Source organism: Chrysemys picta, chromosome 13 (genome assembly GCF_011386835.1).
Source record: "Chrysemys picta bellii isolate R12L10 chromosome 13, ASM1138683v2, whole genome shotgun sequence".
In the NCBI taxonomy this organism is placed as follows: Eukaryota; Metazoa; Chordata; order Testudines; family Emydidae; genus Chrysemys; species Chrysemys picta.
Window position 1 is genome coordinate 9,453,324 of NC_088803.1, and position 68,376 is coordinate 9,521,699.

The following is a 68,376-nucleotide window of genomic DNA, read 5'->3' on the forward strand; positions in this document are numbered from 1 at the left end:
TTTTGCTGATTTTCCTCAACTTCGTGACAGGCCCAACACCAGAGCCAGTTCCGTTGAACAAACCCAAACCTGGCCACTTGCGCTGCAGCTGGTTCCCTGTTGCTGGTCTCAGCACCATCTGGGGCACTTCTCTTTTCTGGGGGGGGACTTCTCTTTTCTGGTTCCGTTTGTTTTTCTTTAGAAAAAGAAACTCACAGGCAACGCAACGCCCTTGGTCATCAACTGCCAGAAAATGAAGTAAAATAACCCCAGCCTCCACCCCCGTGTGATCACAGGCGTGAGGACTGGACTGTCAGGAAGCAGGGACATGGAGACTGAAAACCTCCTGTTTGCAGGCATTGTCCTTGTTCCAGTGGCGCCGGTGTGCCCCAGATCAGAGCAGGGTCTTGCTGTGCTAGTGCCATCTATTCACCTCCAGAGAAACAGCCCCTGCCCCAAAGCCCTGGCAGTTTAAAGACATAACAGAGGTGATGGCAGGGAGGGAAAACTGAGGCACGGGGAGGGTTATGTGCTGAAGGTTCCCCGGCAGAGCCGAGGATATAATCTGTGAGTTGCTTACTGTGCATGCGCTGGTCAGGGTTTGTTCCCTCCAGCAGGGGGCGGCAGGGATGGGACACACACACACACATACACAGAGAACAGGGCTCATCCCCTCCAGCAGGGGTCAGCAATCGCACAGACTTTTTCAGGATAGTTTTTCCCCTTTGCCTGACTTCTGAATTACAGCAACCAGGTAAGTGCTGTAATAGCTTACATTGGACCAACCCTTGTTAGTAATAAAAGCTATCACCACCCTCCACCATGTATCTCTAATATCCTGGGCCCAACATAAGAACATAAGAACGGCCAGACTGGGTGAGATCAAAGGTCCATCTAGCCCAGTAGTCTGTCTTCAGACAGTGGCCAAAGCCAGGTGCCCCAGTGGGAACGGACAGAACAGGGAATCATCAAGTGATCCATCCCCTGTCACCCATTCCCAGCTTCTAGCTAACAGAGGCTAGGGCCACCATCCCTGCCCATCCTGGCTAATAGCCATTGATGGACCTATCCTCCATGAATGCATCTAGCTACAGCAACACTTCTTAATTACATGCTTTCCCTGCGTCTTCCGCGTCCCCTGCCTCTGGTGCAAATAATAAACTGGACTGCAACTTTCAGCAATCCCCCCATCTCATTTTTGCATTTAAAATTTGTTTTGAAGGAAATTCCAAACTGATTTTTTATTCTCCCCAAATTCTCAGTTTGTCAAAAAACTTCATTATTTGGCTCAAGTGAAAATGAATCTCCCCCTTCCCTGATTTTGTCAGAGCTGCCGCCAAATGGAAAAATCCATCTTTTACCCAGCTCTGCTCCGGACTCCCTCTCTGAGATTGTGGCTAGGTGCTCTCTCTCTCTCTCTCTCTCTCTCTCTCTCTCTCATGGGTGATGCTCCATGGTGACGAGCGTCATATATAAGGCACAAGAGGTAATAATCATGTTCGACAATCCCAGAGGGTTCTGGAACGATAGAGTCTATAAAATCATGACTGGTGTGGAGAAAGTAAATAAGGAAGTGTTATATACTCCTTCTCTAAACGCAAGAACTAGGGGTCACCACATGAAATTAATAGGCAGCAGGTTTCAAGCAAACAAAAGGAAGTATCTCTTCACACAATGCACAGTCAGTGGAATTCTTTGCCCAGAGGATGTTATGAAAGCCAAGACTATAACAGGGTTAAAAAAGGAACTAGTTAAGTTCCTGGAGGATAGGTCCATCAATGGCTATTAGCGAGCATGAACCGGGATGGTGTCCCTAACCTCTATTTGTCAGAAGCTGAGAATGGGAGACAGGGGTTGGATCACTTGATGATTGTCTGTTCTGTTCATTCCCTCTGGGGCACCTGGCATTGGCCACTGTAGGAAGACAGGATACTGGACTAGATGGACCTTTGGTCTGACCCAGTATGGCCATTCTTATGTTCTTATGTCGGCAACCCTACGTGATAACAGTCTTCAAATGTGTTATAAAGAGGTGTTAGTACCTGTTAGTAAATAGTAATACTTTTAGTTCTTTCTGTATATTTATATATATTAACTATTCATTAGAATCTTTATCTTCAAAAAAGAGTATGTCTAAATTCTAATGTCCAGAACGTTGGTCCTTGACTGATAAGTAACCCTAGTCAGGAATTTATTCAATATGCTGTATTTAATAACTCTGGGGTGCCTTCATTTCTATACAACTCCAGATATTCTTGGAAACCAGCTCCTTAACATATATATAAAACGCTGACATACGCATATGAATACTTGGGAATCTAATAAGCAATGTTTGTTATAGCAGATATTTTCTGTTGGGGAAATCAACATTGAAGAGTGATTGTGGGGTAAGAAAGACCCCCTGAGAGATATTGACTTGAAGAATGGTTAGTCCTGCCAGCTGTCAATAATCAGTCCTTCACCCATGAGTCAGGTAAACTGAGAATGTCTAGACTGTATATGTTCTCTGTGTCCACTCAAGGCAGGACAAGAAGTAATGGGCTTAATCTGCAGCAAGGGAGATTGAGGTTAGACATTAGAAAGAACTTTCTAACTTGAAGGGAAGTGGATCTCCGAATCGGCTTCCAAGGGAGGTTGTGGAAGACCCATCACTGGGTGCAGGCTTGGCCTGCTAGCCCCCTCTGAAGCCTGACTGTGCTGTCTTCACTTCTGTTATTACTCATGCTAGCTGGATTCAAATTAGCTCGGAGAGACTAGCCAATGCACAGCTTTTGCTGTGTAGACATAGCTTTAAACCTGATGATGACAGAGGCTGGTAGCACCTTGTCTGCATCAGGACTACAATGGTGGTAGCTCTGGTGGGGAACTTCTTATACAGTTCCTTACTATGGACATAGCCATTTTAGCCCTGGGTGAATTTCCTAGTGCCAGTAATGTCAGACTTAATATCTGGGCATCAGTTTCTTCTTCTGGAAAGAGGGAAAGTGTTGCCTAAATCAAGTGTCACCTCAACCCATCCACAGCTACATTTGCCATATAGAGTCCCCTTTAATCCAGGCCATGGGGTTCTTGGTGAGTTCTGACGAGGACCTCAGGAAGGAGACGGGTGGGCCGCAGACTGGGGAGGGGTCCCCCACAGCCTAAAGGGACTGGGTTGGGATTGAAGATGCTGGTCCTGTGTTCATTAGGATGGATAGGTGCCAATGAAAATTGTTGTTTCCCAGATGCCCCCGCAGCCCCATCCCTCTCCTTGAATCCCCAGCACTGGATGTACCATACTGGTTGTCATCAGCATGAGAGGTGAGCCCTGCCTGTCTGTAATACCCCTGAGGAGAGAGTGTAGTACTTCTGCGCCTTTTATCCAGCATACCAATTTTGAGAGATTTCCATGTCCCCTTTTTGCTTTTTGTTCCACCTTCCAGTCTCATTTACGGACGTGTGCACTTTTGCCATGTTGGGCATTTAGGAGAAAAGATTCATGTTTTAATTTTTCTTTCTGTTAGGAATTAGGAAGTGTGTGTGTTTTCACGTGTTCAGGTTAGAAGATTTTTGAACAAAACCAGGTGTTTACACATTTTAAATAACAGTGAGTAAAGGGAGGTTGAGCCCCTTTGAAATCATTTACAAAAGAAAGCGGATTCTCACCTAGCGATCAAGAAAGGAAAAGGGTCAGAGAGAAAGTCTGAAAACTGCAGGAAAGGAAAATAACAAGGAAAGAGTTTTAAAACTGCAAAAGAGGGAAAGGACAGAAAATGTGAAACCTGCAGGAAAGGAAAAAAAGGAAGAGAGTGAGTTTTAAATCAACCAGGAAGGAAAAGTTTTAGAACATCAGGAAAGCCCTCCGGCCAGTCACAGAAAGAGAGAAAATCAAGTGAGAGAAAACATTTTAAAGCAGCAAGAAAGCTTCCCCCCCTCAAGCCTGTTACAGGGTAAATAAATGGCAAAGAGAAAAAAGCACCACACCCCAAGGGTGGTCCCCATCCCCACACAAATGCCAGCAAGTCGAGGAGCTGGCAGTCTCGGGGATCCACCGCCGCATGGCTGAGCCCAGCAGAATAGGTTTTCTAAAGCCGTTGCCGGTTATGCCCGGACGCCAGATCACTTAAGGATGCTAAGCCGCTGGGAGCTCAGCAATTCTCAGCAAGCATCGCGCCCTCCCACCCTGTCCCCTGCGTTCAGGGCCGACGAGAGGGGGGGAAGCCAGTACAAATTACCGGGGCCCGGCGGTCCGGAAGGGGGCCCAGGGCCCGGCAGTCCGGAAGGGGGCCTGGGGCCCGGCTTCCCCACCTTCTCGTCAGCCCTGTTTAGCCAGTCCGCCCTTGCTGGGAGGCCCGAAAAAAAATTTCACTGGGGCCTGAACCCGCTCTCGGCAGCCCTGCCTGCATTTGAACCAAAACGTCAAACCTCGGGAATATTTTCTTCAAAATAAAAACCACAAGGGCTATTTGGTAGAAACAGTGCTCTTGAATCACTCGCTGATTGCCTGTTCTGCTCATTCCCTCTGAAGCAGGGCCGGCTCCAGGCACTAGCTTAACAAGCAGGTGCTTGGGGCGGCCAAGGGAGAGGGGCGGCACCTGCGGCAATTCGGGGGCGGCAGGTCCCTCACTCCCTCCAGGAGCGAAGGACCTGCCGCTGAACTGCCGCCGCCAATCGCGGCTTTTTTTTTGCTTGGAGCGGCAGAAATGCTGGAGCCGGCCCTGCTCTGAAGCACCTGGCATTGGCCACTGTCAGAAGACAGGATACTGGGCTAGATGGACCATTGCTCTGACCCAGTAGGGCCATTCTTACGAAAGTTTTGCCCAGGAGGCAAAAGCAACCCAAACTGCTTGAAAGACTAAAAGAGTTGATCACCCTTTGTACCAGAGAGAAGAGTCTGACTTACTTTTCAAAAGCTGTTAAACCAAGGGAAGTTTCCACAGACGTTTAAAACAAAGCCTGTTTGTAGCCGTCACCCACGTTTTCGAAGGGGGAAAATAACCAAAATCCGTGTTCTAGGGCTGCGGTTTTCAACCTGGGGTCCACGGACCCCTGGGGGTCTGCAGACTATGTCTAAAATTTCCAAAGTTTACCATGTAATACAGGGCCTGGGGATAAACATGCTGTCTAGGCTTGTAGGGGAATATCAATCCATTTTTTTTTAGTGAAACCATATGGTAGGTGGCCATTCTTTTCTTTGTCCCACAGGTGCTGACTTTTGTTTTTTTCTGGTGGGAGCTCCTCTCCGCCCCCTCCCCCCATGTGAGTGGCAGGCGGGCCATGGAGGGAAGAGGCAGAGTGGGGGCGGGGCCTTGGGGCAGAGTGGGGACGGGGCCTTAGGGCAGAGCGGGCGTGAGACTTCAAGGGGAAGAGGCTAAGTGGGAGTGGGGTGTCAGTAGGAAGAGTGAAGAGGCCGAGTAGGGACTTCAGGGCAGAGCAGGGAGCGGGCCACGGTCCAGATGCTGGGCCCACCAAAGATTAATCTAGCCCCTTGGGTGCTGAGCACCCCCTATTTTTTTGGTGGGTGCTTGAGCCCCGGAGCACCCACAGAGTTGGCGCCTATGAGTTGTTTAGCTTTCTCAGAGGAAACGTTTGTTATGCACAAACACAAGTTGTGCGGCATTATTTTCCCCACAGTCAGTGGACTACTAAATAAATAAGACCAACAGAAACATTGGGGAAGACCGGAGATCTTTTGTACCTGTACCTGCAAAGCAACAGTTACATTCTGAGGTTGTTGTTGTTTTGCATTTGTTTATTATTACGATCAAGTGACCCCAAAGAATTATTATATTGTTTTGTTTCATACATTGGATCTTCATTTTCTGTCTTTCCCAGCAGCTGCTGGGACGTATGATCCCCGGCCCTCGCGTGCACACAGACTCACACACAGAGCAGGGCTCACCCCATCCAGCAGGGGGCAGCAGGGACACACATACACACACACACACAGACACACACTCTGAGCAGTGCATTGCCCCTCCGTCACCATCACGTTTCCTCTCCACAGCCCACCCAGGCAGCTGGTCCCGGGAGTTGGCCGTGGGGGGCTCATTCTTCACCCTCAACAGCCTCATCTTCCTCGTCACCTACTTCCTGATGAAACGCGAAGGTAACTGGCTTCTTCCGGGGCAGGCAGCTCTCCGGGTGGCAGGGTGCTGGGGACTTGTCCCCGAACTCAAAACGACCCACCAAGCCTGAAATTTCTCCCCTTTTCTTTCTCAGACTACACAAGGTTAGTTGCAGAGGGATGGTTGCACCTACCAGTACTGCAGTTGGCTAGGTATCGTGTATGTCAGAGGCTCTGTTCCCATGGGCAGCTCTTCAGTCATGGGCAGGTGACATGCAGCCACCTCTGGGGCGGGGTGTGTTGGGTACATGACAGCTGCCCAACCATTTCGGATGGGGAGCAAAGGAGTCTCCTGAGCTGCATTGAAATGGCAGGGATGGGAAGGGGGTAGGCAGAGCGGAATCAGCTGTGTTGGGATTGAACGCTGGGGGTCACACTCCAGCAGTCAGTCGTGGGGCTCCCGGCAGCACAGCGCCCCCTAGAGCCTCCCTGTGATATCGAAGTCAATCCCTGACTGCCAGAGCACCAGCTACTGAGTCCCTGCCCCGCCCCGCACCCTGTACCGCAGTGCCCCGTATTGCAGCTCTGGGGAAGTGGGGTCACCCCTGACTCCAAGGGGAAGAGTGCCCCCTAGTGACCTGCTCACCCTGCAATCTGTAGCATAGTGTCCCTAGCCCCATGGAGAGCATCGGTGAGTCAGCCACTGGTTGTTCCCCCTGGCAGTTTCATCCCTCCTTCCTCAGAACTTGTCCTCCCCCACCCTTAGCTAGAGATCTAAATAACAAGTGGGACTGAAGTGTGGTATAGATTCCAGTGTTGTCACTTTTTGTTTGCAGATTACTAGGAAAATCACAGGATGGAGATCCAAGCCCGAAGAAGAACCTCCAAAGGTCTTTAGCATGAATCTTTCCAATCTGTCTGTGATGCCGAGGCCCAATCAATCATCCCTGTCCCCTGCCTCAGTTTCCTTACCTGACAAATGGTGTTCATGATCTTCATCTTCCATGCGGGGTGCTATGAAGCTTAACATATTTGCTTTGAATATTCTGCAGGTCTCTTCCCTGGTCATGCGCAGCACCAGGAATGCAACACAAAATATATTTTAGCCTGCTTTTGTAATCTTCCATGTCACATCATTGCCATTGTTTCCACTGCTGACGTGGGAGCCTCTTCTAAAAAGAAAGAAAGAAAGAAAGAAAGAAAGAAAGAAAGAAAGAAAGAAAGAAAGAAAGCTTTCTTCTCCTTTTCCAGATCCAATCTGCCACTTGTTTCCAAGCTGTATGAATTCCTGTAAACTCCCCTCCCTTCCTCCTTCATAATTAAAGTTTACTCCAACCCACTTCAGTCTCTGTCTCATCGATGGACCTGGTATTTGTGTGCTCTCTCACACGGTTTGTGTCATATCCTCCGCATTGCCAACAGATGGGGTGATTCTCCCTCCACTTTGACTAGCAAATTCTTTCCCACATAGATTCATAGAGTCCAAGGCCAGAAGGAACCATTGTGGTCATCTAGTCTCACCTCCTGGATAACACAGACCATAGGGCATTCTGAAAATAATTCCTAGGGCTTGGCTACACCCACGGCAGCGCTGTGAAGAGCAAGTGTAGTCGCACCACCAGCGCTGCGAGAGAGCTCTCGCAGCACTGTATGTACTCCATGTCTCTGAGGGGAATAGCTGCGAGCGAGCGTGCAGCGCTGCAAGCACTGATTACACTGGCGCTTTACAGCGCGGTACTCGCTGCGCTCGGGGGGGTGGGGGGTGGGAGGGTCACACCCCTGAGCGCAGCAAGTTGCAGCGCTGTACAGCGCCAGTGTAGCCAAAGCCTAAGAGTGGATCTTTTAGAAAAGTATCCAGTCAGTCAAGTCCAGCGAGCCCCTCAGTCATCTGTTTTAAAACTCTTGGCTGCAAGTTATCTGGACTTGCTGATTTAAAAATACCTAACTTTACTAGCTTCTGTTTAGCACCCTCCAGAGATACTAGTGAAAAGGAAAGAGTGTTATCATCATCATATGAGGAGACTACATCATCTGTATATATACAGAACAGAAATATTTATTGAACACTTCAGACTTTTCTGCATTATTATTGATAATTCTACCATTTCAATCTAGTAATGGCCCAATAACATTGTCAGGATTCTTTTTGTTCCTAATATAGTTAAAAACCTCCTTCTTATTGTCCTTAACGCTGCTGGCCATAGATTTCTCCTTGTGTTCCTTTTGCTTCTCTTATCAATTTTCTATAATTCCTAGCTTCTGTTTTATATTTATTACTATCAGTTTCCCTTTCTTCCATTCCTACTATAGATGCCTTCACTTTCCCTCTAAACCAGTTCAGGTTTTTAACCAATATGGCCTTCTTGTAGATTGGCTGGGAATCTGATCCATTAACTTCAGTGGAGCTAGTGTCAATCAGCCATAGCAACATTAGAGTTCATTGGCCAGATCCCCAGCTGGTGCCAATGAGCTATTTCTCAGACATTGACTGTGTTTTTTGACTGTCGAAAATTCTCTATTGTCATGTGTGCACATCAGCTAGAGGTACTAGTCCAGTGATCACACAAGGAGTATTGGGAGCCAGGACTCCTGGGTTCTATCCTAGCTCGGGAAGGGAAGTGGGATCCAGTGGGTTACAGCAAGTGGCTAGGATCCAGGATTCCTGGATTTTATCCTGGCTCTGGGAGGCAGGGCGGGCTCCAGGCACCAACCCTCCAAGCATGTGCTTGGAGCAGCACCTGGAGGGTGGCGGTGCTCACCCGGGGAGAGCGGGGCCGCGGCCGGGCTCGCCGCCCTCCCCCAGCGCTCTGGCCGGTCGGGGAGAGCGGGGCCCCAGCTGGGCTCACTGCCCTCCTCCCGGCGCTCCGGCCGGTCGGGGAGAGCGGAGCCGCGGCGCGCTCGCCGCCCTCCCCCCGGCACACCAGCCAGCTGGCGAGAGCGGGGCCCCAGCTGGGCTCGCCACCCTCCCCCCGGCACTCCGGCCGCCGGGGAGAGCGGAGCCGCGGCGGGCTCACCGCCCTCTCCCGGTGCCCTCCCCTGCTGTGCTCCCCGCCAGGCGGCAAAAAAGCCAGAGCCGGCCCTGCTGGGAGGGGAGGGTGTATGATATAATACACCCCTGTATTCACGCCCTAAACATTATTGTAATAATCTTCGTACAAAGCATAGTCCAGGTGGACTTCAACAATTTCCACCCCACCATCAACCTCAGCCTGGACCAGTCCACACAAAAGATCCACTTCCTGGACACTACAGTGCAAATAAGTGATGGCCACATAAACACCACCCTATACCGGAAACCTACTGACCACTATACGTACCTACATGCCTCCAGCTTCCATCCAAGACACATCACACGATCCATTGTCTACAGCCAAGCCCTAAGATACAACCGAATTTGCTCCAACCCCTCAGACAGAAACACCTACAAGATCTTTATCAAGCATTCGTAAAACTACAATACCCACCTGGGGAAGTGAGGAAACAGATTGACAGAGCAAGACGGGTACCCAGAAATCACCTACTACAGGACAGGCCCAACAAGGACAATAACAGAACACCACTGGCCATCACATACAGCCCCCAGCTAAAACCTCTCCAGCACATTATCCACGATCTACAACCTATCCTGGAAAATGATCCCTCACTCTCACAGACCTTGAGAGGCAGGCCAGTCCTCGCTTACAGACAACCCCCCAACCTGAAGCAAATACTCACCAGCAACTACACACCATACCACAGAAACACCAATCCAGGAACCAATCCCTATAGCAAACCTCGTTGCCTACTCTGTCCCCATATCTACTCTGGCGACACCATCAGAGGACCCAACCACATCAGCCACACCATCAAGGGCTCACTCACCTGCACATCCACTAATGTTATATATGCCATCATGTGCCAGCAATGCCCCTCTGCCATGTACATTGGCCAAACCGGACAGTCCCTCCGCAAAAGAATAAATGGACACAAATCGGACATCAGGAATGGTAACATACATAAGCCAGTAAGAGAACATTTAAATCTCCCTGGTCATTCTATTACAGATTTAAAAGTCACTATCATTGAACAAAAAAACTTCAGAAACAGACTTCAAAGAGAAACAGCAGAACTAAAATTCATTTGCAAATTTAACATCATTAATCTGGGCTTGAATAGGGACTGGGAGTGGCTGGCTCATTACAGAAGCAGCTTTTTCTTTCCTGGAATTGACACCTCCTCATCTATTATTGGGAGTGGACTACATCCACCCTGATTGAATTGGCCCTGTCAACACTGGTTCTCCACTTGCGAAGTAACTCCCTGCTCTCCCTGTGTCGGTATATAATTCCTGCATCTGTAACTTTCACTCTATGCATCCGAAGAAGTGAGGTTTTTACTCACGAAAGCTTATGCCCAAATAAATCTTTTAGTCTTTAAGGTGCCACCAGACTCCTTGTTGTTTTCATACTTTTCTGGTCATTATTGTCCTGGTAAACTATGTGTGGCACCGCTGTATATGACATTACAAGATTAACACATGCTCCAAACCCCAGCCCTGCCCAGGTAGGTCTGTCCCAACCAAAGGAAGGAACGCGTGCTTGCCTTAATTTGCATTTAAGCAGTAAACAGAATCATCAAGCAGGGAGTGTCATAAACATACAGCTAAGGGTAGCATAAAATCCCTCTTTACCCTGTAAAGGGTTAATTCCTCTTTTACCTGTGAGGGGTTGAGAAGCTCAGATAACCTGGTTGGCACCTGACCAAAAGGACCAGTAAGGGGAGAAAATACTTTCAAATCTGTGGGGAAAGGTTTTTGTTTGTGTCTTTGTGTTGTTCTCTTCGAGTCAGCAAGGAACCAGGGCTGGAAAAATACATCTCCTTAAGCATATCTGGACTAAGCATCTAGTATTGCAGAAATAGTAAATAATAGCAAAGAAATGTGTTAGAGTATCTTTTGTTTTAGCTTGTGAATTTTCCCTGTGGTAAGAAGGAGGTTTATCTCTGTTTTTGTAACTATGGGCTGGTCTACACTGGGGTGGGGGATCGATCTAAGATACGCAACTTCAGCAACGCTATTCACATAGCTGAAGTCAAAGTATCTTAGTTCGACTTACCTTGCCGCGGCTCCCCCGTCGACTTCGCTTACTCCTCCTGCCGAGGTGGAGTACGGGCGTCGATTTGGGGATCGATTTATCGCATCTAGACGAGACGCGATAAATCGATCCCCGATAGATCGATTACTACCCGCCAATTCGGCTGGTAGTGTAGACGTGGCCTTTAAAGTTTTGCCTAGAGGGGAAATCCTCTGTGTTTTGAATCTTTTTGTTACCCTGTAAAGCTATCTTCCATCCTGATTTTACAGAAGTGTTTAGAGTTTAGTGTTTTGAGTTTAGAGTGGGGAAGGAACCCTGACAAGAGAGAAAACAGAGGAAGTTCAAACCAGTGAAAAAACCAGTAGGGAAAATCCTTTCACAGAGACTCTTTGGCTCCTGGGTCTCAACTAGAAACATTGTTCAAGAGAGGGACTGAAACTATCAAAAGGAAGGACAAACACCCCAGGACACTTCTCTCTCTCTCTCCCTGTCCACCTCATTGTCTGGATCTGAGAAGACAAAGGAAACAGCTGTTAGACTCTGGGGGAGGAGTCCTGATGTGATCTGCTGGAGTACAGGGTGAGAAAGTTTGTTTTGCAACTCCAGTAGTTTCTTAAGCAGATACTAGGAAGCATTTTATCTTCATTTTTCTTGGAACAATTTCTGACTTTGATGCTTCATTGCTCATAGTCTCTTGAAATTTGTCTCATTGTAGTTAATAATCATGTTTTACTGTTTTATCCAATCCTGGGCAGGACAAGACATACATTTCTGGGGAAAGATCTGGGACTGGGGATGTGCTGGGGTCACCCTGCCAGTATAACCCAGGCTAATGAGACAGAGTGTGGTTTGCATGCTGGAAGGCGGTTTGTGAGCGAGCCTGGTGGGAGTACTTCAGCAAGGCATTGTATGGCACCTGAGGTTGCAAGGCAGGGGAGACTCAACCCCCCAGTGGTCTGGATGTAACAATGGGGTCTAGTGAGTTAAAGCAGGGGGTCTAGGAGCCAGGATTCCTGGGTTCTAATCCTGGCTGTGGGTGGGGAGTGTGTTCTAGTGGGTTAGAGCAGAGGGGCTGGGTGTGAGGACTCTTGGCTTCTATAGACAACTCTGGGAAGGGAGTGAGGTCTGGTGGTTAGAGCAGGGAATTCAATCTCTTTATCTTATCAATAAGAGAGAAAGGTGATGGATAGGGATGCATGAGGACATTCACTGGGAGAAAATACTGGCTACTAAAGGGCTTTTTAATCTACAGGGGAAAGAAACAACAGCTGGAATCATAGAATCATAGAATATCAGGGTTGGAAGGGATCTCAGGAGGTCATCTAGTCCAACCCCCAGCTCAAAGCAGGACCAATCCCCAACTGAATCATCCCAGCCAGGCCTTAAAAACCTCTAAGGAAGGAGATTCCACCACCTCCCTAGGTAACCCGTTCCAGTGGTTCACCACCATCCTACTGAAATGTTTTTTTCCTAATATCCAACCTAAACCTCCCACACTGCAACTTGAGACCATCACTCCTTGTTCTGTCATCTGCTACCGCTGAGAACAGTCTAGATCCATCCCCTTTGAAACCCCCTTTCAGGTAGTTGAAAGCAGCTATCAAATCCCCCTTCATTCCTCTCTTCTGCAGACTAAACAATCCCGGTTCCCTCAGCCTCTCCTCATAAGTCATGTACTCCAGTCCCCTAATCATTTTTGTTGCCCTCTGCTGGACTCTTTCCAATTTTTCCACATCCTTCTTGTAGTGTGGGGCCCAAAACTAGCCAGTACTCCAGATGAGGCCTCACCAATGTCCAATAGAGGGGAATGATCATGTCCCTCAATCTGCTGGCAATGCCCCTACTTATACAGCCTAAAATGCCATTAGCCTTCTTGGCAACAAGGGCACACTGTTGACTCATATCCAGCTTCTCATCCACTGTAACCCCTAGGTCCTTTTCTGCAGAACTGCTGCCTAGCCACTCTGTCCTTAGTCTGTAGCAGTGCATGGGATTCTTCCGTCCTAAGTGCAGGACTCTGCCTTTGTCCTTGTTGAACCTTATCAGATTTCTTTCGGCCCAAGCCTCTAATTTGTCTAGGTCCCTCTGTATCCTATCCCTACCCTCCAGCACATCTACCACTCCTCCCAGTTTAGTGTCATCTGCAAACTTGCTGAGAGTGCAGTCCATGCCATCCTCCAGATCATTAATGAAGATATTGAACAAAACCGGCCCCAGGACCGACCCTTGGGGCACTCCGCTTGAAACCGGCTGCCAATTAGACATGGAGCCATTGATCACTACCCGTTGAGCCCGAAGATTTGGCCAGCTTTCCATCCATCTTATAGTCCATTCATCCAGCCCATACTTCTTTAACTTGCTGGCAAGAATACTGTGGGAGACCGTATCAAAAGCTTTGCTAAAGTCAAGGAATAACATGTCCACTGCGTTCCCCTCATCCACAGACCCAGTTATCTCATCATAGAAGGCAATTAAGTTAGGCTGATCACTTTCCTCTCCTCTAAGTGCTTCAGAATTGATTCCTTGAGGACCTGCTCCATGATTTTTCCAGGGACTGTGGTGAGGCTGACTGGCCTGTAGTTCCCCCGATCCTCCTTCTTCCCTTTTTTAAAGATGGGCACTACATTAGCCTTTTTCCAGTCATCTGGAACCTCCCCCGATCGCCATGAGTTTTCAAAGATAATGGCCAACGGCTCTGCAATCACATCCGCCAACTGCTTTAGCACCCTCGGATGCATTGCATCTGGCCCCATGGACTTGTGCTTGTCCAGCTTTTCTAAATAGCTGAAACCAGATAAATACAAATTGGAAATAAGGCACCGCTTAGGGAGATCAGCCATTAGAACACACTCCTAAAGGAAGAGGTCAATTCTCTATGTGAAAACAGGGTTAAAGGGTTTAAATATAGGCCTCTCAGGCTACGTCCTTACTACGGTGTGGGGGGGGTCGATTTAAGATATGCAAATTCAGCTACGCGAATAGCATAGCTGAATTCGACGTATCGGAGCCGACCTACCCCGCTGTGAAGACGGCGGCAAATCGACCTCCGCAGCTCCCCCGTCAACGGCGCTTACTCCTACCTCCGCTGGTGGAGTACAAGCATCGATTCGGGGATTGATTGTCACATCCCGACGAGACGCAATAATTCGATCCCCGAGAGATCGATTTCTACCCACCGATTCAGGCAGGTAGTGTAGACGTAGCCTCAGTTGTAAGAAACAGAGCAACTGTCATGTTAAGTCTTAGCTTAATATCGCAGAACCTGTAGAAGCAGGGCTCACGTTAGAAGTGGGTGGGAAGATAGCAGAGCAGGGGACTGGACTCGATGACCTCTCGAGGTCCCTTCCAGTCCTAGAATCTATGAATCTATGAATCTATGAATCTAGAGTCAGCGTGACTCAGCCTTGAGATAGCGATGTTTTGATAACAGACGTGAGAAAATACAGGAATGGACAGGACATAACATAAACAAACTGCAGATGTTTTTAACATGCATGCCACTAAAATGTATAAATGTTTGTGTGATATTGCTTGTACTTTGAAGAAACTGAGGCAGAGATGCTCTCTGCCAGCTGTGTTCTTCCCTTGCAATTGCATGTCCTGATTAAAGCTGTGTCTGATTTTGCTGCTTCCAACCGGAGAGTGAGGATTTAATTTTCTTCCACATCCGTCTCCTGATGTCTTCTGATCTGGGCTGGATCATTACTGGTAAGGGGCCTGGGCACTGCGGAGACGGAAATGGGACATTTTCCTGCTCTATCTCTGGGAGCTATCACTGTGGGTAGTCCCATGGTGGGAGGGGTAACCACAGCTCACCCAGGAACTAAGAACAAGTTCTAACAACTCCAGAGACATTAACACCCCCCGCCCAGGAGATGCTCCCAAATATTGGTTCAAACTGGATTCTCCCAAGATGAGCCTACAAAGAAAGGACAGTGGAGAAATAGACTGGTTTTCAACAGGCTCGGGGCTTAGTTGGTTCTGCCCCAGCTAACGGAGAGGAGCTCCAGTCCATGGAGGGCCCCAATCCAGGTCCCAGCAGAGAGGCCAGGCCAAGGATCTGAGGGCTGGAAAGACTGACACTGGTCAGAGCCAGGGTGGGGGTGGGTGGGTTGGTCTCCAGTGAGCCTATTAGCATGTGTGGAGGTTCTTTTCTTTCTTTGATATGTTTCCCCTGTAGTGCTTCCCCCTCAGGACTCAGTGGGCTTGGTTAGAAAGTGCTGTGTGGTCACTGGAAACCACAAGCAATTGGGTTGTTTATAGACTCTGAGGGGAAGGCAAAGCAAACCGGTATAGACGGAGGGACTCGCCGGAGAAGTCCCAGTGAAGGCAGGATGCTTGGCAGCCTGGAAAATCCCCACACAGGAGGGTGAGAGATGTGCGTCTCCACCCAAGAGAGGTGACGGCTGAGGAGCTGGGAGCCTAGTGCAGGGACCCTTGCTGGATCACAGAGCGGGAAATAGAAGCACAGGAGCTCCGAACTGAGAGGGGGCAGCAGGAAAAGGTGTGTGGATGGTCCACAGAACAAGGGCCAGTGGCATTTGTGGCCATGGAGGCGAATAGTTGGGCTGTGGAGGGGAAGAGCCCAAGACTGTGGTCGCTCCAGGATTTCCTGTGGTGGGTGGGAGCCCGTGACTTCTCAGAGATCATGGGAGGGAGGGAGGGAGGGAGGGAGGGAGGGCCGAGGGATGAGCAATGCATCCTGTCATGGGATTGTCCATCTTGTGGGACGGACAAAGCAGAAGGGTCAGTCACCCTTCTGGAGGGAGACCCGGCTAGTGGCTGAGCTCAGAACCCAGCTCCCAGCCCCAGAGGGACCAGTTCAGCATGGTGCTACCTCTCCTTCTTCCCGTGCTGGGTGAGTGATGTCCCTTTCTGTCTGCCTGTCTGTCTGTCTTCTCCTGTTACCCACCTCCCCCATTCTCCCCAGCATCCCATCTCGTGTGTACTTGGAGGTCTCATCAACTCTTTTCTCTCTTTCAGCCTCCCTCCTTCCCCGGCCGGTGTTCCCTGCAGGTAATGCTGATGCCTGTCCTCGCTGAGATGCCACTGCTGGGGGTGGGATTGTCTTGGGAGCCGGGGTGGGGTATTTCCCCCCATTGAAGCTGTGGGATGTGGAAATGCAGGTGGGGGGTATCTGAGTCCGGAGGTCTCCAACTCCCTCTTTGCTCCTTATGCCTGGCCAGCCCCAGTTCATTCTGACCTAACACCGTTCCCATCCCAGAGCGGGTGAGGTGAGTTGGGTGGGTCTCAGGTCCCAGCAGAGAAGCTACAAAAGTCAAGTGCCCCTCTTCCCTCTTCAGAGGAGGGAGCCATACATTGGCAGGGGGAGGGTTGTGTGTACGTGGGTGGAGAGGAACTCAGGGCTAATGATGATAAGCTCAGTTTTGGGAACAGCTGAGCCAGCACTTTTCCCTGGTGGATGAAACTGCACATTGTGAACGCTTCCGCTCAGAGAGGAAATGGCCTGACCCCACACCTCCCTGGATTTCCCAACTCCTCTTTCTCTTGTACCCCTTCACGTCATGGGGCAACCCTGAGGGGAGCTGATGCAGGGATGGCCCCCCTCCAATCTCCCAAGGGGGAGAGATTGTGTAGTGTTCACCTCAGCCCTGTCACACGCAGGGCAGCTGCCCCTTCTCACAGCGAGGGGCTCAGGCTCTGGGCAGACTCCGGAAGGTCACACTCAAGTTACCACCTTGAGATTTCCTCCTTCATCACAATTGCTGGAAGCTAACTGTTTATAACCAACGCTGAGATTCTGCTTGAATCCCATGACTCCAGAAGCCAAAGCCCTAAGAGAAGGGCTGTGATACCAGAGCCTCCAGCTGATCCTTCCCATGTTGGAGGGGTGGGTGCAGGGTCTGTGTGGTTATGAGTTGGTGCTAATGGAACCTTGGTTCCCCAGCTAAACACCCAGCCCCAGCCTTCTCCGTGCATCCCCAGAAGGTTGAATACCTGCTTGGAGACACCGTGGGCCTCACATGCTCTGCTCCCCCTGCGAGGGATCAGGTGTCGGTATTCCAATACTACAGCAATATGGGATGGGCTGTTTCAGCCAGGGTGTCCTCCGGGTGGAAACACACCTACAACCTCAACATCACGGAGCCGCGGAATGCGGGTTCGTACAGCTGTAACTATTACACGAGCAAGGGTGGTAGTTTCATCCAGTCCTATGAGAGCAACCATATCAGCATCAAAGTCAAAGGTGAGGTCTGTCTGTCTGTCTATCTATCCCTATCTATCTATCTAACAATCTATTGTGGCAAGTCACCCCTTTTGCCTTGCCAGACTTAGTGCTCCCTCCTCTGGCAGGGACAGGGCCTAGCATAAATCAGCCCCACTCTGGGGTGCGTCTGTCTTCCCTCTTCAGGGTTTGTTTCTCAGAGCCTTCCCGGTAGGCCTCGGGGCCGGCCTGAGGAGTGCTCCTCTGCCAGACAAAGGGAAACAAGTCTACGCATGGAAGCAAAAGGGGAAATACCTTTCCCTGGCCCCCTTGCTGTGGTAGGTGTTGTCCTGTCCCTGGCCCCAGGGTGTCAGTCCTTCCCCTAAACAGGCACTGGGTTTGGGTGTCTCCCCTATGGGGTGGGGCGCAGTCTTTCACACTGGAGAAGCCGATCTCCCTGCCGCCACCAGCCTTGCAGCAGTTTGTCTTCTCCCCCTCCCTGGAGAGAGGTTTTAACAGGTTTCAGGCAGCCATTATTTGGACTCGGGTGTCCCTAATTGCCCTGAAGTATCCCCTTTCCAGCTTGTAGGAAGAAGGGTCTTTAGCATTCTAGGGCTAACCTACCTGTTTTCCCAGCCCCTCCTGCAGCCGTCCAGCCTGACTTTTTCACCTATCTACAGCAGGGGTCTCAAACTCCATTTACCTTAGGGCCAGTGCCTGTCCTCAAATCCTCCCAGCAGGCCAATAATGTCACTCATGCCGCCCAAAACTCTGCCCCCTACCTGCCTAAGGCTCTGGGAGGGAGTTTGGGTGTAGAAGGGCTGAGAGGTTGGGCTCTGGGAGGGAGTTAGGGTGGGGGAGGGGGTCTGGGCTGCAGACTCTGGGATGGAGTTTGGGTGCTGGGTGCAGGCTCAGGGCTGGGGCAGGGGATGGGGGTGCAGGAGGAGGGGGTGGGGTTGCAGGCTCTGGGAGGGAGGAGGGGGAGGGGTGCAGGCTCTGGGAGGGGGTCGGGGGTGTGGCGCTTACCTGGGGCTCCAAGGCAGGGTGGGCCTGGGGTTCTCTGCGTCCTGCTGCCCCCAGGCACCTCCCCCACAGCTTCCCATTGGCCCCAGGGCCACAGGGAGGGTCCGGCAGACATGTGGAGTGAGTGCGCAAGAAGCCGCCCCGCTCCTCCGCACTGCTGATGGTGGGTGGGGCCCCAGGCCATTTTAAATTCCCCAGGGGACACGCGGCGGGGGGAGCACCTGGGGGCAGCAGGAGGGGCCAAGGGAGAGACTCGGCCCCAAAATTGCTGGAGCCCCGCGGGCCACATTGGGGAGGTTGTCAGGCCGCAGATGGCCCGTGGGCTGGGACTTTGAGACCCCGATCTACAGTAACTCCTCTCTGACTGTCCCTGGTTAACGTTGTTACATCGCTGATCTATTCGAGAACATGCTCACTGAAAGCTGCGCAATGCTCCCTTATAACGTTGTTTGGCAGCCGCCTGTTTTGCTTGCAGGAAGAGCAGCTGTTGGAGCTGGTGGGGGATTGGAACCAGGGTGGACCAGCAATCCCCTTATCAGCTCCCCTAAGTTCTCTGTGGGGCAGCCCCCAGCAGGCTATCAATTACTGGGCAGTTCAGGTGTCCCTCCCCCCGCTGCCGTGAGTTGCTCCTGCCCTCTGGCTTGGAGCTGCTCCCGGGAGCCTCCTGCTTCCTGCGCAGGGAGTGCGGGGAGAGGGGTGCTGATGTCAGGGTGTCCCCCTCCCCCCGCTCCTGCCCCCCACTCCTGTACCCCATCACCACAAAGCTGGGGGAGGGATACGACAGGGCTCAGGACAGAGGGAGCTTGCTGGCAGTGGTCGCTGTCTCAAGTTGCTGATCTACTTAAAAAGGCAATGTACTTAGAGTGCGGTCTGCATACTTAAAGGGGCAATGCACATCTCTCTCTCTCTCTCTCTCTCTCTCTCACACACACACATGGTGTCTCTCTCTCACACACACACACGCATGCACACACACACACCCCAGCACTTTGGAAAGTGGAAGGAGTGGTGCGCTCCAGTAGGATAGCCTGGGTTCATCATCACATTCAGTTTCCACAGGGAATGTTTGCAGCCACTGCCATGCGTCTATTGCAGGGGTAGGCAGCCTATGGCACGAGTGCCAAAGGCAACACACGAGCTAATTTTCAGTGGCACTCGCACTGCCTGGGTCCCGGCCACTGGTCCGGGGGCCTCTGCATTTTAATTTAATTGTAAATGAAAGTTCTTAAACATTTTAAAAACCTTATTTACTTTACATACAACAATAGTTTAGTTATATATTATAGACTTATAGAAAGAGACCTTCTAAAAACATTAACATGCATTACTGGCACACAAAACCTTAAATTAGAGTGAATAAATGAAGACTCGGCACACTGTTTCCGAAAGGTTGCCGATTCCTGGTCTATTGTGTCTCCTCCCTCCGTCTCTGCTGCCTTGTAGAGGGTGAGGCTACATTAACAACAATGTGTTAACCCTTGAGGGCTCAGCCGAGTGCTAGTTCATCATTTAGCAGCAAGGCATTCCCTGGGAAATATCCCACCCTCTGACTCCACCACCTCAACCAAGCTTCACAATCATCACTGCTGTGTACAGTATTCAATTGTTTGTTTAACACTTATACTGTGTGTGTGTGTGTGTGTGTGTATATATATATATATATAGAGAGAGAGTCTTTTGTCTGGCAAAATAAATTTCCCTGGAACCTAACCCCCCTTATTTACATTAATTCTTATGGGGAAATTGGATTCGCTTAACATCGTTTCACTTAAAGAAGCACTTTTCAGTTACATAACTACAACATTAAGCGAAGAGTTTCTGTATCTATCTATTTATCTATTCATCCCCATACTCTCTCTCTGTCTCTCTCTCCTTCTCTCCATACCCACCCCCCCTCTATCTATCTCTGTATACCACAATGTAGCTATTTAAATATCAAGAGACCTCCTTCTCCATTAGGGGCTCCCAGCACTCCAACTGTTGTTGTGAATGCTTTTATACACTCAACACACACGCTTATCTTTTGAAGGTCAATGACTGTCAAAGTCATGCTGTTATGGAGGAGGGTCTGTCTGCTCCATTGTCTGTCAGGAGCAGGTAATCTATGCCATGGTTTAGCTGCCATGGGTTATTTCCCAGCCTTTCATTCCCAAATCATGGCCACCCAACATGGCTGTATGACTGGCAACAGTATGGCTGCCCACTAGCAGGCAAACATGCCCATCCAATATGGCGGCTCACACTCAGCAAAATGGCTAGTAAATATGGCCAGTCAACTGGCAACAACTTTGCTGCCCAATATGGCAGCCCAAATACTAACATGCCCATCCAAAATGGCTGCTCATACTCGACAAAATAAACATGGCCGCCCAACTGGCAACAATATGGTCACCCAAGTTACTGCCCAACTACTAAAATAGCCACCCAACATAGCTTTTCAACTGCCAACATGGCAATCCAACATTCCTACCCAACTGAAAAGAGCCTAATTGCCCAAACATAAGTGCCAACATGGCCACCAGTATGGTTGTCCAATGAAAACCAAGACCCATAGGGTTCCAGGAGCATGGCTGCCCAAAACGGTAACCCAATGGCTAGCAACACCCCAGGGCAGTTTTCCAGCTCCAACAACTTGTCCGAAGTCCTGGAGGGAGGGAAGATGCATCCGTTCTATTCTCTGAACCACATTTCCACTTTCCTCCATCTCCTGCCCTGGCTGACCCCCACCCTTTGCTGCCCCCTTCAGACCCCCCTCCAGAGCCAACGCTGAGTGTGGATCCCCCATCTGGAGTGGTGAGCGAAGGGCACCCCCTGCTCATCACCTGCACGGCCCCCGGGAATGCCACACAGCTGAGGTTTCACTTCTACCAGGATGGAGCCGAGATTGTCCCTGGGGACGTTGGGTCTGAGATCAGCACCATGGAGCCCAGGACCAGCTCAATGACAGTCTCTGAGCTCAGCATCCCACAGGTTGACACCAACAGCACCGGGGAATACACCTGCCGGTATGAGGAGAAAGAGAGTGGGAGATGGATCATGTCCACCAAGAGCCACGCTGTGACTGTTACCTTGAAAGGTGAGGCTGCCCTAGAGAATAAAATCCACCCCTACATACAATCACCACTTCCTACAGCATGGATACACACACACACACACTCACACACACACACACACACACACACACACTCACACTCACACACAAAGAGAGCAACCAACAACTCAGTAAGGCAACAAAGCATTCAGCTCTCAAACACTACCACCCAGCATGGCCACCCCTTCCCCAACTCTCGCCCTCTGCTGCCCCCAGTGCCCATTGTACAGTACAGCCGTCCCTTCCCCGCCCCCACCCTCTGCTGCCCCTAGTGCCCATTATACAGTATAGCCACTGCTTTCTCACACTCAGCACTGTGGTTCCCCTGCTAACCTCTCCTTGTTGCTGCTCCCCTCAGATCCCCCTCCACGGCCGGTGCTGAGCATGGATCCCCCATCAGGAGTGGTGAACGAAGGGCTCCCCCTGCTCATCACCTGCACAGCCCCCGGGGATGCCAGCGAATGGAGGTTTCACTTCTACAAAGACGGAGCAAAGATTGTCCCCGGGGATGCGGGGTCTGAGATCAGCATCAAGGAGCCTAGCACCAGTTCTAGGAATGTCTCTGTGCTCAGCATCCCACGGGCTGGTCCCAACAGCGCCGGGGAATTCACCTGCGGGTACGAGGAGAACGTGAATGGGAGGTGGGTCCCATCCCCCAGGAGCTGGCTTGTGAACATCACCGTGAAGGGTGAGGATACCCTAGAGGCTCAAATTCAATTCAAGAGATATTCAGTACTTCCTGATAGATGGAGCAAAGAGACACACATGGGCACCTGTGCACATACTCAGCTGCCTTTTGAAGGAGAAGGCTCCTCAATTCAAGTACCATTCCTTATGCTGTCCCATAGTGGCTTTTATAAAGTAGAGCCGCCGCTTCCCTTCCCACACCCCTAGTGCCCATTATACCGAATAACCATCACTTCCCCGCCCCCAACCTCTGCTACCCCTAGTGTCCATTATACAGTATAGCCGCCTCTTCCCCGCCCCCACCCTCTGCTGCCCCCTAGTGCCCATTATACAGTATAGCCGCTCCTTCCCCGCCCCCACCCTCTGCTGCCCCCTAGTGCCCATTATACAGTATAGCCGCCCCTTCCCTGCCCTCACCCTCTGCTGCCCCTAGTGCCCATTATACAGTATAGCCGCCCCTTCCCTGCCCCCACCCTCTGCTCCCCCTAGTGTCCATTATACAGTATAGCCGCCCCTTCCCCGCCTCCACCCCCTACTGCCCCCTAGTGCCCATTGTACAGAATAGCCGCCCTTTCCCCACCCCCACTCTCTGCTACCCCTAGTGCCCATTATACAGTATAGTTGACCTTTTACCAGTTTCCCCAATCTGGATCTCCTGCTGACCCATCCACTTTCTCCTCCCCTCAGATCCTCTGCCCTTGCCGGTGCTGAGCATGGATCCCCCATCTGGGGTGGTTAGCAAGGGGGTCCCATTAGTCATCACCTGCAAGGCCCCCGGAGATGCCAGCGAGTGCAGATTTCATTTCTACAAGGACGGAGCTGAGATTATCCCCGGGGACATGGGGTCTGAGATCAGCACAAGGGAGTCCAGCACTGACTCTATGATGCTCACTTTCCCACGGGCTGGTCCTGCGACCACAGGGGAATTCACTTGCGGCTATGAGGAGAACGTGAGCGGGTGGTGGATCCCGGCCCCCAGGAGTCAGGCTGTGAACGTCACCATGAAGGGTGAGGCTACCCCTAAACCAACAAATTCCATCAAAGATACACTCCGTAGTCCTGCAGTGGGGAGAACAGGGAAACACACACACACACAGCTGTCTTTTGATGGACAACGATAGTTGACATTATGCAGCCGTGTAATGAATGGCTGCCTAACTCAACCTCCATTCCTCATGCTGTCCCTAGTGCCCATTATACAGTATAGCTGCGCCTTCCCCACCCCACCCTCTGCTGCCCCTAGTGCTCATTATACAGTATAGCTGCGCCTTCCCCACCCCACCCTCTGCTGCCCCTAGTGCCCATTATACAGTACAGCCGCCCCTTCCCCACCCCCACCCTCTGCTGCCCCTAGTGCCCATTATATAGTATAGCCGCCCCTTCCCCGCCCCCACCCTCTGTTGCCCCCTAGTGCCCATTATACAGTACAGCCGCCCCTTCCCCACCCTACCCTCTGCTGCCACTAGTGCCCATTATACAGTATAGCCGCCCCTTCCCCGCCCCCACCCTCTGCTGCCCCTAGTGCCCATTATACAGTACAGCCGCCCCTTCCCCACCCCCACCCTCTGCTCCCCCTAGTGTCCATTATACAGTATAGCCGCCTCTTTCCCACCCCCACCCTCTGCTGTCCCTAGTGCCCATTATACAGTATAGCCGCCCCTTCCCTGCCCCCACCCTCTGCTCCCCCTAGTGTCCATTATACAGTATAGCCGCCCCTTCCCCGCCCCCACCCTCTGCTGCCCCAGTGCCCATTATACAGTACAGCCGCCCCTTCCCCACCCCCACCCTCTGCTGCCCCTGGTGCCCATTATACAGTATAGCCGCCCCTTCCCCACCCCCACCCTCTGCTGCCCCCTAGTGCCCATTATACAGTACAGCCGCCCCTTCCCCACCCCCACCCTCTGCTCCCCCTAGTGTCCATTATACAGTATAGCCGCCCCTTCCCCGCCCCCACCCTCTGCTGCCCCAGTGCCCATTATACAGTATAGCCGCCTCTTTCCCACCCCTCACCCCCTGCTGCCCCTGGTGCCCATTATACAGTACAGCCGCCCCTTCCCCACCCCCACCCTCTGCTCCCCCTAGTGTCCATTATACAGTATAACCGCCCCTTCCCCACCCCCACCCTCTGCTGCCCCCTAGTGCCCATTATACAGTATAGCTGCCCCTTCCCCACCCCCACCCCCTACTGCCCCCTAGTGCCCACTGTACAGAATAGCCGCCCTTTCACCACCCCCACTCTCTGCTGCCCCTAGTGCCCATTATACAGTATAGTTGACCTTTTACCAGTTTCCCCAGTCTGGATCTCCTGCTGACCCATTCACTTTCTCCTCCCCTCAGATCCTCTGCCCTTGCCTTTGATGAGCGTGGATCCCCCATCTGGGGTGGTTAGCAAGGGGGTCCCATTAGTCATCACCTGCAAGGCCCCCGGAGATGCCAGCGAGTGGAGATTTCATTTCTACAAGGACGGAGCCGAGATTATCCCCGGGGACATGGGGTCTGAGATCAGCACAAGGGAGTCCAGCACTGACTCTATGATGCTCACTTTCCCACGGGCTGGTCCTGCGACCACAGGGGAATTCACTTGCGGCTATGAGGAGAACGTGAGCGGGTGGTGGATCCCGGCCCCCAGGAGTCAGGCTGTGAACGTCACCATGAAGGGTGAGGCTGCCCCTAAACCGACAAATTCCATCAAAGATACACTCCGTAGTCCTGCAGTGGGGAGAACAGGGAAACACACACACACACAGCTGTCTTTTGATGGACAAAGATAGTTGACATGATGCAGCCGTGTAATGAATGGCTGCCTAACTCAACCTCCATTCCTCATGCTGCCCCTAGTGCCCATTATACAGTATAGCCACGTCTTCCCCAACCCCACCCTCTGCTGCCCCCTAGTGCCCATTATACAGTATAACCGCCCCTTCCCCGCCCCCACCCTCTGCTCCCCCAGTGCCCATTATACAGTACAGCCGCCCCTTCCCCACCCCCACCCTCTGCTGCCCCTAGTGCTCATTATACAGTATAGCTGCGCCTTCCCCACCCCACCCTCTGCTGCCCCTAGTGCCCATTATACAGTATAGCCGCCCCTTCCCCGCCCCTACCCTCTGCTGCCCCCTAGTGCCCATTATACAGTACAGCCGCCCCTTCCCCGCCCCCACCCTCTGCTGCCCCTAGTGCCCATTATACAGTACAGCCGCCCCTTCCCCACCCCCACCCTCTGCTGCCCCTAGTGCCCATTATACAGTATAGCCGCCCCTTCCCCAACCCCACCCTCTGCTGCCCCTAGTGACCATTATACAGTACAGCCGCCCCTTCCCCACCCCCACCCTCTGCTGCCCCTAGTGCTCATTATACAGTATAGCTGCGCCTTCCCCACCCCACCCTCTGCTGCCCCTAGTGCCCATTATACAGTACAGCCGCCCCTTCCCCGCCCCCACCCTCTGCTGCCCCTAGTGCCCATTATACAGTATAGCCACGTCTTCCCCAACCCTACCCTCTGCTGCCCCTAGTGCTCATTATACAGTATAGCCAAGTCTTCCCCAACCCCACCCTCTGCTGCCCCCACTGCCCGTTATACAGTATAGCCACGTCTTCCCCAACCCCACCCTCTGCTGCCCCTAGTGCTCATTATACAGTATAGCTGCGCCTTCCCCGCCCCCACCCTCTGCTGTCCCTAGTGCCCATTATACAGTATAGCTGCGCCTTCCCCGCCCCCACCCTCTGCTGCCCCAATGCCCATTATACAGTATAGCCACCCCTTCCCTGCCCCCACCCTCTGCTGCCCCTAGTGCCCATCATACAGTATAACTGCCCCTTCCCCACCCCCACCCTCTGCTGCCCCTAGTGGCCATTATACAGTATAGCTGCCCCTTCCCCGCCTCCACCCCCTACTGCCCCCTAGTGCCCACTGTACAGAATAGCTGCCCTTTCCCCACCCCCACCCTCTGCTGCCCCTAGTGCCCATTATACAGTATAGTTGACCTTTTACCAGTTTCCCCAGTCTGGATCTCCTGCTGACCCATCCACTTTCTCCTCCCCTCAGATCCTCTGCCCTTGCCGGTGCTGAGCATGGATCCCCCATCTGGGGTGGTTAGCAAGGGGGTCCCATTAGTCATCACCTGCAAGGCCCCCGGAGATGCCAGCGAGTGGAGATTTCATTTCTACAAGGATGGAGCCGAGATTATCCCCGGGGACATGGGGTCTGAGATCAGCACAAGGGAGTCCAGCACTGACTCTATGATGCTCACTTTCCCACGGGCTGGTCCTGCGACCACAGGGGAATTCACTTGCGGCTATGAGGAGAACGTGAGCGGGTGGTGGATCCCGGCCCCCAGGAGTCAGGCTGTGAACGTCACCATGAAGGGTGAGGCTGCCCCTAAACCAACAAATGCCATCAAAGATACACTCCGTAGTCCTGCAGTGGGGAGAACAGGGAAACACACACACACACACACACACAGCTGTCTTTTGATGGACAATGATTGTTGACATGATGCAGCCGTGTAATGAATGGCTGCCTAACTCAACCTCCATTCCTCATGCTGTCCCTAGTGCCCATTATACAGTATAGCCACGTCTTCCCCAACCCCACCCTCTGCTGCCCCCACTGCCCGTTATGCAGTAGAGCCTCCCATCCCCTGCCTCCACCTTCTGCTGCCTCCTAGTGCCCTTTAAACAGTATAGCTGCCCCTTCCTCTCCCATTCCCTCACCCTCTGCAGCCCCTAGTGCCCATCATACAGTATAGATATGAGGAGAATGTGAATGGGAGGTGAGTCCCATCCTCCAGGAGCTGGCCTGTGAACATCACCATGAAGGGTGAGGCCCCCAAATGCCCCTTACATCCCCCCAAAATAAAGCCACCGCAGGGTCATACCAGCAGCCCCCTGATACCTTCAAAGAGAGACCTTGGCTACAAACTTTAAAGGGGACAATAAGAAGACCCATGCCTCCCATTGCAGTATCCCTGATTAACCCACAGGTGGCAGCATTTCACCATGGCTGATACTGAAAGCATCTGGCAGGCAGAAAATCTTCCCTTAATGGGGAGGGCACCCATAGTTCTCTGCCCTGGCTGGGGTATAGTGGAGGTAGCAGATTCCTATTCACTGTTCTCCTGTCCCTATGATTCCTGGTTATTAACAACTCCCCTTTTTCTCCATCTCTTAGCTATCTCGTCTCTGCCCATCCCCCTGGTGGCTGGGTGCGCTGGTGCTGCCGTGGGTCTAGTTCTGCTGCTGGTTCTCATCTGTCTCTACAACAGGAAGAAGAAAGGTGTGTGGGGAGGTAGTGAGGGGGATGGGGAATAGGACCCAGGTATCCGTGTCAGCAGCACAGGGCGCTCACCCCTTTGTGGTGCTGCAGCTCTCAGTCCCTGTCAGGGAGAGACTGAGATGGGGAATGAGACCCAGGCATCCAGGATGACCATTCAAGTTTCCAAATCCTAGAGGATTCTGGAGCACTCGCCCCCTCCCACCTCCAAGATTAATTTAGGATCTCAAGACCTTATTGCAAAGGACTGTGGGTAATTCTCTAGAGCAGGACTGCCTTGCACGGGATCATGGGTGACTTAGTAATACAGGACTTCAGTGCAAAGCACGGTGGGTAATTTGAAGTAAAGGACTTTGGGGAGTTTACAGGAGGGAGACTCTGCTGCAATGGATAATGGGTAATTGGGTAGTTACAAGGTGCAAAGAATTGTGGTTTCAGGGGTGAGATGCCAAGCTGGGGATGGGACCCAGGCATCCGGGATGACCTTGCACACAGCTCACCCATATGGGGCCCTGCAGCTCCCAGCCCCCAGGTTGCGGGGAGAGCTCAGGGTGGGGAATGGTGGGCATTCAAGCAATACTGCCAGGAGATCACACGACTGGTGCTGAAATGCAGCCAACTCTGGGGTCAGGTAGCTGGGCCGACAGGTGCACTGAGATGTCACCCGGTAATCGCTTGCTCGAGGCTGAGATGCAGCCAGCTCTAGGGTGGAACACAGCAGTTTGCAATCAGTTGCACAGATGAATGGAAGGGCAAAAGCAGATGCTAGATCTCATGGAAGCAGCCGGGATGGAGGAATTTAGGACAACAGAATCAGGTCAGCAGGTCTGGGGATATACCTGAGTTTATGGCCAGTGTCCTGGGCAAACTGCATAGAGTGGGGGGCGGGAGGAAGGAGTGAGTGTTATTGGAAACCATCTTGTTCAGTGTTTGTGCAGCACCTAGCACATTGGGGTTCTTCACCATGAGGTGTTTCTCCTTGGTGCTACAACAATAATAATTAAGAGGGGATAGGACTTATCCATAGACAGCAGCTATGGCACCTCCATCTCCTTCCCACCCTGTAGTGCCATGCTGGGGCATTAGGACAGGGAGTGACTGCAAGGGAAGAGCGCCCACAGATGGGGTCCCCTGCGACTGCTGAGCCCTCTGTCCCACCAACCTGGGGTATCTCTCTGTGATGTTCCCCTCTGGTGTTATCTGGACCGGTGATCTGCTAGGCCTCTCCAGTCCTTGACTCTGGGATCCAGCCTTACCCTGCACTGCTGTGAGAACCCCCACTCCTGGGCTGTTCACGCACAGCCTCTGGCATGTAAGCTACTCCTTGGATTGTGCAACCGAATGACACTAACCAATATCTCCGGCCCCGGACACAACCCTAGGAACCTCCATCTTGCAGTGTCCATTTATGCCTACTGGATGCTGCAAGCTTATATAAGTTTGTCAATTTACCAAAGTAATTGATATGTACCAAGGTTATTATCCTAAGGGGAGTCTCTGACACACTGCAAACCAAACTCACTGCTTCAGGTAGAATAAACAAACAGATTTATTAATTATAAAAGATAGATTTTAAATAATTATAAGTCAAAGCATAACAAGTCAGATTTGGTCAAATGAAATAAAAGCAAAATGCATTCTAAATTGATCTTAACACTTTCAATGTCCTTACAAACTTAGTGCTTCTCACCACAGGCTGGCTGGTTGCCCTTCAGCAAGGCTCTCCCCTTTCATCAGCGCTTCAGTCGCTTGGTGGTCGTGTCTGTAGATGTAGGTGGAAGAGAGAGGAAGAGCATGGCAAATGTCTCTCCCTTTTATCATGTTCTTTCTTCCCTCCTTGCTTTGCCCCACCCCTTCAGAGTCAGGTGAGCATTACCTCATCACAGTCCCAAATTGACCAAAGGATGCGGGAGAGTCACTTGAGAGGCCAACAGATCCTTTTGTTGCTAGGCCAGCGTCCTTTGTTCCTGTGAGGCTGGGATGGGTTTGTCCCATATATGCCTTGATGAGGTGTGAACTGCCCCTCTGCCCTTAGAGAGTTTTTGCCTTGGCTTTCTTTAAGCCATGAGGATACATTTTCAGCCTCATAACTATATACATGAAATTATAACCTGCAACATTACTATAACATTACTGTAACAATTACTATAACATCACTATAACAACAATGCTCAATGCATCATGAGCCTTCCGAAGACACCCAACATAACAACATTTGCACTGGATACCACACAATCATTTTACAAAGATGAACATGGGGGTGTAGGGTGTTCCCATGAGGTACTGAACATCACACTCTCTCACACTGTGATGCTGTTGTCAAACCACAAACCTCTGATAGGCACTGCACTTACACAGCCATCCACAGGCAGGGACATGCCCAGCTGAGGTACATGAATGATCTCCCAGGCACTCATGAAACATCAAAAGGGAGGCTCCACCCAATTCCCCCAGATCCCCCACCCCAGAGATGTGCCATCTTGCACTGGTCAGAAGCCTGGCCAGGGTAAGTTCATTACCTAGTCCCCACTTCATCAACAGAAGTGGACATGCACCAGCCGTTGTAACCTGAGCTGAGATTCCCCAAGCACTTGAACCAAAACACCCTGATTTAAATAAAATAAAGAACAGATGATTAATGACAGAAAGACAGATTCAAAGTGATTATAAGGAGCAGGCGCAGAGATCAAAGTTGGTTCCTTAAGAAAAAATAAATAAATTCACAGTCTCAGTTCTACAAACTAAACAGGATTTGAACCAAGCAGTGTCTCACCTAGACAAACGGTACAAGCAGGTTACAGATCCTCAATACACAGGCTAGGACTCTTCTCCAGCCTGGGACCTGCCTCCCCCAGTTGAAAGTCTTTGTCCTTCAAATGTGTTTCCAGGTGTTGAGCTGTGGGGGGAGTGAGGCCAAGTGATGATGTCACTTCCCCTCTTTTATACTTTCTTGCTAAGATCTTTGCTGTGCAGTGGGGATCAGGTGGTCCCCATTGCTCAAGCAGTCTCCATTGTATACAGTCTATGAATAGTGGATTCTTTCCTTGATGAGCCATTAATGCTGCCTGGCTACTCCACTGTTGTACCTGAAAGGCTGGTTGTGGGTGTTCCCAACCCCACAACATATTTCAGTAACATATACAGCAGGGATCAGCAACCTTTGGCACGCGGCTCGCCATGGTAAGCACCCTGGCGGGCCGGGCCACTTTGTTTACCTGCCGCATTTGCAGGTTTGGCCGATCGCGTCTCCCACTGGCCGCGGTTCATAGAATATCAAGGGTGGAGAGGATCTCAGGAGGTATCTAGTCCAACCCCCTGCTCAAAGCAGGACCAATCCCCGGACAGATTTTTACCCCAGTCCCCTAAATGGCCCCCTCAAGGATTGAACTCACAACCCTGGGTTTAGCAGGCCAATGCTCAAACCACTGAGCTATCCCTCCCCCCTCAAACTGGCTGTGGTTCACCGATCCAGGCCAATGGGGGCTGCGGGAAGCAGCGCAGGATGAGGGATGTGCTGGCCGCTGCCTCCCGCTGCCCCCATTGGCCTGGAGCGGTGAACCACGGCCAGTGGGAGCTGCAATCGGCCGAACCTGCAGACGTGGCAGGTAAACAAACCAGCCCGGCCCACCAGGGTACTTACTTACCCTGGCGAGCCGCCTGCCAAAGGTTGCCGATCCCTGCTATACAGCAATACTTCATAACTTCCCATACAATGACAGCACAAGCAATCCAACAGGACATCAATGTTCAACAGATGAAGACTTTAAAAATGATACCTCACAAGGCACACGTTGTACCAAACATATCCTAATTGTATGAGAGTGGTGAATATGGGGGTTCCACGGTGCTACTCTGAGGTACAGAGCATCATCCCATCCCTCTTAGTTCACTGCAGGAGTTTTAGTCACTGACCAATGCGGAGGCAGTGGGCCCAAGATCCTCTTTAGGTTTTGACCATACAGCTCCCAAGTGTTGCTAAACATTGTCATGTTCCCCCCAGGAGCTCTTGTAAAGTGTAGCTTTTAACCCTTTGTGGATCAGTCTGGTCATTTCAGAAGTGAGCCAGTGTGCCTCCTCTGGGATGCTAGAAAGCATCTCTTTGTATCTGGTCAGTATTGTTAACTCTTCTGCTTTTCCATCTGGTGTTAACTCAATGCAGATATTAATGTTTTCTAGTGTGTAGGTAACTTGGCATTTAGCCAGCAATGCCATGAGGTGGTGTGCCTCAATTTCCCCTTCCATGCAGCAGACCAGGTTTATTATGGTTTCTCTGTTGTGACACACCCCCTACTGAGCCCTGCCTCTCTCCCTGCATCACAGCGCCCCCTAGCACTGCACTGTGCCATTGTGGTCAGCACTGACTATCGGGGGAGAGCCCCCTCACCCCACTTCCTGCAGCACAGCTCCCCCTAGCACCACACTGTGGTACTGTAGTCAGCTCTGACTATCAGGAGAGAGCCCCCCACTCCCTGCATCACAGCACCCCCTAGTGTTATGCTGGTGCATTGGAGTCAGTGCTGATTAAGATGCAAGAACGGCCCCTACTGAGCGGCCGCTCCCTGCAGCACAGCACCCCCTAGTGATGCATGGGGGTATTGCAGACAGCACTCTTTCCCAGGGGAGTGTGCCCCCTATTGAGATACCCACAATGCCCCCTCCTGGATTCCTTGCTTTGCTATCCCTTGTTGGTCTCCCATCTAAGTGCACCCCACCTTTTCCCCTTCTGAGCCAGAGCCCTAACGTGGAATAGAAACACACTATGAAATGCCCCAGGTACGTTAGCGATGTGACTGATTTGCTTTTATCATTGGTAGGTTCCAAGTGGGAGCGGAGGAGGAGAGCCCAGAACGATGATTTTATCAGCAGTTACTCACCTATGCCTCTATCAATGATCAACCCAGACACTCTTTAACAGCCCCCTCAGCTCCTTGCCTCCATGTCCCCTGCAACATCATAGGACCAATGAAGATCTGTGAAGCTTATGACACTCACCGTGCATATCCTCCCAAGGTCTCCTTCACGCTGGTGGGCACACACCAGGCCTCCAGCCGAAAACATCCCCGGCAAAACGGAGATGTGATTGTGTCTCTTTGCCTGCTGCAGAGATACTGGGACTGTTTGAAAGGAAGGAAGAAGTTTCTATTCTCCTAACTTCTCAGCAAATCTCCCCTTTACCAGGAACATTCAAGCTGATGTAAATTTCTGTAAATTTCCTGTCTCCTGTTTGTCATTAAACCCCCCCTTTAACCTCCTATGGTCTTTCTGCCCTTCCACTCCCCCCCACCCATGATTCTATAAAATGAGACATGTCAGGCTGGAAGGGACCTGGAGAGGTCATGAAGTCCAGCCCTGTGCACTGAGGTAGGACCATGCAGACCATCTCCAACAGGTGTTTGTCCCATCTGGTCTCCAAAACCTCCAGTGATGGGGCTTCCACAACCTCCCTTGGAAGCCGATTACAGAGCTTAACTCCCCTTACAGTTAGAAACTTTTTCCTAATATCTAACCTCAATCTCCCTTGCTGCAGATGCTTGTCTAACTTCAGTGGATATGAGGAACAATTGATCCCCGCCCTCTTTGTAACAGACTTTCACATATTGGAAGAATGTTATCAGGTCTTCTTTTCTCAAGACTAAAAAAGCCCGTTTTTTTAAAAAACCTTTCCTCATAGGTCAGGTTTTCAAAACCTTTGATCATTTTTGTTGCTCTCCTTTGGACTCTCTTGAATTTGTCCACATCTTTCCTAAAATCCCACAATTGGACACAGTTCTCCAGCTGACATCTCACCAATGCCGAGTTGAGTAGGAGAATGACCTTCCGTGTGTTACATACAAGACTCCTGTGAATACACCCCAGAATGATATTAGCCTTTCTCACAGCTGCATCGCATTGGGGACTCATCTGCAATTTGTGATCCACCCTAACCCCGGATCCTTGTCAGCAGTACGTTAGTTAGCCAGTATGTTAGCCAGTTAGTCCCCAGTTTGCAGCAGTGCCTTTGATTTTCCCTTCCTAAGTGAAATTATTTGCACTTCAGGTATCAGGGGGTAACTGTGTTAGTCTGTATCCACAAAAACAATGAGGAGTCCGGTGGCACCTTAAGGTGCCACCAGATTCCTCATTGCATTTGCACTTGTCTCTATTTAATTTCATCCTGTTGATTTCAGGCCAATTCCCCCCAACTTGTCAAGGTCGTTTTGAATTCTAATCCTGCCCTCCAAAGTGCTTGCAACCCCTCCAATCTTGGTGTCATCCGCAAAGTTTATAAGCCTATTCTCTACTCTCCATTCTCCAAGTCATTCATGAAAATATTGACTAGTACCAGACCATGACTGAGCCCTGTGGGACACCATTAAGTATGCCCTCTCGCTTTAATGGCAAACCATTGCTAACTACTTTTTGAGGATGGTCTTTCAACCAGTTGTGCACGCAGCTTATAATAATTTCACCTAGACCACATTTCCCTAGTTTGCCTATGTGAATGTCATGTGGGACTGTCAAACACCTGACTAAAATCAAGATACATCACGTCTACTGCTTCCCCCCATCCACGAAGCCAGTAACCCTGCCAAAGAAGTACATGAGGTTGCTTTGGCATGATTTGTTCTTGACAAATCCATGCTGGCGCTTTCTTATAATCTTCTTATCCTCTAGGTGCTCACAGATTGATTGTTTAATAACTTGTTCCAGTATCTTTCCAGGTATCAAAGTTAGACTGACTGACTAATAACCAAGGTCTTCCTTCTTCCCCTTTTTAAAGATAGCTACAATGTTTGCCCTTCCCTAGCTCTCTGGAATATCACCCAGGCTCCATGACTCCTCTAAGATAATTGCTGATGATTCCAGGTTGTTTCAGCTTATTCCTTAAGTACCCTAGGATGATTTCATCCGGCACTGCCAACTTGGATACATCTAATGTCTCTAAATATTCTTTAACCTGTTCTTTCTCTATTTCCTTTGCTGTGGTTATTTCCTCCCCGCTGTGGTGTGTGTCATTGGCCCTGTACTGCTGATCCAGAAGGGAGATTCTCCATAGAACTCCTGTCCCTGCTGAGCTGGGCTGTGGCCGGCTGTGTGCACCCACCACTAGCCCCACTATCAAGGAGAAGCCACCTTGCCCTGAATCCATGAGGCTGCGGGCTCAGAGAGCGGCAGCCCACTGTGAGCTGAATTCAGTTCCTTCAGCTCCAGTCCCTGTCATCTCATCAGCTCAGTGATACTCGGGGCCCAATCCTGGCCCCTGACCCTCCCTGTAGACATGGCCCAGCCACCCCTTCTTCAACCTCCTCGTCCATAAGTCATCATTCACTCTCATCCCCTGTTCCATGCAGGGCGGGGACATATTGATCTTTCTGGGGAGATTCTCCTGCCACAGCCCATCTTCTCCATTCCCAGCTCTTGGAGGGGAGTGGGAACTAGTGGCTAGAGCAGAAGGGGCTGGGTGCCAGGACTCCTAGATTCTACCCTCAGCTCTGAGCAGGCAGTGGGGTCTAGTGGTTGGAGGGGGGGGGCAGGAGCTGGGTATCAGGACTCCTGGGTTCTCTACACAACTCTGATAGGGCAGTGGGATCTAGTAATTTGAGCGGATGGGGGGTGGCAACCTAGGAGCCATGACTCCTACGTTCTCACCCCAGCTCTGAGCAGGGAGTGGGATCTAGTGGTTGCAGCGGGGGTGGGGGGGGTGGGAGCCAGGACTCTTGGGTTCTCGCCCCAGCTCTGGGCATGGCATGGGGGGACTCCTGGGTTCCCCTCTCAGTTCCAAGAAGGGGCATGATTCCTATCAGTTGGGAAGACATGCAACCAACATTTTCAAAGGTGACTAGGGATTGTGGGTCCTTGGGATCTGGAAAGGCCCTGATCCTCCGAGGGCAGCTTCCCGGCAAGCCAGACAGAATCTCTAGGCACCCCTGAAATTCCTGGCCTCTGGTCTTTATCATGAGATTACTAGCATCAACCACCCCACAGCCCAGAGCCAGTTGCTGCCCATAAGAGCCTCAATCCAAAAATGAGATGGCCAAAGGGATTCAGACACCCAATTCCCATCCTTGTTCATGGGCATTCAAACCCCTTAGGCCTCGGCACAAACAGGCAAGTTTGAGCTGCTTAGAAAATCAGGGTGAAAAATTTCAATGCAAACGGGAGGAAATAATTAATTTTCTTATACGTTGGCCACCGCAAATATCTGACTCCCAGTGGAAACTGTATAAAGGCTGGGGCATCACCCACCTTGCCTGCACCGTGCCTCAGTTTCCCCACACCACTGGAGAAGGTCCTATGGGTGGGTAACACCGCGTTGAGCTGAGCTGGCCCAGGGCCATGTTGCTTTTGCAAGACGCTGAGGGGGGTGGGGGGAAATGCAGGGAGGAGGGCCTCAGTTTGTGGTCAGCAACTGCTGTCATATTGCCCAAGAGTCCAGCATGTGACCTTCACTGGGATGCCAGGATATCTCCCACATCGCAGAGGAAGTGGAGGCTGGGTGTCACGTCCAGCTGGGGTTCAGCTGACAGGAAGGGAGCCAGTCTCCTCCCTGGGCAGAGACAGTGCTGATGGCTCAGAACCCAGCTCTCAGCCCCAGACGGATCAGTTCACTCAGCATGGAGCTAACTCTCCTGCTGCCGCTGCTGGGTAAGTAGCCTCCCTGGGCCTGCTTCCTCTCTTGGGCTATCTCCTGCCTTGTTTGCTTTCCTGCTTCTCTTTCCTTGCTCGCTTGCTCACCATCCTTCTTTCTGTCTTTTACTTTCGTCTTTCTTGCTTGCTTCTATCTTTCTATGGCTTTTCTCTGGTTCTTGGCTTTTCTTTCTAGCTCTTTCATTTCTTTCTCTTGCTAGGGCTTTTCTTTCCAGCTCGCTTTTCTGATTCCTCTTTTCTAGATTGCTCGCTTGCTTTCCTGTTTTGTCTTTCTAGCTCGTTTAGTCTCTTCTATTGCTTTTCTTGCTTGCTTTCCTGCTTTTTCTTTCAACCTCTTTTATTTTTTTCTATCTTTTGTTTCTTGACTGCTGTCTTGCTTTCTCGTTCTTTTCTTGCGTTTGTTTTCTTGCATTCTCTTTCTGTCTCTTTTCTGTCTTGCTTGCATTCCATCCTCCTCTTTACTCTCTCTCTCTCGCTTTTCTTTCTTGCTTGCTTGTTTTTCTGCTTTCTCGTTCTGCCTCTTGTCTATATTTCTTTCTTGCTTGCCTGTTTGCATTCTTTCTCTTTCTGTCTCTTTTCTTGCTTGCTTTTTCTTGCTTTCCTTCTCATCTGAGCTGTACTGTCCTGTGACACTACGACCCCATATTCCTCATAGAGATATTGTCATGATATGATTATGGCATAACTATGATGTATTTTATACAAGAGAGGTCGTGTGGGGTATCATTGAAAAGGTTATGGTTTACTGAATATGATTATCCTATTTGTATGCATGTATCATTTTTATATCTGAAGTTATTAATATTGTCTGTGCACCTATTACAAATGTGCTTACACCTGGGGACGCCCACTAGGCAGAATGCAATCAGTCTAGATGTCTCACTGGGAAGGGTTGTAAGAGAAAACAATAGATCTTAGAAGATGCTTCCCACCCACTGAGAAGCTTTCCTGGGAACTCTGCAAACAGCCTCTGAGGCCTTGGCTACACTTGCGAGTTACAGCGCAATAAAGCTGCCCACAGCGCAGTACTTCACTCCCCGTCCACACTGGCAAGGCACGTACAGCGCTGTATCTCCGCGGCTACAGCGCTGCTTGTACTCCACCTCCCCGAGAAGAATAAAGAGTATTGTGCTGCGGTGCCAGTGTGGCCCCCCAATGCGCTCTGATTGGCCTCCACAAGTATTCGGCAGTATCCCACAATGCCTGTTCTAGCCACTCTGGTCATCAGTTCGAACTCTACTGCCCTGGCCTCAGGTGACCAACCGTCAGACCCACCCTTTATATTCCCCGGGAATTTTAAAAATCCCCTTCCTGTTTGCTCAGCCCGGCGTGGTGTGGAGTGCTCTCAGCGAATCTTTCCAGGTGACCATGCCTCCACGCGCCAAGCGAGCCCCAGTATGGAGCAATGGTGAGTTGCTGGACCTCATCAGTGTTTGGGGGGAGGAAGCTGCCCAGTCCCAGCTGCACTCCAGCCATAGGAATTACGATACCTTCAGGCAGATATCAAGGGCCATGATGGACAGGGGCCATGACCAGGATGTGGTGCAGTGCAGGATTAAAGTGAAGGAGCTGCGGAGTGCCTATTGCAAACCCCGCGAGGCAAATGGCCACTCGGGTGCACCCCCCCACGACCTGCCGATTCTAAAAAGAGCTGGACGCGATACTTGGGGGTGACCCCACCTCCACTCCGAGCACCACCATGGACACTTCAGAGCAGGGGGAGGAGGAGGAGGAAAGCGGGAGTGAGGGTGCTGGGGCAGGGGGAGACACCCCGGAATCCCTGGAGGCATGCAGCCAGGAGCTCTTCTCGAGCCAGGAGGAAGGTAGCCAGTCGCAGTGGCCGGTACTTGGTGGAGGACAAACAGAAGAGCAGGTTCCCGGTAAGCGGCTTTTTTTTCGGGAAGTTGTTTTTTCAGGAAGGAATTTTTTTGGTGCGGGCTCTTTGGGAGAGGAGGGTTAGGGCTGCATGTATGCCTAGATGTGGAATAGTGCATTGATGTGGTCTATCACATCACGGTAATCGGCCTTGGTAATCTCTTAGAAAGTCTCATCCAGAACATGGGCAATGCGCTTGCGCAGGTTTCTTGGGAGAGCCACCGTGGTCCTTGGCCCAGTCAGATTAACGTGTCCACACCACTGTGCCGCGAGGGGCAGGGGGACCATTGCTGCACACAGGCAAGCTGCATATGGGCCAGGGCAGAAGCCGCATTGCAGTAGAAGACCCTCCCTTGCTTCCCAGGTCACCCTCAGCAGCGAGATATCTTCCAGGATGAACTCCTGTGGAAAATGTTGGGACAGTGTTCAGTGTAGGTGCCCCCTGCAGCTGTTGACTCTCCCCAAGGCACAGAAACTCAGAGGACAGTACAGCCCTGAAACAATCAGTCCCCCTTACTCACCATTTTGGCAAAAAGAACAGGAGTACTTGTGGCACCTTAGAGACTAACAAATTTATTAGAGCATAAGCTTTTGTGGACTACAGCCCACTTCTTCGGGCTGTAGTCCACGAAAGCTTATGCTCTAATAAATCTGTTAGTGTCTAAGGTGCCACAAGTACTCCTGTTCTTTTTGCAGATACAGACTAACATGGCTGCTACTCTGAAACTCACCATTTTGGGGCTCCCGTGGGTTATGTGCGCTCTCTTTGGGACAGGAAAAGTATGCTATTGTGTAGACTGTGTGTGCCCTCCTTTAGTGCCGGGGAATCATTACTCTATCTGGTATAAACAATGCTGCCTCTGTTAAGTGTTGCATTTTGCCATTACAGATGCAACCTTGAGATCTCAGCCGTCCGTGTTATCACCAACTGAGAGACCGCAAAAACTCCGGAAGAGACTGCGAAAAAGCAAAGAAGACATGCTGCAGGAAGTGATGCATCAATCTCTTACAGAGAATCAAAAAGCGCAGGAGTGGAGGGAGAGGAAAAGCAGGATCCGCCAGGAAAATGCAGCGCACCGGCGGCGAAGCACGGAGCACCGGCAGCAAAGCACGGATCAGCTGATAAGCATCATGGAGCACCAAGCGCACTCTATCCAGGCGCTCGTAGCCATGCAGGCGGAGCACTACCGCGCTCACCCCCCCTGCGGCCCTTGTCCCAAAACTCTTTCCCTTGTGTCCCCATGTCACCTCCAACCCACTTTCCCCAACATCCGGGTTCTTACTGCCACCAGCTGCCTCCAACACCTGTATCTTCACCAAGCAGCCCTGAGAACTACAACCCTTACCCTCTGCACTCAACCCCCATCACCATGCAGTATAGCCATCCTGAAGTCAGCACTCATCGCACAGCACACAGGACAGGACATACGCAAATCTGTGATTGTACCGTTCCCCACCCCAGCCCCTTGCCCTTTCTGATTCCCAAGCAGTTGTGTTTCTTTTCAGTAAATGAATTTTCTTTTCAATAAATGGATTTTTTGGCTTTGAAAACATTCTTTATTATTTAATAAAATAAAAGCTACCTTAGCCCAGGAAAGAAACAGGCACTGCAAGTCAGCTTAGCAAACACAGATTCCTACTGACATTGGAACCACTGCACTTCTGTCCCATGCAGGGCACCAGACATTACTGCTGGTTTTCAGCCTCAAATTGCTCCCTCAAGGCATGAATTGAATTATGAATGAAGATATCCTATCTCCTAGAACTGGAAGGGACCTTGAAAGGTCATCAAGTCCAGCCCCCTGCCTTCACTAGCAGGACCAAGTACTGATTTTGCCCCAGATCCCTAAGTGGCCCCCTCAAGGATTGAACTCGCAATCCGGGTTTAGCAGGCCAATGCTCAAACCACTAAGCTAATCCTTGAAGCCCTGGGCTGGGCCCCTCTAAGAGCCCTGCTCTCTGGTTGTGCAAATTCAGCCTCCAGGTGTTGAACATCGGAGGTCCATGCCTGACTGAATCTTTCACCCTTCCCTTCACAAATATTATGGAGGGTACAGCACATGGATATAACCGCGGGGATGCTGTTTTCGGCCAAGTCCAGTTTCCCGTACAGAGATCGCCAGCGGCCCTTTAAACAGCTAAAAGCACACTCAAGGATCCCTGTGTAGAGTTTCATGAGCCATGGCATTAACGGGTAAGCGGGGTCTCCAAGGATCACAATGGGCATTTCGACTTCCCCTACTGTGATCTTCTGCTCTGGGAAAAAAGTCCCGGCTTGCAGCTTCCTGAACAGGCCAGTGTTCTGAAAGATGCGTGCATCATGCACCTTTCCGGGCCAGCCTGCATTAATGTCAATGAAATGCCCACGGTGATCCACAAGCACCTGGAAAACCATAGAGAAATACCCCTTCTGATTAATGTACTCGGATGCTAGGTGGGGTGGTGCCAGAATAGGACTATGCGTCCCATCTATCGCCCCTCCACAGTTAGGGAACCCCATTTGTGCAAAGCCATCCACAATGTCCTGCACTTTACCCAGAGTCACGGTTCTTCTGAGTAGGATGCGATTAATGGCCCTGCAAACTTGCATCAACACGATTCCAACGGTCGACTTTCCCACTCCAAACTGGTTTGCGACCAATCGGTAGCTGTCTGGAATTCCCAGCTGCCAGATTGCAATAGCCACCCGCTTCTCCACTGGCAGGGCAGCTCTCAATCTCGTGTACTTGCGCTGCAGGGTGGGGGCAAGCTCCTCACACAGTCCCATGAAAGTGGCTGTTCTCATCCGAAAGTTCTGCAGCCACTGCTCGTCATCCCAGACTTGCATGATGATGTGATCCCACCACTCAGTGCTTGTTTCCCGAGCCCAAAAGTGGTGTTCCATGGTGCTGAGCATGTCCATGAATGCCACAAGCAATCTCGTGTCGTACACGTTACGTGACCCGATATCATCGTCGGACTCCTCACCCTTGTGCAGAGGCAGTCAAAAAAACAAACAGGATGTTAGGTATCATTAAAAAGGGGATAGAGAATAAGACTGAGAATATATTATTGCCTTTATATAAATCAATGGTACGCCCTCATCTCGAATACTGCGTACAGATGTGGTCTCCTCATCTCAAAAAAGATATACTGGCACTAGAAAAGGTTCAGAAAAGGGCAACTAAAATGATTAAGGGTTTGGAACGGGTCCCATATGAGGAGAGATTAAAGAGGCTAGGACTCTTCAGCTTGGAAAAGAGGAGACTAAGGGGGGATATGATAGAGGTATATAAAATCATGAGTGATGTGGAGAAAGTGGATAAGGAAAAGTTATTTACTTATTCCCATAATACAAGAACTAGGGGTCATCAAATGAAATGAATAGGCAGCAGGTTTAAAACAAATAAAAGGAAGTTCTTCTTCACGCAGCGCACTGTCAACTTGTGGAACTCCTTACCTGAGGAGGTTGTGAAGGCTAGGACTATAACAGAGTTTAAAAGAGAACTGGATAAATTCATGGTGGTTAAGTCCATTAATGGCTATTAGCCAGGACGGGTAAGGAATGGTGTCCCTAGCCTCTGTCTGTCAGAGGATGGAGATGGATGGCAGGAGAGAGATCACTTGATCATTGCCTGTTAGGTTCACTCCCTCTGGGGCACCTGGCATTGGCCACTGTCGGTAGACAGGATACTGGGCTAGATGGACCTTTGGTCTGACCCGGTACGGCCTTTCTTATGTTCTTATGTTCTTATGTTATGTTCTCCCTTTGGATCTTAAGGAATAGCTCGACTGTCAAATGTGCCATGCTGGTGAGACTCATAAGCATACTCCTCAGCAGTTCAGGCTCCATTTCCTGCAGACCGAAATGGAACACAGACCGTGCTGCACAGAAACCGTTGAAAGATGGCTTTGAAAGATGGCGCCAAATGGCGCCAAATGTGGATGGAAACACAGGGATTGCTGGGATGCGAAGTGATGCATCACGAGGCATTGGGACAGGACGCAGAATGCCCTGCACCCACGCCCCCTTCCCACAACCCACGGCGCCAGAATGGGAAGAGGTGTTCTGTGGGATAGCTGTGGGATAGCTGCCCATAATGCACCGCTCCCAATGTCACGGCAAGTGCCGCAAATGTGGCCACGCCGGTGCACTGGCAGCTGTCAATGTGGACAGACTGCGGCGCTTTCCCTACTCAGCTGTACGAAGGCAGGTTTAACTCACAGCGCTGTACAGCTGCAAGTGTAGCCAGACCCTGAGTTATGGCCGCAGAGTCATGTAACCAAGTCACCTGGTACTGGACTCCATGATAATACTAGTATTTTTCCACTCACTGGGGGGGGAGGGGGACAAAGGATTCCCTCCATATGCAAAAACTATTTAAAGCAGGGGAGTGACATCATCGTGGCTCATTCTTCACTGCCTCCCTGCTCAAGAAAGAAGACTGCTGAACACGCCTGAGAAACAAAAAGACTGAACTAGGGGAGAAGGGCTGATGACCCCAGGCTAGAGGGTTGTCTAGCCTGTGAAAGGAATAACTGGAGTTTAAAGCTGAAAGCAAGTGCAGCTTGGCTTCAAGAATCTCTTCTGCCTAAAACAACATTTAGGGTGAAAATTTGCTGCTCATATCGAATTTTGTTAGTATATGAAGCTTATGTTGCATTTTCTATTTGCTAGGTAATCTACTTTGATCTGTTTGCTATCCCCTATAATCACTTCAAATCTCTCTCTTGTAGTTAATAAACTTGTTTTGTTTTGTCGAAAACAGTGTGTGTGGAAATTATAACCTGGGGCAGAAAGCTGTGCATGTCCCTCTCCACATTGAGGGAGGGGGCGAATTTCATGAGCTTACGCTGTAAAGTTCTCTGGGCAGCGCAAGACGGTACAATGTTGGGTTTACCCTCTAGATGGGGGTGGGCACTTGAGTACTGGGCAATTTCTTGGCTGAGCCTGAGTGTAGCTGTAGCTGAGTGTGTCCCTACCTGTATGTGTGCTGGTAAAGTGCAGTCTGAAGCCTGAGGGAGGGCTTAGCTGGCTTGCCTCAGCATTACAGTGTAAAGGGAGCCCAGGCTGGTGGGTCAGGTGGGCTCAGTGGTACCCAAGTTCCAAGTGGCCCCCTGGGGGGGGGAGAGTCTGACACACAACCCACTCCACATTCTCCCACTACCGCCCTGCCTTTTTCCCAGCATTCTTGACTCCCATCACACTCCTCCTTCCCCAGATCTCTGACTCATCCTCGCTTTTATCTTTCAGTCGCTCTCCAGATTCTCCCCAGGCCAGTGCTCCCTGCAGGTAATGCCGACACTTGTGCTCATTGAGATGACTCATTTTGGGGTGGGGTTGTCTCTAGAGGAGAATTCACCTGTGCTGGGGTTTGGAATCCCACGGGGTTGGGTCTGTGAGGATCTCCTGTTAGCCCCCCCTTGGACACACCAAGCTCCCACTTTGTCCAGCCCAGCACCAATGCCAGCTCCACCCCAGAGCGGCCCCATAGGTGAGACAAGTTGGTGGGGTCTCAGCCCAGGGAGTCCAGAGGCTGGATGGGTACGTTGCTGCCCCCTGGTGGGGAGGGGAGGGTACATCAGTAGGTGATGGTGTGCTTTTGGGGGGCATCATACCCTGAAGTCTTGAAAGGGCAGTTTAGGAACACGCCTCATCATTGCAGAACATTCTCCTCCTGCCCCACCCCCATCCACCTCTTCTCCTGCCCCCGCCCCCCCCCAGTTCTGTGCCTGTGTGCTCCAGGTGGGCGGGTCCTAATTCTTTGGCCTGGTCTGGGGGTAGCCCATGTCTGAGGGTTGGATGTGGGGCATCTGTGGGTTTCTCTCTTGGCTGCTGCTTCTGTCTTCCTTCCCAATTAATGCCAATGGAAGCTTTTCTTTCCCAGGTGCCCTTGCGGCCCCATCCCTGTCCCTGAACCCCCAGAAGCAGGAGTACTTCCCCGGAGACACTGTTGAAATCAAGTGCTCTGCTCCTCCTTCGGTGGATAGAGTTGAAGGATTCCAGTACTACAGCAATATCGGAAGGGCCATCTCAGTCCCAGCTTCATCCAGGAGAAGCCATACTTACAACATAAACCTCACAGGGCCTAAGGATGGGGGGTCGTACCAGTGCGACTACTGGATAGGTCAAGCCGGTTCTTGGAACAGGTCCAGCAGGAGTGACGCTGTCCTCATCAGAGTAAAAGGTGAGCTCTGCACAGTCTCTACCATTCCTTAGGGTCAGAGGTGAACACTTCCAAGATGCATAAAGACATAAGTGGACAAAAGTATGGCTAGGAACCAACCAACAGCACAGTCCCCCAACTTGCCATTCAGTTCCCAACTACGGCTGCCCAACATGTCTAATCCCTCCGTGAATACAGCCACACAGTATGGCTGACCAACTGCCAACAACATGGCCACCCAACTTGGCTGCCCAGCTACCAACAACATGGCTACCCCATTACAAACAACATGGCCACCCATCATGGCTGACCAGCTGCCAATATATGGCCCTCCAATATGGTTTCCCCACTACTGACAACATGGCCATCCAATATTGGTTGCCTACCACCCTAGAATTCTGGGTCTGGACAAGAGCTCCTAGGCACTATGATAATACAAATAAATAATAATTGCTACCCAATTGCTGACAACAACCTACTGCCACTAACATGGGCAGCCAACACAGCTGCAAAACTGATATCAAACATCTCAGCTTTCAGAAATATGGCTTCCGAACTACTGACTAAACCCCACCCCCCAGCCATGACTGCCAAAAGTATAGTCTACCAACATGTCTGACCAATTGACAACACAATCTCCAGGCTTCCAGAATCGTGACTCATTAACATGCATATCCAAAAGCTGGGAACACCCTCAGCCATTGTACAAATACTATGCCAAATTATGGAAATCAGGCTGCCAACAATAGTCACCAAACATGCCCTTCACTTCCCACATAAAGGTAACCAAAATGGCTGCCAAACTATCAACAAAATGGCAACCCAGTATGGCTATCCAACTACAAACAACATGGCCAAACACTATGGCAATGCAACAGACACAGTCAACAACATGGCTGACAAAAAGCTGACAGTATGGCCGCCTCACATGGCCGCTCAACATGGCTGCCCAATGGCCAGCAACATGAGACTCATCATGACTATCCAACAGCCAGCAATATAACAATTCATCATGCCTACCCAACAGCCAACAACATGGCACCCAACGTGACTACTTGACTGTCACTAGCATGGAGATCCAGCATATGCCCCACACTCAGCACAACCTGATACATAAAGCACATAAAAGGTTGTTACAAGGAGGAGGGAGAAGAATTGTTCTTCTTAACCTCTGAGGATAGGACAAGAAGCAATAGGGCTTAAATTGCAGCAAGGGTGATTTAGGTTGGACATTAGGAAAAAACGTCCTAACTGTCAGGTTAAGCACTGGAATAAATTGCCTAGGGAGGTTGTGAAATCTCTGTCATTGGAGATTTTTAAGAGCAGATTAGACAAACACCTGTCAGGGATGGTCTCGTCCTGCCATGAGTACAGGGGACTGGACAAGATAACCTCTCGAGGTCCCTTCCAGTCCTATGAGTCTATAATATCTTAGTTCCCAGAACCTGTTCCCCAACATGACAAACTAATGGCTAACAACACTCACCTTGTAGAATCTGGAGGAAGGAATAAACCCTGGACTCTCACTCGCAGCTATGCAAATGTCCTCATGTAGGGAGACATGAGGTATCAGTTTGAATCTTACCCGTGTTGAGTTTGGGGCAATATCTCTGCATTCCCCCCATGTCAACTCCCCACCCCACCCCCAATTCATTCTTGTTGCCTCTCCTACCTTCAGACTTCCCTCCCTGGCCGGCGTTGAGTGTGGATCCTCCGTCCGGAGTGGTGAGCGAAGGGCTCCCCCTGCTCATCATCTGCACGGCCCCCAGCAATGCTAGTGAGCGAAGGTTTCACTTCTACAAGGAAGGAGCTGAGCTCATCCCTGGGGACGTGGGGTCTGAGGTCAGCACCACAGAGACCAGGACCGGATCTATGATGCTCAGCATCCCGCGAGCTGGTCCCTACAGCGCCGGGGAATTCACCTGTGCGTACGAGGAGAACATGAGTGGGAGGTGGATTCTGTCCCTAAGGAGCTTGGCTGTGAATGTTACCATGACAGGTGAAGTTGCCCCAGAGTCAGCAGTCTAAGATATACTTAATGCTTCTTGAAGGGGGCAGAAGTCATGAACACACACACACACACACACAGCAGCTCTCATTCCCTCCAGGAGGGGGCAGCAATCTCTCCCTCTCTCCCTCTTAAAAGCACACACACACACACTCTGAGCAGGGTTCATCCCTTTCAGCAGGGGGCAGCAGCAGGACTCACACACACACACACACACACACACACACACACACACACACACAGCAGAGCTCATTCACTGCAGCAGGGGGACAGCAGGAACACACACACACATTGTGCACATCCCCTACAGGAGGGGACAGCAGTGATGCACACACACACACACACACACACACACACACACACACACATATTGTGCTGGTCTCATTCCCTCCAGAAGGGAGCAGCAGGGACACACACGCCTGCCAGTGTAATATTTCTTAGCAATTTCCTCTTTTTTGCAGCACACAGCCATTCCTGGGTCCGGGAGCTCGCTGTGGGTGGGTCCTTCTTCACCATTAATGGCCTCATCTTCCTCATCTCCCACCTCTGCACGAAGGGCAAAGGTAATCGCACATTTCCCTCCCCTCTCCCTGCTTTCGCAGGACCTTGGAGGAGCTTAAACAGATGAACCCTGAAATTTCTCCTCCTGAGTCTCACCTGGCCAAGAGGCTGCTGCTGTGGACAACACTGAGAAGATATCTGTCACCAGCTACACCGTTATATCTCCTCTTCTGACCCCTCGGCTCCACCTGCTGAAATGCAGCCACCTCTGCGGAGGGGCACCTGGGTAACCGCCACCCCTGTAACACTGCCTAGGAATCCCCAAGGCTGAACGGCAGCTGCTTCTTGGGTGGGGCGTGGCAGCTGGCGGGCAGCTGCAGTGTAATGCCACAGAGGGATCGCTCCTCCAGATGCAGCCATCTCTGGGGCGGCCTGCGGCAGCTGTTTAGCAGCTGAATGCAGATGGGAGAGCACTGCAGGCCAGAAAGAAATGTGAATACAGATTCCCAGGGAAGCTGTAGCAGCTCCTCATCTCATCCACAGCTCCAGTGTGATCACTGAGGGGACAGCACCCCTTAAAGGGTCATGCATCCCTCTAGCTGCTACACAGCGCCCCTAGTGCTATACAGGGGCATTGGCGATAGCATTTATTGCGAAGGGAGACAGCCCCACACTGAGCCCCTTTCCTGCTCCCTGCAACACAGCGCCCCTAGTGCTATAGAGGGGCATTGGGGTCAGCACTAATTGTAAGGGCAGAGCGCCCCCTACTGAGCTCCCTTCCCTGCGCCCTGCAGAACAGCGCCCACTACTGAGACCCCACAGTCACCCCCCTACTGGCTTCATCACTTTGCTTGCTCCAAAAAGATACCCCCTCAAAATGTGCCCCAAGCCTCTTTCTTTCTTTGTGATCTGAGCATTGCCATGTGCTTTTCTCATTCTCAGGTTCCAAGGAGGAGCACACAAGTGGCTCAGACCCATTTCAATCAGATTATTACTCAGTCCCGGTTCAGGTGGTCACTGGTCAGTCTGGTCATTCTGCGACCGCCAAGGCAAACCACGTCTCCAGCCCCATGCTCCAGTCCCGTGGGAATAACGAGTACCAGGAAGACATGTGAAGGCTCAGATACTGACTGTGAATATTCCTCCCCTGCTCACAGATGGCTGGCCAGTTCCGCAGCTCAGTTGGGTTTAAGGGAGAATGTTCTGCTCCTGAAATATTACAGACAAACCAAGATGTTACTGTGTGTCACTTTCTCTGCTACAAAGCTGGGAGAAGCCAGATGGGTGTATTCTGAAGAAAGAAAGAAAGAAAGAAAGAAAGAAAGAAAGAAAGAAAGAAAGAAAGATTCTATTCTCATTTCTCCTCAGATCTTCCTACTCTATGTATATTCAAGATTGTATGAATCCCTGTAAATTCCCCCATCTCCAGCTTTTAAATAAACCTTTTTTTAGACCCCTCTTGTCTCTGACTCTTGTTTCCTTCACTGTGGTTATTTTGTCCCCCACGTGTTGTGTGTCATTGGCCCTACACTGCTGACACAGAAGGGTGATTCTCCTTCAGACCACAGACTGCAACTCCACCCCCTGTTGAGAGGGCCTGCATCCAGCAGTTTCCACCAATTGCTGATCCACCCAGTAGAGCAGAAAACAGCCACCAAGCCCTGAAGTTAGAGGGTGAGAGAGGCAGCCTACAAGGGGTATGGACCGGTCATTGCAGCAGGCCTGCTACAGTTCCCGTCATCTCAGTAATACTCAGGGCCCCAATCCTGCCCCCGAACCTGACACTGAACTCCCTTTTGCCCCCCCTCTCCTCATCCATGTCATTCATTCATTCACCCCCCTCTCCTCTGTCTCCCATATGTGCTCAGCTGGGACATACATGGGGAGCTGACACTCTCAGGGCCTGTCTGGTGCATCATTGTCTCGGGGAGGGGAGTCGGGTCTAGTGGTTAGGGGGGAGAAGCTGGGAGCCAGGATTCCTGGGTTCTATTTGATGTTCTCCTCTCTCTGGAGTTCTCCCATCTCTCGCTCTCTCTTTTTCCTTAAGCCGTCCCATCCTCCCTTCGTTCCCAGCCCCGGAATTCTCATCCCCTCCCTTCTATTCTCTCTTACAGCCGCCCTGCAGAGTCCTCCTGGGCCAGTGTCCTCTGCACATAATGCCAACTTCTCGTCTTGCTGAGATGCCCCATTTGGGGTGAGGCTGGCTGTGGGCAGGGGACCCTCTGCTGCTCACACAGTGGGGTTTGGAGGCCCAGCAATGGGGTGTCTGTTAGAGGGCTTTCCCTTCACCCTCCCACTTCCCTGGTTCTTGTCACGCAGACAGCAAGCAGCAAAAGACCAGAAGTCTGAAGCGCAGACACTGCAATGTTTATTGGGGTTAGTTTCCAAGCAAACATATTCCGAAGCCCTTCCCACCAGTTGGACTGCTGTGCCAGTAGCTCATTGATTTGCTGCTGCAATTTTACATTCTGGCTTATCAGTTACTTAGTTACCCAATGGTCCCCCAGATTTCATACACCCAACCCTGTGTTTCCTGCTACCCACAAATTCCTTTTCCAGTGACGATTCCATGTATGTCCCCTCACCCGCTGTCATAAACATACAGCTAAGGGTAGCATAAAAACCCTCTTTACTCTGTAAAGCGTTAATTCCTCTTTTACCTGTGAGGGGTTAAGAAGCTCAGATAACCTGGTTGGCACCTGACCAAAAGGACCAATAAGGGGAGAAGATCCTTTCAAATCTGTGGGGGAAGGTTTTTTGTCTGTGTCTCCTGGAGTCAATAAGGAACCAGGGCAGGGAAAATACATCTCCCTAAGCCATATCTAAACTAAGCATCTAATATTGCAGAAATAGTAAGTAATAGCAAAGAAATGCGTTGGGTTATCTTTTCTTTTAGCTTGTGAATTTTCCCTGTGCTAAGAGGGAGGTTTATCCCTGTTTTTGTAACTTTAAAGTTTTGCCTAGGGGGGAAATCCTCTGTGTTTTTGAATCTTTTGTTATTCTGTAAAGTACTTACCATCCTGATTTTACAGAGGTGATTCTTTTACCATTTCTTTAATTAAAATTCTTCTTTTAAGAACCCGATTGGTTTTTTTCATTGTTCTTAAGATCCAAGAGTTTGGGTCTGTGTTCACCTGCACCAATTGGTGAGGATATTATTCTCAAGCCTTCCCCAGGAAAGGGGGTGCAGGGCTTGGGGGAATATTTTGGGGGAATAGGACTCCAAGTGGTCCTTTCCCTGATTCTTTGTCTAAATCACTTGGTGGTGGCAGCATAGTGTCGAATTTGTGCCTTGGGAAAGTTTTTAACCTAAACTGGTAAAAATAAGCTTAGGGGGTCTTTCATGTGGCTTCCCACATCTGTACAGGGGCGGCTCTAGGCACCAGCAAAGCAAGCACGTGTTTGGGGCAGCCCATTTGCAGGGGCGGCAGGGATCTAGCATGGGAGCTGAGAACCAACAGGGGGCCATGGGAGCTGTAGTTCCTTGGTTAGCTCCCTGCCTATAGAGCCAGCCCTGGAGCAGGGAAAGAACTACATTTCCCAGCATTCCCTTGGCCACTACTAACAGGAAAGAGGGGGAGGGAGTGAGGTAGCTGAGACCTCATGCTGCAGCCTGCTATGAATGGAGAGCTGCACTCTGAAGGGCAGGGATACCATATGTTAACATTCAAAAAACAGGACACTCCACAGGGAGGGAGGGTAGCCCCACCCTGCCACCATCCACCCCCTCCAACTGCCCCCCACAGAAACCCCAACCCATCCAACCCCCCTGCTCCCTGTCCCCTGATCATCCCCTCCCAGGACCCCTGCCCCTAACTGACTCCCAGGACCCCACCCCCTATCTAAGCCTCCCTTCTCCTTGTCCCCAACTGCCCCCTCCTGAGACCGCCCCAACTTCCCCCCTAGGATCCCACCCCCTACCTGTCCCCTGACAAATCCCCGGGACTCCCATGCCTATCCAACTGCTGCCTGTCCCCTGACTGCCCCCCCACAACCCCTGACCCATCTAACCCCCCCTTTTTCCCTGCCCCTGACTGCCCCCCGAACCTCTGCCCCAACCAACCGCCCAACCCCCTTACTGTGCCACTCAGACCAGCATGTCTGGCTTCGTGCAGCGCCAGACACACTGCTGCATACATGCTGCCGTGCTCCCCTGCAGAGCTACAGCCCCCCCCCCCCCCCCCAGCACCTGCCTTCCAGATTTGAACACCTCAAAATTCAGGAGTGCTCAAGCTCAGTTTGGGCAGCTGTTACTTCATTTCTCCCAAATCAAATCTACTGATCCACTGTAACTTGCTGTAGAAAAAGTAGGATAAAATTGAGCAAGAAATGCTTCCCAGTGGTTATTAGGACTGGAATTGCTATTTTCAACAGCCATTGCCTTGTTTGTTTGTTTGTTTGTTTGTTTGTTTGTTTGTTTGTTTGTTTGTTTGTTTGTTTAAAAGGAAGACAGTGATATTGCATTGGCAAATTCCCCATAGAAACAAAGAGTGGAACGAAAGAATAATAAAGGCACCTCAACTTTTCCTCATTTATGTAGGAAAGTCTTATAATATGCATCCAGATATCCTCCAATCACACAAGCTGAAAATTGTTCCACTTTACTGCAGTTCTGTAACCATATGGGAACCAATCCTGTCTGTGTTCTGTGCACATCTAAAATTCCTGCTGAATGACCTGCCGTGGGAGCGAGTTACCAGTGACCTAGGGCTGCGACGGAAGGAGGGTGCAGGTAGGGGAGGGGGGGAAGAGAGCCCAGGGCTGGGGCAGCAGGAGGTGTGTGTGTGGGGCAATGGTGGGGGAGAATGAGGGAGCCCAGAGCTGGGGCAGCAGGGGGTGTGGGTAGGGAGAGCCCAGGGCTGGGGCAGCAGGGGGGTGCGGCGAGGAGCCCAGGGCTGGGACGGGGGGCAGCCAAAATTTTTTTTGCTTGGGGCGGCAAAAAACCTAGAGCCGGCCCTGCATCTGTACCCCAGAGTTCAGAGTGGGGAAGGAACCTTGACACCTCCCAGTTAAATTGTTGCTTGAACCCTTCTATGCATGAACTGCAGTTGGGGTGTACCCAGTCCACCCACCATTTTGGGGGGTGTACCACCCATGTTCTGAACTGGAAAGACACATTGAAAAACGCTGGTTGCACCCGCTCCCACAGTGGCTCTCACACATTCGCCCTTCAGAAAGTTTTTCCGGCTCCAGGCTGCAGCCAGCTTAGATCAGGATTCTCCCAGCTTGGCATCCATATTACCTGTAGGGTTACATTCTGCAAAGCGTTAACTTGTCATACCCAGCATCACAGGGGAGACTGTGTATGTAACAACTTCACGTTCAGGGATCTTCCTCTGTGCAGGGACCATTATGAGCACACATCACAGCCTAATTGTGGGATCCCATAACCCAAACACCCCCAGAGACTAGAGGATTATAAGTTGGAGGGGCTTGGGGGACCCTCCATGACAAACCACATGGCCAGTGTTTCCCACTGTCATCGATCACGACATATCCTAAGGAATACCATGCATTATTTCCTGATAAATCTGATATTCTCCACCGGGTTAGGACCCCTCCCCTTCCAATCTGTACACCACATACCGACATTGCCAAATTTCCATGGGTGGGATCAGTGGTACAGTTTTCTATGGGTAGATCATTAAGGTCCTTATCTGCCTTATTACCACAACTTGGGGTGTAGGAGTCCACGTGTTCCCTCCTTTCGCCACTTCACATCACAGGATCTGGGCATGGTTTACAATAGTGACAATTGTGATTAGTAACAATGATTGTTCCATTCCAGGCCAGGGAATTCTTGGGTTCCCCTTTGAGGGTCCACCTGTAATATGCACGTAACAATTTATATGTCCTCTTTCTTAACCCCCATTTTGTGGCTTTTTATCTGCACTTGATTTCCCAGCTTGGGTAGACCGTGCTTCCCAGTCAGGTCATACCATGCGTTGACATTTGCTTCTATATGTGTTAACCCTCCTTGTACAGTATCCACCAAAATAATAATAATAGCAAGAGAAACCACAGAAACACACAACACAATCTTCGTTGCAACTGGAGACCCCCGGTGCTCTGGGTTATTTTTCCTCTGGTGCCAGTTTGCTTGTAGAGTGTCTGAAAAAACAAAAGAAACATTTCCCAGCCCCCTGGTGGGGACAGATTATTGCCTTTTACAAATCTCCTTGCTAATTGCAGGAAAAACAGATGAATTACCTCCCCACTGTCCTTATTTTGTACAATAGGCAGGCCAGTGAATTATCCCACTGTTCATTTATGAAATTCATGAGGTGATGTACCTCAGTTTCCCCTCTTGTATAACAGACCACATTTGTAATGGTTTCTCTGCTATGCCTAGCTTTAAGTTTATTCACAGGTAATAGGTGAGAAGCATTATTTCCATATGAACGAACAATAATATTAGCATCAAATCTATTACCAGTGGGTGTTTATAATTATCTTGTTATACCAAGCCTTTTATTTAGACAATTTGTCTTTGAGGCCAGTGTGTTCATTACCGTTTTGAAATCTTTGCATAGGCTTTAATTTAATTATATCCATGGGGTTTTGGTGAATTACAAGGTAGGGGTGTTGTGCATGTAAGCAGACTCCTTTTGTATGTGTCTTCAGATTTTAGCCACACACACACACAAAAGGAATACTTAGGGTTAACCTGTTCCCTCTTATTTTCAGGCTTGACTTGTTTTCGCACCTCCCTTTCCTGGAGGGCCATAATCTGAGTTTTCTTGTTTACAGGTACACCTCTACCTTGATATAACACTGTCCTCGGCACCCAAAAAATCTTACCACGTTATAGGTGAAACCGCGTTATATCAAACTTGCTTTGATCCGCTGGATTGCACAGCCCCGCCCCCCTGGAGCACTGCTTTACCGCGTTATATCCGAATTCCTGTTATATCGGTCGCGTTATATCGGGGTCAGAGGTGTAGCTTGTTTGCTGACCAGGTGTATTTATTATTTGCAGCTCCTTTGTGCTGCAATTCATGGGCAGTTCTCTCCTTCCCCTATAAGCTAGGTAATTTGTATCCACACAGGCTTTCTGGCTTGCTTTTGGATCCAAAGCGATCAGCACCTCAGAGACTGTTTTAAAAGAGACACATTCCACTTCCACCAGAGTTCTGATTACTTTCCAGTTTCATCTCCTGCTCTAAAACACACACAGATCTGAAAAAGAAAACACAACCTATTGTGGCGCCTTTTGGAGCCCTAATAGGATTTTAATTAAGTAGCATGTTTTGTTTGCATTTCTTTTACCCCTTCTGCAATATACACTGCACATGTTCTGGGAAAATGCACACTTCCTCCACAGTACAACTCCACAACATTCTATTAGCCACATCAACTTCCACATAAGGGGTAACTGACTCCCCCGCGCCCACAGAGTTCTCATGCACCCCCACCAAAGCGACAGTCCAATCACCCAGAGCCACCCCAAGGCTCAGTGTTCCCAACATTGCTCCCCTTTTCCTTCTCTTTTCCTGTGCACACACACACAAAAATCCAGAATGTCTCCCCCATCCTCTGGCCCCGGCCGCCTCCCACCACAGCCACCACTTTCATCTTTATTTAAAAACATATTAAACTTTCTAAAGCATTGAGGTACTTTAAGGGTTAAATGCTAAATACCAAAGCCAAACAACACTAGTTACCTGTGTCTGGTAAAAAGTGTCTATCGGTTTTGCAACTTTGAATGAAAAATTCAAATGGATTTTTAGTGGTATTCTTTAAAAACCAAACCAAACCAATTCATCTTAAACCTACAAAACAAGAGTTTTACAAACCAGGAGTGTTGATTTAGGTTCTTAAAACCTCACATATTTACACTAGGGTTACCATACATCCATTTTTTCCCGGACATGTCCGGCTTTTTGGTAATCAAACCCCCTGTCCGGGGGGAATTGCCAAAAAGCCGAACATGTCCGGGAAAATGCCGGCCGGGCTCTTCCCCTCCCGCGGCGGCTCTGCTCCTCCCCTGATTCTTTGGCTCTGTTTAAGAGCCGAGCTGCCCGAGCGCTATGGGCTTCAGGCAGCCCCCGTGTCTCCGGACCCCAGCTGCCGGCCGGGCACTTCCCCTCCCGGGCTCCGGCGGCGCAGGGTCCAGAGGCATGAGGGCTGCCCGAAGCCGGTAGCACTCGGGCAGCTCGGCTCTTAAACAGAGCCGAAGAGTCAGGGGAGGAGCAGAGCCTCCGGCCGCGGCGGCTCTGCTCCTCCCCGACTCTTCGGCTCTGTTTAAGAGCCGAGCGCTACGGGCTTCGGGCAGCCCCCATACCTCCAGACCCTGCGCCGCCGGAGCCCGGGAGGGGAAGTGCCCGGCCGGGGGCGCAGGGTCCAGAGGCATGGGGGCTGCCCGAAGCCCAAGCGCTACCGGCTTCACGGTTTGCCGGGCAGCCTCCAGACCCTGCGCCCCTGGCTGGGCGCTTCCCCTCCCGGGCTCCAGCTGCGCTGGGGAAGTGCCGGGCGGGGGCACAGGGTCTGGGGACTGCCTGGCAAACCGTGAAGCCGGTAGCGCTCGGGCAGCCCTTTTCGCGTGGCTGGGAGTGGGAGGGAGGAGGGGGCGGAGTTAGGGCGGGGTTGGGGCGGGGAAGGGGCAGGGCTGGGTGGGGAAATGGGCGGGGCCAGGGCCCTGTGGAGGGTCCTCTTTTTTTATTTGTTAAATATGGTAACCCTAATTTACACAATATATATTTACACACAGAGAGATACATACATATTCTTGTTCTTAACATTCCTTGCATGGCTATTATTATTTTTACACCACTGTACCCCGATTACACTCCCATCTTGTACAATCAGAGACAGTCAAGTTAAGTTCCAACAGAAACCCCTTACATTCCTTTAGTGATTTCGATTAACTCATCAACAGTCAAATAATATAGATCAGAGTATCTGGCTGCCTGCAGCCTGCAGCAATCCTTTACAGACCATTTCTTTCGGGAAAAGGGCCCATTTCCCTTCAGAATAGCTGCAAAGGCTTCCGGGGACAAAAACATAGTGGTGGTGGCAGTAGCCACTTTACTTGACCCCCTTGTATATGTCACCCTTCTGCCAGGCCAAGCTGACAGCAGCAAGGGCCCGGTTCAGTACATAGGGGTTCCCTGTATTGTTCCCTGTCAACAATACAATGCAAAACCGGCTCGAGCCCCCACCCAGTGCCCTGGGAAAATTACACACGATTGGGTGCCTCAAAGAGGCAATACTTCCCCCCTCGCAAGCACAGAGTCTCGGTGTAGCAAAAATCTTTAATAACACGAGGTAATCAACTCAGCATTAAATTGGGAAAACACCACAACTAGGGTTCATAAACACAATCCATGAACTAGAAGACCCATCCCCAAGCAGATTGGGCCGTGTCCTTTCCCTTTGGTTCTTGAGTCCAGAAACCAAAAAGTCACCCCTCCCATAGTTTCTGTCTCTGGTCAGTGCAGCCCCCCCCTGAGTTCAGAAGTCCATCTGCAGAGTTTACCTCCTAGCCTGGGTAGAAGGGGGGAGGTATGGGGGCACCATACATGCTCCACTGCTTCGGTCAACAGCCAATTGCCACACCTCTCTGTGTGGTTCTGCAGCAGTCTTCACCACCAGTTGTCCTGCCAATCTGCCCCCAACTTAACACAGCTCTCAGTGATTTCAGCTCTTAGTAACTTCAGCTCTTTAGTGATTTCAGCTGTTGCTCGGGGAGCCTCAGTAATCATAGAATATCAGGGTTGGAAGGGACCTCAGGAGGTATCTAGTCCAACCCCCTGCTCAAAGCAGGACCAATCCCCAACTAAATCATCCCAGCCAGAGCTTTGTCAAGCCTGACCTTAAAAACCTCTAAGGAAAGAGATTCCACCACCTCCCTAGGTAACCCATTCCAGTGCTTCACCACCCTCCTAGTGAAATTTTTTTTCCTAATATCCAACCTAAACCTTCCCCACTGCAACTTGAGACCATTACTCCTTGTTCTGTCATCTGGTACCACTGAGAACAGTCTAGATCCATCCTCTTTGGAACCCCCTTTCAGGTAGTTGAAAGCAGCTATCAAATCCCCCCTCACTCTTCTCTTCTGCAGACTAAACAATCCCAGTTCCCTCAACCTCTGCTCATAAGTCATGTGCTCCAGCCCCCTAATCATTTTTGTTGCCCTCCGCTGGACTCTTTCCAATTTTCCACATCCTTCTTGTAGTGTGGGGCCCAAAACTGGACACAGTACTCCAGATGAGGCCTCACCAATGCCGAATAGAGGGGAATGATCACTTCCCTCGATCTGCTGGCAATGCCCCTACTTATACAGCCTAAAATGCCGTTAGCCTTCTTGGCAACAAGGGCACCCTGTTGACTCCTATCCAGCTTCTCGTCCACTGTAACCCCTAGGTCCTTTTCTGCAGAACTGCTGCTTTGCCACTCAGTCCCTAGTCTGTAGCAGTGAATGGGATTCTTCCGTCCTAAGTGCAGGACTCTGCACTTGTCCTTGTTGAACCTCATCAGGTTTCTTTTGGCCCAATCCTCTAATTTGTCTAGGTCCCTCTGTATCCTATCCCTACCCTCCAGCGTATCTACCACTCCTCCCAGTTTAGTGTCATCTGCAAACTTGCAGTCAATGCCATCTTCCAGATCATTAATGAAGATATTGAACAAAACCGGCCCCAGGACCGACCCCTGGGGCACTCTGCTTGATACCAGCTGCCAACTAGACATGGAGCCATTGATCACTACCCGTTGAGCCCGACGATCTAGCCAGCTTTCTATCCACCTTACAGTCCATTCATCCAGCCCATACTTCTTTAACTTGCCGGCAAGAATACTGTGGGAGACCGTACCAAAAGCTTTGCTAAAGTCAAGGAATAACACATCCACTGCTTTCCCCTCATCCACAGACCCAGTTATCATGTCATAGAAGGCAATTAGGTTAGTCAGGCACGACTTTCCCTTGGTGAATCCATGCTGACTGTTCCTGATCACTTTTCTCTCCTCTAAGTGCTTCAGAATTGATTCCTTGAGGACCTGCTCCACGTTTTTTCCAGGGACTGAGGTGAGGCTGACTGACCTGTAGTTCCCCGGATCCTCCTTCTTCCCTTTTTTAAAGATGGGCACTACATTAGCCTTTCTCCAGTCATCCGGGACCTCCCCAGATCGCCATGAGTTTTCAAAGATAATGGCCAATGGCTCTGCAATTACATCTGCCAACTCCATTAGCACTCTCGGATGCAGCGCATCCGGCCCCATGGACTTGTGCTCGTGCAGTTTTTCTAAATAGTTCCGAACCACTTTTTTCTACACAGAGGGCTGGTCCCCTCCTCCCCATACTGTGCTGCCGAGTGAAGCAGTCTGGGAGCTGACCTTGTTTGCGAAGACAGAGGCAAAAAAAGCACTGAGTACATTAGCTTTTTCCACATCCTCTGTCACTAAGTTGCCTCCCTCATTCAGTAAGGGGCCCACACTTTCCTTGACTTTCTTCATGTTGCTAACATACCTGAAGAAACCCTTCTTGTTACTCTTAACATCTCTTGCAAGTGTGATTTGGCCTTCCTGATTTCACTCCTGCATGTCTGAGCAATATTTGTATACTCCTCCCTGGTCATTTGTCCAATCTTCCACTTCTTGTAAGTTTCTTTTTTGCATTTAAGATCAGCAAGGATTTCACTGTTAAGCCAAGCTGGTCGCCTGCCATATTTACTATTCTTTCTACACATTGGGGTGTTTTTTTCCTGCAACCTCAATGAGGATTCTTTAAAATACAGCCAGCTCTCCTGGACTCCTTTTCCCCCTCATGTTATTCTCCCAGGGGATCCTGCCCATCAGTTCCCTGAGGGAGTCAAAGTCTGCTTTTCTGAAGTCCAGGGTCCGTATTCTGCTGCTCTCCTTTCTTCCTTGTGTCAGGATCCTGAACTCGACCATCTCATGGTCACTGCCTCCCAGGTTCCCATCCACTTTTGCTTCCCCTACTAATTCCTCCAGGTTTGTAAGCAGCAGGTCTAGAAGAGCTCTGCCCCTAGTTGGTTCCTCCAGCACTTGCACCAGGAAATTGTCCCCTACACTTTCCAAAAACTTCCTGGATTGTCTGTATTGCTCTCCCAGCAGATATCAGGGTTATTAAAGTCTCCCATGAGAACCAGGGCCTGCGATCTAGTAACTTCTGCTAGTTGCCGGAAGAAAGTCTCGTCCACCTCATCCCCCTGGTCTGGTGGTCTATAGCAGACTCCCACCATGACATCACCCTTGTTGCTCACACTTCTAAACTTAATCCAGAGACTCTCAGGTTTTTCTGCAGTTTCATACCGGAGCTCTGAGCAGTCATACTCCTCTCTTACATACAATGCAACTCTGCCACCTTTTCTGTCCTTCCTGAACAGTTTATATCCATCCATGACAGTGCTCCAGTCATGTGAGTTATCCTTCCAAGTCTCTGTTATTCCAATTGTGAAAGTTACTAGTGACCCCCTCCCTTAACAGAGCAGCCTTTATGTCAACCAGTGGCCATTAGGGGGAAGCAGACACTTCAAGTACACAGTAGCCTAAACTTTTCAACTGTCTTCCCTTCAAGGCCTTAAGGTAGTTGGAGCTGGTCCCAAGCCAGTTTTCACTGACCAGATAGGAAAAGCACGGGTCTGACCACCACCAATCCAGTGTTAACACTGCAAGGACCTTTGTCTGAATGTGTATAAAAAATCTGTAAAATGTGTATAAGACAAAGTTTTTGTAACAAGGTGCAAAGCTCTCCTTTCTTCTGCAGAATAAAGCAACTCCTCCTTATCCCTGTCTGGCTGTTATTGGCTCTCAGCTAGGTGGACCCGGTATTTCGGTGACACAATCACATCATAGCTCCTTGACCGTGCCAGGACTTCCAGTTCTCCCTGCTTGTTTCCCAGGCTTCTTGCATTTGTGTATAGGCACTTAAGATAACTCGCTGATTGTCCCGCTCTCTCAGTCTGAGACAGGAGGCCTCCCCTCTTGCACTCTCCTGCTCATGCTTCCTTCCAGTATCCCACTTCCCCACTTACCTCAGGGATTTGGTCTCCTTCCCCCGATGAAACTAGTTTAAAGCCCTCCTCACTAGGTTAGCCAGCCTGCTTGCGAAGATGCTCTTCCCTCTCTTCGCTAGGTGGAGCCCGTCTCTGCCTAGCAATCCTTCTTGGCACAAGAATCCAAAGCACTTGGTGCACTGTGAACCACTAGCCCAGGGGTCGGCAACCTATGGCACATGTGCCAAACACGGCACGCAAGCCAATTTTGAGTGGCACGCTGCTGCCTGCTGCGGTCCCGGCCCCCAGCCCCACTCAGCCCCCCCGCCCACCGCTCTCCCCTGCAGGGACAGGAGGCAGAAGCTTGGTCCTGCAGCAGCCAAGCTTCCCCCCTCCCCCACTTCTTCCCCCGGCGTGGTGCTTTCCTGCCTCTCCTCCTCTCCTTCCCTGCGCCGATCAGCTGATGGCCCTTGCGAGGGGGAGGGGGACAAGCGGCAGCGTGCTCGCTGCGCCATAGAGGAGGCAGAGAAGAGGTAGGGATGGGACCTTGGGGAAGGGGGTGGAACAGGACATATCCCTTCCAGCCCCCTGCCATGAGCCGCTCAGGGCAGGGGGCTGGGAGCACCCCCATGAGCCAAGCACCCCAGCCCTCTGCCCTGACCCCTGAATCCCCCCCCCACACCCAGCCTTCTGCCCTGCACCTCCACACACACCCCAGCCCTTTGACCTGACCCCTGAACTCCCCCCACACTCAACCTTCTGCCCTGTACCCCCAGCCCTCTGCCCTGACCCCTGAACCCCCCCCACACCCAGCCTTCTGCCCTGTACCCCCACACACCCTAGCCCTCTGCCCTGACCCCTGAACCCCCCCACACACCCAGCCTTCTTCCCTACACCCTCCACACACCCCAGCCCTCTGTCCTGACCCCTGAACCCTCCCACGCCCAGCCTTCTGCCCTGCACCCCCACACCCACAGCCATCTGCCCTGACCCCTGAACCCCCCCACACCCCCACTGTCCTCTGCCCTGACCCCTGAACCCCCCCCACACACACACCCAGCCCTCTGCCCTGCACCCCCACAGCCCCCATCCCTCTGCCCTCACCCCTGAACCCTCACACACCCCCAGCCCTCTGCCCTGACCCCTGAACCCTCCCCCCAAGGTCTGGGGTTCTGGCTGCCGGCCCCTTGCCAGCCGGCGTCCTGGCCGCAGGCCCCACTAAGCCTGCTTCTGGCCTAGGTGAACAGAACCCCAGGCTGGCAGCAGGCTGAGCAGGCTGGCGGTGTAAGATCAGCATTTTAATTTAATTTTAAATGAAGCTTCTTAAACATTTTGAAACCTTATTTACTTTACATACAACAGTAGTTTAGTTATATAATATAGACTTATAGAGAAAGACCTTCTAAAAAACATTAAAATGTATTACCAGCACACAAAACCTTAAACGAAAGTGAATAAATGAAGACTCGGCACACCACTTCTGAAAGGTTGCCTACCCCTGCACTAGCCCAAAGTAGATCTAATGCTTAGACCTCGATATCAGTGATTTCAGCTTTAGAGCATGTAACAAGACTCCTAATGAAGTCAAAATTAAGCCTATCATTACACCATGAAGAGAGGCACAATCACAGTGGTGTATCGGACCCTCAGACAAAACCCCTACCCAGTCCAAGTGCCTATGTCAACCATCTCTCAACTCACTGTGTTTTGCAACCCATGTTCCTTGCCCAGCGAGTGCTACTTAGTTGAGGGCAAGTCCCTCCGTCATAAAATGCCAAGTACAGTTCTACTGTCCTTGATTCACATAACCAGGGTAACAACCCTTTATTACTCCTGCCCCAATAACAAAGAGACTGGGGATCCCACAGCAGCCAAAGTGACCATTTGGGCAAACTGTCCATCATGCTAGGTGGGGTGGGTGTGCCCATGCAAACAAGATCAGCCCCTGAAGTCCTTTTCCACAGCTCACCACCAGATGTCAGGGCAGAGCTCATTCTGACTCTGCTTACATATAATTTAACTACCGCGCTTTCACCCCATGTGACTGCACAGAGTTGCACGTATAGTTACATTTACATAACTGGATTTTATCATCAAACCAAAAACTTCCTTTTTATACCACCACAACTGTTACTCTTTTACTCTTCACAGCCGTTACCTTTTGACATTTCCACGTCTCTCATCCATTTACTTCCCTCTAAATTCCACCCACACTCTGTGGTATTAATTTCTGCAAAAAACTACCTTTTACCCTGGGCTGCCTTTATCTCGGGATTGGTCAAAAAGGCAGTAAAAAACTTTTATCTCCATGGTCTTCCCTGGAACTTTTTCAACAGAATCCAGCAGACTATTGTCATGCCTTTTCCAAAAAGCACAAACATTTCACATGAATATCTATGGTACCCTCCATTAAAACTCCAGAAAAACCAAAAGTGGGAGAGAGGGGGGTGGGGTGGAAAGCAACCTATTAACCCTGTGAAGTTATTTTAAAGTACAGGTTAACAGCAGCAAATTAAGCAAACTGAGGTGGAGGAGAAGAAGAAAAAGAAGAAGAAAAGGATCTAGTTAGCTCTGAGCACAGGGTAGGTTCCCTAAGTTTAAACAGTTGGGAAGTATCCTGACTCTTGGAGAACAGTGGGGGTTGTTACCCGCTCCTGCAAACTCAGCCATTTTTCATTTCCAAACTTTTTTTTTCTCCACTCCCCAAGGACCAAGTCCTTGTTCCTGGCTCTTAACGCTGGTCTGTTAACTCTGCTTTTGACTCCAAACCTTGTTGTGCCAAATCATCTTTAACTGCCTCCAAGTCTAATTTACAATCCTCCAGTAGCCTTCACTGGAGTAGCACCAAACTTGAAAGATTACTGGCAGCTTCCCATAATGCTGCCTTACTTCAAACCTCTTACAAGCGAAATTAAGTGCCTCCTTTCCCTGGAAGGCCCCCTGTCCCCACGGGCACAGACCTCCTTCCGCTACCCATTTACCAAGGAGGGGGGGCTCCTCAGCCAGCCCCCACCCCTCTGGGTCCCCTAACACTGCCTCCATTTCCTTCTTAATCTCATCCCAGGTTGACCCCCGCACCTGAAATGGGCCCTGATTCTTCCGTATCCACTTATCCAAAAAGACCATTCCCCAGCTCGCCAGGACCCGCAACTACCATCATGTATCAGAGGGGTAGCCGTGTTAGTCTGAATCTGTAAAAAGCAACAGAGGGTCCTGTGGCACCTTTGAGACTAACAGAAGTATTGGGAGCATAAGCTTTCGTGGGTAAGAACCTCACTTCTTCAGATGCAAGTAACTACCATCATGAGAGCCTGCCATAATCCCCGCCAAGCAGCTCCGCGGACAGTTGGGGAGGGGGACTTACCTGGCTGCTACTCACCTGTCCAGTGTGATGCATCTGAGTCACGGCACCAAGATGTTAGAGGGTTTTCCCTTCACCCTCCCACTTCCCTGGTTCTTGTCACGCACACAGCAAGCAGCAAAAGACCAGAAGTCTGAAGCACAGACAGTGCAATGTTTATTGGGGTTAGTTTCTAAGCAAGCATATTCTGAAGCCCTTCCCACCAGTCGGGCTTATCTCTATACGCCAATAGAGTCTGTTCCCCAGTGCTCCCTTCCCAGCTGTGATGCCACGGAGGTTTACCCCGTGTCCCCCTTCCCAGACAGAAACAATTAGAGAACCAGACAGATTAACTACGGAAAAGTGGGGGCCATAAAGATAAAACATACAGAAATGAGGGTTTCACAACCACAACCGCTGATAAGCGATTTCTTGCCAGACCGGATGGTATCAAACTAAGTTCTCTTTAACCATCTTAAGATCTGTTTATCTGGTGGGGATGGGCACTATCAGGACAGGATTGTCTTCCTAACAGCCCAATAGCACCTTATTTCAGTGGGGCTGGTTTGGGATGGGAGGATGTGACCGTTCGCTTCCCACCGTATGGCTGCCCCTGCTGCTTAGCCAAAGGCCTTAGCCAAAGAACAAGGCCTCAGACTGTCCTAGTGAGCGAAGGCCCAGACACAGGCAGACAGTGAGGGGAAGTGCCCGGCCGGGGGCGCAGGGTTCGGAGGCATAGGGGCTGCCCGAAGCCCAAGCGCTACCGGCTTCACGGTTTGCTGGGCAGCCTCCAGACCCTGCGCCCCCGGCTGTGCGCTTCCCCTCCCGGGCTCCAGCTGCGCTGGGGAAGCGCCGGCCGGGGGCGCAGGGTCTGGGGGCTGCCCGGCAAACCGTGAAGCCGGTAGCGCTCGGGCAGCCCTTTTCACGTGGCTGGGAGTGGGAGGGAGGAGGGGGCGGGGAAGGGGCGGAGTTGGGGCGGGGCTGGGGGTTGTGAAATGGGCGGGGCCAGGGCCCCGTGGAGGGTCCTCTTTTTTTATTTGTTAAATATGGCAATCTTAGTGATTTGGATTCTTTGTTTTTATACCCCTCTAACTACCTAAGTGATAAAAATACACCTAAGTTCTTAAAGTCCAGGTCTTTGCAGGCAGGCCTGAATATTTATATTCTAACAGTGTCCATGGGGAATTCCCGTCACTCCTGCTTGGAGTGATCACACTCTGTCATCCAAGGAAGACCCTCTGTTGGAAGACCAAGGTGCTCATGGATAGAGGTCAAGAAGGTGGGGGACTCGTGGATCATAGAATCACAGAACTGGAAGGGACCTCAAGAGGTCATCTAGTCCAGTCCCCTGCACTCAAGGCAGGACTCCAGGCCTAGCTGGCCGTGGCCGGCTTCTACATCTGTACTACAAGGCGATGCAGCCGGGGGGGGACGTCCCCTCCAGGGTCAGTGCCTCTGCCCAGGTGCTGGTGCTGGGTGAGTGGCTGTCAGTTCCACCTCCTCCTTGATATTGGCTGGGGGGCGCTGTGTGGCAGGGAGCCCTCCGCTGGCAGTTGGCGTTGACCCCAATGCCCCAGCGTGGTGCTAGAGGGCGTTGTCACAGTCTCTGAACCCCCCCCCCCCCATCTCTATCCTCTGATCAGGGAACATCTCTGTAGGGCTCCGGCCATCTGCAGGGCCCTCTGTCTCTTTGTCCGTCACCACTCTCTGTCCCTCCCCATCCTGGTGCAGTCTAATCACCCCTTTTATCGCCTCCTAGTGGCTTCACATGGAACCCATCCGGCAACCTGGGAAAACACACACACACACGCACACCAATAATTGATACAGCGGTCTATGAATACTCTTGCAGGCCCATGGTGCCTAGAACATCTCAACAGAAGAGTCAATGAAGTTTTCCTGCTTCCAATGCCCAGCTCAGCAGAATGCAGGCGACGTTTATAAAGTGGGTATCTTGGCTTCAAAGATATGTCCGCCTGCCTGATGTCTGTCATGTCACGCCATCCCCTGGGACGGTTAACAGCCCTGCAGTGACTCACACCTCACAGCCCTGAAATGCAGCCGCCTCTGGGGGTGGGGCATTCTGGAGAGGGTGGCCACATGCCAGGCGCTCCTCTTGTGGGGAGAGGGAGGGCCCTCCCTCTCCCCTCTAGTTTCTCACCATCCCTGCCCTCAGGCTGGGTCAGTAGCCCGAAGTAATTCCAAAGAGTGTCCCAGATGCAAGCCCTGTAGGTCATACCCATCTCCGATGCACTGTCGCCCACAGAGATCTTATTCTGCTCTGCAGACACCGAGCCTTCAGGCATACACCTGCAGCCTTTTCTGTGGGCACCACATGATTCCTCTGAGGTGTGACTCTTGTATTCAGGGCTGACTTAGTCCCAGGCTCTCCAGCCCCCTGGACAAACCACCCTGGTACAGGCATGACAGCTGCTTAATAGACACACAGCAGCACAGCATGGGGCTCGGTCACCCAGCGCCAAAATGCAGCCACCTCTGGGGTGGGGCGTAACAGCTGGTAACATCCGTCATCATGGCGACAGAAAAAGAAAACAAAAATCTTGTGTCCTTCAGAAGCGCATGGAGAAGCAGCATTCATCGTAGACGAATGGTGCTGGCAGGGCTGGAGCTTGGCGTGGAAAACGGGATTGACAGGCCAATAAAACCAGGCACTGTGGAGTTTGGCTGTGAATGTTACCATGACAGGAGAAGTTACCCCAGACTCACCAGTTTAAGATATACTTAATGCTTCCTGAAGGGGGCAGAAGTCATAAACATACACACACACACTGAGCAGGGCTCATCCCTTCCAGCAGGGGCCAGCACACACACACACACACACACACACGTGCACACAGGTGCACACACTGCAGCTCTCATTCCCTCCAGCAGGGGGCAGCAATCTCTCCCTCTCTCTCTCTCTCTCTCTCTCCCTCTCTCCCTCTTAAAAACACACAATCACACTCTGAGCAGGGTTCATCCCTTCCAGCAGGGGGCAGCAGCAGGACACACACACACACACACACACAGAGCAGAGCTCATTCAGTGCAGCAGGGGGACAGCAGGAACACACACACACACACATTGTGCACATCCCCTACACGAGGGGGCAGCAGTGATGCACACACACACACACACACACACACACACACACACACACACATTGTGCTGGTCTCATTCCCTCCAGAAGGGGGCAGCAGGGACACACACGCCTGCCAGTGTAATATTTCTTAGCAATTTCCTCCTTTTTGCAGCACACAGCCATTCCTGGGTCCGGGAGCTCACTGTGGGTGGGTCCTTCTTCACCATTAATGGCCTCATCTTCCTCATCTCCCACCTCTGCACGAAGGGCAAAGGTAATTGCACATTTCCCTCCCCTCTCCCTGCTTTCGCAGGACCTTGGAGGAGCTTAAACAGATGAACCCTGAAATTTCTCCTCCTGAGTCTCACCTGGCCAAGAGGCTGCTGCTGTAGACAACACTGAGAAGATATCTGTCACCAGCTACACCGTTATATCTCCTCTTCTGACCCCTCGGCTCCACCTGCTGAAATGCAGCCGCCTCTGCGGAGGGGCACCTGGGTAACCGCATCCCTCTAGCTGCAACACAGCGCCCCTAGTGCTACACAGGGGCATTGGGGTCAGCACTAATTGTAAGGGCAGAGCGCCCCCTACTGAGTTCCCTTCCCTGCGCCCTGCAGAACAGCGCCCACTACTGAGACCCCACAGTCACCCCCCTACTGGCTTCATCACTTTGCTTGCTCCAAAAAGATACCCCCTCAAAATGTGCCCCAAGCCTCTTTCTTTCTTTGTGATCTGAGCATTGCCGTGTGCTTTTCTCATTCTCAGGTTCCAAGGAGGAGCACACAAGCGCCTCAGACCCATTTCAATCAGATTATTACTCAGTCCCGGTTCAGTTGGTCACTGGTCAGTCTGGTCATTCTGCGACCGCCAAGGCAAACCACGTCTCCAGCCCCATGCCCCAGTCCCGGGGAATAATGAGTACCAGGAAGAGATGTGAAAACTCAGATACTGACTGTGAATATTCCTCCCCTGTTCACAGATGGCTGGCCAGTTCCGCAGCTCAATTGGAGAAAATGTGACTGAGAAGAAAGAAAGAAAGATTCTATTCTCATTTCTCCTCAGATCTTCCTACTCTATGTATATTCAAGATTGTATGAATCTCTATAAATTCCCCCATCTCCAGCTTTTAATTAAACCTTTTTTTTTTTTAGCCCTTTCTTGTCTCTGACTCTTGTTTCCTTCACTGTGGTTATTTTCCCCCACATGGTGTGTGTCATTGGCCCTGCACTACTGACACAGAAAGGTGATTCTCCTTCATGCTGCAAACTGCAACTCCTTCCCCTGTTGAGTCAGGCTGAGGCCAACAGTTTCCACCAATTGCTGAGCCACCCAGTGGAGCAGAAAAATGCCACCTAGCCCTGAAGTTTGAAGGTCAGAGAGAGAGGCAGCCCACAGGGGGTAGGGGCAGGCCTGCTACAGTCCTCGTCATCTCAGTGATACTCAGGGCCCCAATCCTGCCCCCAAACCTGACACTGAACTCCCTTTTGCCCCCGTCTCGTCATCCATGTCATTCATTCATTCACACACACACCCTCCTCTGTCTCCCCTACATGGTGGGCTGTGGTATACATGGGGAACTGACACTATCATGTCCTGTCTGGTCCATCCCTGTCTCGGGGAGGGAAGTGAGGTCCCCTGGGTTAGAGCAAAGGGACTGGCAAGGCCTCCTGGGTTCTGTGCCCAGTTCTGGGAGGGGATGGGGAGTTGAGCAGAGGGGCTGGGTGCCAGGACTCCTGGGTTCTCTCCGCAGCTCTAGGAGGGGAGCGGGGTCTAGAGCTGCTGCTGAGAAATACAGCCAGAAAGCCATGTTGTCACAGCTCCACAGGCTCCGTGCTACACCCTGGCTTTGAAACCCTCTTTTGGTAGACCCCCAGCAGTGTGCCTGACACCTGAGGGGTCCCACTCCCCCTTCCACACCCCAGCCCTCTTGCTTCGCACCACGAGCTCTGCCCAGTGAGTCCGGACGAGACAGTCCCCACGGCAGAGAAGTGACCTTGGCGCTCCCTCTCTGGAGTGACACCCAGCAGCGGTTCCCAAACAGAGCTGGGTTTAGCAGTCAGCGGGAATTCACCAAGGGAAGGTCTTAGCCCACCCAAGAGAAAGAACAGCTAACACCTGCTCTGTGCTGGTCAAGCCCCAGGAATTCACCCCAAGCTGTAGAGCCCCCAAGCTCTGTCTCTCCTTGACCCCCTTCCTCAGCCCCAGTAGAGAGGAAACACACACACAACCCCTCTCCATCCTTTGTTCCTGAATGGGGGTCTCCGCTCAGCTTCCCTGCTGAGAAGCGGGGAAATCCGTCTGGTGCTAGGCGGTGGGTTTTCCCCTGTCTTCTCCACTCAGATGGGATGGGCCTTGGATGTCCCTTTAATGACCCAGACAGTCCACTCAGACAGCAAGGTGACACCCTACCCTCATGTCTCTCAGTCGGCCCTGAGAGCAAACTTAATCCCACTGGGGAGTAATGCAAAGTACAGGGGGAAACTGAGGCACGCGTCGGCTTCATAAAAATA

The 68,376-nt window shown here is 51.1% G+C and overlaps 2 protein-coding genes across 4 annotated transcripts; both read left to right on the forward strand.

The window, feature by feature from the left end:
• The first annotated feature begins 15,811 nt into the window (after positions 1 to 15,811).
• On the forward strand, positions 15,812 to 32,585 carry LOC103306607 (basement membrane-specific heparan sulfate proteoglycan core protein-like). Of its 3 annotated transcripts, XM_065565364.1 has the most exons (10): positions 15,812 to 15,955; positions 16,081 to 16,113; positions 17,006 to 17,305; positions 21,033 to 21,362; positions 21,736 to 22,065; positions 22,752 to 23,072; positions 24,402 to 24,722; positions 26,107 to 26,427; positions 27,232 to 27,336; positions 32,148 to 32,585. In XM_065565364.1, exons 1-10 carry the CDS (start codon positions 15,925 to 15,927, stop codon positions 32,243 to 32,245), a joined length of 2,190 nt encoding a protein of 729 aa, XP_065421436.1. In that variant the 5' UTR covers positions 15,812 to 15,924; the 3' UTR covers positions 32,246 to 32,585. The 3 variants fall into 3 exon arrangements, with proteins under 3 accessions (XP_065421436.1, XP_065421437.1, XP_065421438.1); XM_065565365.1 differs by lacking the exon at positions 22,752 to 23,072; XM_065565366.1 differs by lacking the exon at positions 21,736 to 22,065.
• A 3,192-nt stretch (positions 32,586 to 35,777) lies between these two features.
• On the forward strand, positions 35,778 to 47,942 carry LOC112060482 (alpha-1B-glycoprotein-like). The gene is made up of 6 exons (XM_024110980.3): positions 35,778 to 35,958; positions 43,070 to 43,108; positions 43,704 to 44,003; positions 45,661 to 45,981; positions 46,452 to 46,553; positions 47,434 to 47,942. Exons 1-6 carry the CDS (start codon positions 35,880 to 35,882, stop codon positions 47,604 to 47,606), a joined length of 1,014 nt encoding a protein of 337 aa, XP_023966748.2. The 5' UTR covers positions 35,778 to 35,879; the 3' UTR covers positions 47,607 to 47,942.
• The last annotated feature ends 20,434 nt before the right edge of the window (positions 47,943 to 68,376 follow it).

What these genes read in the sequence shown, in the direction of transcription:
- LOC112060482 (XM_024110980.3), top strand. Translation starts at nt 35,880, where the DNA reads ATGGCTCAGAACCCAGCTCTCAGCCCCAGACGGATCAGTTCACTCAGC. An exon ending in CAGGCCAGTGCTCCCTGCAG is followed by an intron (nt 43,109 to 43,703) that starts GTAATGCCGACA and finishes TTTCTTTCCCAG; the next exon opens with GTGCCCTTGCGGCCCCATCC. An exon ending in TGTCCTCATCAGAGTAAAAG is followed by an intron (nt 44,004 to 45,660) that starts GTGAGCTCTGCA and finishes TCCTACCTTCAG; the next exon opens with ACTTCCCTCCCTGGCCGGCG.
- LOC103306607 (XM_065565364.1), top strand. Translation starts at nt 15,925, where the DNA reads ATGGTGCTACCTCTCCTTCTTCCCGTGCTGG. An exon ending in TCTCCTTCTTCCCGTGCTGG is followed by an intron (nt 15,956 to 16,080) that starts GTGAGTGATGTC and finishes TCTCTCTTTCAG; the next exon opens with CCTCCCTCCTTCCCCGGCCG. An exon ending in TATCAGCATCAAAGTCAAAG is followed by an intron (nt 17,306 to 21,032) that starts GTGAGGTCTGTC and finishes TGCCCCCTTCAG; the next exon opens with ACCCCCCTCCAGAGCCAACG.